This window comes from Mixophyes fleayi, chromosome 10 (assembly GCF_038048845.1).
Source record: "Mixophyes fleayi isolate aMixFle1 chromosome 10, aMixFle1.hap1, whole genome shotgun sequence".
Taxonomy (NCBI): Eukaryota; Metazoa; Chordata; class Amphibia; order Anura; family Limnodynastidae; genus Mixophyes; species Mixophyes fleayi.
Genome location: NC_134411.1, coordinates 75,002,383 through 75,074,471, shown reverse-complemented (window position 1 = coordinate 75,074,471; position 72,089 = coordinate 75,002,383). Strand labels below are relative to the sequence as shown.

At 40.3% G+C, this 72,089-nt stretch overlaps 1 protein-coding gene across 1 annotated transcript; it reads right to left on the bottom strand.

Annotated features, from left to right (window-relative positions):
• Window positions 1-18,335: 18,335 nt before the first annotated feature.
• HSD11B2 (hydroxysteroid 11-beta dehydrogenase 2) lies at window positions 18,336-67,506 on the bottom strand. The gene is made up of 5 exons (XM_075188881.1): window positions 67,095-67,506; window positions 34,572-34,784; window positions 31,650-31,835; window positions 27,210-27,347; window positions 18,336-20,676 (listed from the first exon to the last, which is right to left on the bottom strand). Exons 1-5 carry the CDS (start codon window positions 67,366-67,368, stop codon window positions 20,333-20,335), a joined length of 1,155 nt encoding a protein of 384 aa, XP_075044982.1. The 5' UTR covers window positions 67,369-67,506; the 3' UTR covers window positions 18,336-20,332.
• Window positions 67,507-72,089: the final 4,583 nt, after the last annotated feature.

Sequence of the window (72,089 nt, the reverse complement as noted above, 5' to 3'; positions counted from 1 at the left end):
CTCTGCACACAGCACTCTGTCCCATCAATATATCACACTTAAAAAACAAACAAAAAAAATCACTTCATTCTACCTTTTCAGTACCATAGACAGCCCATCAAGGACCAACCTAGCTTTTGTTTTTTTGAGCAAGGCAATTTAGCATAGCCTGCCCCTCCTGTAATCTGATTGGTCAGCCTCGTCCCCTCCTTTTGTTTGATCGGACATTGCAGCTGAGAAACAAACAGTGGATGATACCCAAGCCTTGACATGTATTGTTTTGAAAACCGCAGCTTAATAAATGAAACGTTTTATATACTTCCCATATGAATAATATTGGGATGGCAATTTTAAACCATTTGCTTTTAAAACATGCTATTTTATGTGTGGGTTGGCCATTGGCTATAATTGTCTTGGTAGGTAGTGTCACTTATCTGTCCACCAGAATTAGCAAGTTCTAGATGGAACAGTTCCAAAATATGATTTCTGGTTATCGACATATTATAGTCAGTGATTAATATTGCATTATATTAAGAAATGCATTATGCTTAATTTTAATATCAAATGTTTTCTTGATGTTGTAATGCATGAGTTTTCATTCCGCTATTGGATGCAATTCATTTTCAGTCCTTTCAGCAAATAAGCTGGGCCATATGTGTAACTGACTGGATAAAAATTATAGTGAATAGTTCAAAACACATTTAAAAGTGAACAGATGGTCTATTGCAATGTAGAGTTACAAGTGTTACTAATTAGATTTGTATTCACCCTGAAATATCTGTGGAAATATTTGATGAAGTTATGAATATGCTGAATTTTGCCTTTTTATTAAGAAGTTATGTGTCATCACGTCCAGTGCTAGCATGTCTGGCGCCCATCTACAGAAAATAAATTTGCGCGCTCCTCTTTTATAAACTATTTGTTCATTCTATAATGCTTTTCTTCTTTTAATACAAATCATATTATTAACTTTCATAAAGAGAGTAATACAAGTAAGTACATTACACAGCCTACATTTATTGTTCTATGAATAATCTAAATGAAGAATATGTATTCTTTGCAATAAAATTTTTCATTTTTAGCAAATTAATAAGAAGTATAGAAGAGAAAAAAAATGCCCCCTTCATCACACTGTGACCACCTTCATCACACCGTGCCCCCTCTTTCGTCACACTTTTGTCTCTTCATTATACTGTGACCTCCTCCATCACCCCACTGTGCCCTCCTCCAGTTTTCCGCCTACTGTGCCCTCCTCCATCACCCCTACACTGTGCCCTCCTCCATCACCCCTACACTGTGCCCTTCTCCATCACCCCCACACTGTGCCCTTCTCCATCACCCCCACACTGTGCCCTCCTCCATCACCCCCACACTGTGCCCTCCTCCATCACCCCCACACTGTGCCCTCCTCCATCCCCCCACACTGTGCCCTTCCCATCACCCCCACACTGTGCCCTCCTCCATCCCCCCCACACTGTGCCCTCCTCCATCACCCCCACACTGTGCCCTCCTCCATCCCCCCACACTGTGCCCTCCTCCTTCACCCCCACACTGTGCCCTCCTCCATCCCCCCACACTGTGCCCTCCTCCATCACCCCACCACTAAGCCCTCCTCCATCACCACCTACGGTTTCACCCATGCAGCATCATCCCTCCCCACACGCACACTGTTTCACCCCTGCAGCATCACCCCCCCACAAACACTCTTTCACCCCTGCACTATCCCCCCCGCGTCCTCATTGTCTCACCCCTGCAGCATCCCCCCACCTACTCACTGTTTCTCTCCTGATGCATCCCCCCCCTCCTGCATTTTCACACTGTCCCTGTTTTCACTTACCTTTATGGTCTTTTCCTCTTCAGATACTGTTGGGGCGTGATTACTTCACTCAAGACACTGTCAGTGAGCAGGGAGCACAGAGGAGGGCACTGGCCTCTGCAGCAAGGGCTTTTTATTATATTTTTTTGTAGCAGGGGTTGGTGGACAGCGGGGAAGGCAGGCAGGGGAAGCGCCTCTCAGGCATGGCACCCACCGCCTTGCTTACCCTGCTTACCATATTCTGCCAGCCCTGTGTGTCATGAACATTATGAGCCTGATTCATTAAGGAAAGTAAGGCAAAAAATTTAGTAAGTTTTCTCCTGGACAAAACCATGTTACAATGCAAGGGGTGCAAAGTTTATTATTTTGCACATGAGATAAATACTGGCTGTTTTTTCATGTAGCACACAAATACTTGATAGCTTTATTTGTATACTGATATTTAACGTTGATCTAGGACATGCCATGCCCCAACTATAAATATGTCCCCACATTTTAAATTTACCTCCCCCTCCAATGCAACATGGTTTTGCCAAGGTGAAAAGTTACTCATTTCTTTTTGCTTTCCTTTCCTTAATGAATCAGGTCCCATATGCTAATACCTTAAGCTGGATAAATTAGTATTCTGTGAAAGGTTTAATAATATTGAAGCTGTACAAATACACAGATCAGAGAGTAGAAAAGTACAGGCTTAGTGATTTCACTATAAGCCTGTACGTTACTCCCTATGCCTTGCATCTGTCTTGAGGAAAAATAAAAGTCTGTGTAAAAGCATATCTTTGTGTTCTCGAGTCACTATGATAATAAGATCCAATGTCCCAATAACTTTCATGGTTCTGTAACTGCATTCTAGACCCATTGTGTCAGATGTCTCTGTTGTCTTTCTAGAACTACTGACAATATCTCTTTTCTCCAAATATTTTTGCACCTTTCCTCTTCTGTGCAAGCTGTCTCTCTCTTGTTACTCATTCTACTTCTGCTTATGGTTGTATCAATCTGTCTCTTATACACTTCTCATTGTCTTCCTGTCTCTCTCTTACTGTTCCTTAATGTTTATAGCTTCTTCTTGAGCAATTCCCTATGATATCACCCTCTTTTTATACCCTCTATGTAGTGTTTTCTTACTATTCTTCCTTGCTTTCTTACTATTCTTCCTTGCTATCTTTCTGTTGCTCACTCTCTCCTTATCACATACTACTCTTCTCTCTCACTATTCATCCATCCCCCTCTTGTTTCTCCTCTCAGTGTTCTCTTCTGTCTACTTCTTCTTCCACTCACTCACATCACTTTGACGGCTTTCCCTCAACTGGCACAGGTACTTCGGCTCAAGCTATCCACGGCTCTAGCTGCTTGTCTCTGATTGTCCCTTGGAACCTCAAAGGCTAATTAAAGAAATATGGCTCAATCAACAGCACAGGAAAGGGTTCTTTACTGTAAAAGGTGATGGTACTGTTGAATTTATTAACTGAATTTAAAAGTGGATTTGATGCCTTTTGTTACAAGATGATACTTTCAGCCAGTGTTTTTTTTTGTAAGAAAAAAGGTGCCAGAACTCACATCACGTAGTCAATCACTGTACACACACCCAAACACGTCAGTTGCGTAACGAAACATAACAGTTGCAGCCTGCAGTAAGCACTCAGCGCGCGACCACATGACCAATCACTAGCTGAGCAGCGCCACAAGCCAAGCAGTGCCATCACAACCAGCGCGGACGGTGTACGCATGCATCGGACTTGATACACAAGCAGCCCGCATTCACCGTTTTAATGATTTTGCCACCCACCTGCTACACTCGACAGGGTGATTCAAGTCCGCATGGACCAAACATCAAATGTTCAAAAGTTACTTTTAAAACTCGGAAAATCCGTCAAAAAAAGGTGCCGAAACTCAGTTCTGGTGAGTTCTATGACAAAAAAAATCACTGCTACAGCTATAATTAGTAGATCCAGAAAAGTTAATCACTTGCTCTTTATATGGTCAAGTATTATTTTCCCCCCCTTAAGGTTATATTGGCACCTGCCTGTGGAGTTCTATTTTTTATACTTATTTAAGGTTGAACTCAATGGACCTATCTTTTTAGTTTATCGTTCCAAATTGCAGAAAACAAATACCGTCTGAAAATAGATAGATGAAATTGCAGAAGCATTGCTTGAATGTAGGTTATGCTTCTTTATATTTGAAAAAATATATATAAAAAGATAAAAATAGACCTAAGCCCCTTTTTAAAACATATGCCAGTTTTCGAGTATAGAAGCCACATTCACCCGGGGAATTTTCATTTCATTTCCTGACGGTTAGCATATGGATTGCGTTGTTCTTTCCTCTATAATGTTCTACGCTGTAAGGATGTGTTAGAGCGATTTATGAGGAGTGAAGGAGATGTGTGTTTTTATAGCAGCTGTATAAATGCAGGTTAGGATCATGCTTTAAGTTGGAAAAAAAAATGTTTAATTTTTCCAAAAAGGCTGTTTTTTAATGTAGCAGTTTAAGGTCATAGTCCAGAAATATAGGATTTATAGGTTGTGGGTTTCCAGACCCTTCTAATGAAGGCTTGAGGGGGTCACATGATCTTCGAGAGATTTCTCAGAAAGAAAGATTAACTTCCCAGGAAAATCCATTTCCCTAAAGAAGTCCACGTAATCTCTAAGAAAATCTGTCTTCTTAAAATAGCTGTATGTGCAGCAATCTGCTGCTTCTCTCCAGACAGAGAGAGTTAAAAAAGATTTGCAGCCCGAATACCAAAATATAACAGGCCATAAGGATTCTGTATAATTTCTAAAAATTCTAATAGTACTTTTAAAAAATTAATTTAACTTCACATCTTGGGCAGATGGACTTAACATAACTACAGGAGTATACAATCTGGTAATGCAAATACGTGAATATATAGCCATAGACAAGTGTGAGATGGGAGAATGATCTGTCAAATAGCGATCAATGGCGTTATATGATGTATATAACAATAATAGAAAGTGCAAATGCTAGTTTTGAAATTCAATTATACACATAGGAAAACAAAAGCTCATGTATAACTGTGCCCACATAAATTAAATAAAGGAGAAGAACAATATTCTGAAAAATAGAATTGTATTAACATATTTGACACCTGGTTACCCCCACCCACAACCTGAGTTAAGGGGAGTAGGTGTCCCACAGTGTGGAGATAAATTGCAGTAGTTAGCAATTGTCTGCAGCTGGGAAGGAATATAATAATATGAATTTATTATGACCGGCTCTAAAACAAATACCATATGAATGAACAGAGATTTATGTAAATATGAGAAATGGGTATTAAATATCAGATGGTAAATCCCCAAGGTACCAATGATATTTTGTACCTAGGTCCATACTTTGGGACTCTTACTCGCATTTTATGTGGTAATACGGTACCGCAACATCGTGGATCAACCCTATGGGGGAGCGAAAGGAAATCCGCAATTTTGTAGTAACGCGGAGTTCCTTTGCGCCCATTCCGGAGCCACTCCGCACACAATTGAATATGCCCCTAAAACGTTGTTGTAATTAATTTTAGTTTATTAATAGGCCATTCACCACTTCAAATAAGCATTTTGGGCTTGATTTATTTTTCAGATGCAAATCCATTTGCATAGCATATCTAGTGTGAAATAGCTCTGCGCATGCTCAAAAAAGGACCTTACACCAATGAACGCAATTGCATGCAATTCATGTCTGATGACACTAGCACTATATAGTCCAGTGAGGGGCAACAGAAAAGCGGTGGAGGAACGCCCAACAGCCTTCAAAGGGGCCACACAGAGGAAGAGAGTAGAGCACTCCCTCCTCTTCCTCCGATTTTGCCACGTGACCTCCCTGCATTGAGCAGTCAGTTGTCCCTGCTCTTAAAAGATCGGGAGCTGCCAGATGGGGGCACAACAGGTGAAGTCTCGCCTGTTACCCATTGCTGATATAGACGCTGCTGATTGACTGCATATTAGCCCCTCCAGCTGATAATACTTTATTCATTAGCTTTGTGACTCTTATGTCGAGTTGGGGCCAAGATTTGTGGGTATTTACACTGTCACTGTCATTCTTCATTACCTTATATTGTGTACTTAAAAATGTTAATTACATATGTGTTTACACTTGTAATCACTATGTAGAATTGAAAGACAAGATGGTCTCTTTAAAAGTATTAGTGTAAAACACACGAAAAATCTGTTTCATTTACCTGCTGTAATTTCAACCTTGAGTTACAGAGAGTTGGCTTCCTAGGACAAATACTAGAAACATATTGTGATGAAATAAATGTACAAAGCAATGTCTTTGGTTCTAAATTTTCTCATAAGAAAATATTGCTCTACTAATATAAAGTTTAAGATGTACTGTGCATGTGTGTAATATATGTGTAATACTGAGGGAGAGACATCTTAAATACATAATTATAGTGTTTGATGGCTCAAAAATAAATATTTATGTTTTGTTATATTTTTATATTATGCTTTTGTATAATTAAAAGATCACTTACAAAATTGAATACTAGTGTTTTTCCCCCACAGTATCAGTAAGGTAATGTGACTTTTGCATTTCCTACTAACACTGTCAGGCGGCATCACTGCCTTGTCTACACATGGGCAGCACGGTGGCTAAGTGGTTAGCACTTCTGCCTTACAGCACTGGGGTCATGAGTTCCATTCCCGACCATGGTCTTATCTGTGTGGAGTTTGTATGTTCTCCCCGTGTTTGCGTGGGTTTCCTCCGGGTGCTCCGGTTTCCTCCCACACTCTAAAAAACATACTGGTAGGTTAATTGGCTGCTATCAAATTGACCCTAGTCCCTCTCTCTCTGTCTGTGTGTGTGTTAGGGAATTTAGACTGTAAGCTCCAATGGGGCAGGGACTAATGTGAGTGAGTTCTCTGTACAGCGCTGCGGAATCAGTGGCACTATATAAATAAATGGTGATGATGAAGATGATGTACATACATTTGTATGCACTGTTGGTTTGAGGTGGACGTATCTTGAGATGTTTTTTGTCACAGAATTTTTACATATACTTTCAGGTTACAAAGTGAGTGAAACTTTAAATTAGTCCTAATATATGCATGTGTAATTGGAGACAAAGGGGTAGGTTTAGTAAAACCTCTATAAAGGAAGTGCAGGGGTGTGAGGATTTACAACACTCCAGATGACAGCTGTCAGAAAACAGTTCACAATGACAGCTACAAACACCTGATTCATTAAGGTTAGAGATGCTCAGGTTCTGTTTTACGAAAACCGAACCCCCCCAAACATCGCCAATCCGAGCACCGAGCCAGCTCAGTACTTTCCCACTTCCTCGAATAGGAATCGAGGCAAAATGTTGTTGCGTTGTCGCATGTTTTGGATTCCATAAGTACCTCTCTCCCCAGCAGATCCAGCCATTGCTCACACAGAAACGGGGGTAGCAGTGTTCTTGTCACTCTCCAGTCTCCAGTGACATTGCTCACACAGAAACGGGGGTAGCAGTGTTCTTGTCACTCTCCAGTCTCCAGTGAAATTGCTCAGTGCCATTGCTCACACAGAAACAGGGGTAGCAGTGTTCTTGTCACTCTCCAGTCTCCAGGGCCATTGCTCACACAGAAACGGGGGTAGCAGTGTTCTTGTCACTCTCCAGTCTAAAGTGCCATTGCTCAGTGCCATTGCTCACACAGAAACGGGGTTAGCAGTGTTCTTGTCACTCTCCAGTCTCCAGTGACATTGCTCAGTGCCATTGCTCACACAGAAACAGAAGTAGCAGTGTTCTTGTCACTCTCCAGTCTAAAGTGCCATTGCTCAGTGCCATTGCTCACACAGAAACAGGGGTAGCAGTGTTCTTGTCACTCTCCAGTCTCCAGGGCCATTGCTCACACAGAAACAGGGGGAGCAGTATTCTTGTCACTTTCCAGCCTGAAGGGCCATTGCTCATACAGAACAGGAGGAGTAGCAGTGTTCTTGTCACATGACAAAAATTGACTGGAAATTACTGGAATTAATATCATTGAGGTTAATAATAATATAGGAACAAAAAAGAGCCAAATTATGTAATTTTAGCTTTTTTTTTTTTTTTTAAAAAAAACAATACAGATGCAAAACCAAAACAAATGAGGGCGGTTTTACCAGAACCAAAACACAAAGTTAATACAAATCCAAAACCAAAACATGGGGGTCAGTGAACATCCCTAATTAAGGGACGTAAACAACGGTTTTATCTGTATAATCTGCACAATTAGTCTGCATATGCCCAGAACTGGACAATAAGCCACAGAACACCGCAAACTTCAATAAATCTTCGGGCGCAAAGGATACTTACTACAACCTCCAATTACAGGGAGGGAACGGAGCAGTGAAGGGGGGGGCGGGCATATGCAGGTGGTGAATGTACAGTAAGGGCAATGCCAATCTCAAGCGCACGCAGCTGCATCCGATTCAAGCTTTGGGCATCTCTTAAGTGCTTGTTTTTCAACTGTATCTCTTGCTCCAGGTACAGTTCTAGTCTAAGTGCCACTAACTAGTGATGACGGCTGAGTATGCATGCTATTACATGTGTTTGCAATCAGGGGCATCTGTAAAGATGTATTTTATATACAGTAGACATTCATACCATCCAAATAAATGTATTTCATGAAGAGAAAAACGTATTTATTTTTTATCTTTTTATCATAAATGCAAATATATTAACAGGTGACATTAATTGAATAGGTTGGTTTTTTTCTGAGTTTATATTCCACATAGGTATTGGACGTATCCTGCAGTGTCTTGTCTAGTAGCACAGTACAGACCTACATCCGTATTCATCACCACACGTATCTTCACATCAGCTCCATTTTGAATTTGGACGTGTGTATACCCGATTTACGTGAGCTTTTTTTAAAATAATGCACATTACGTTCAGTTGTGGCCTCTTCTTCCAATTTCTGTAATCAGCACTCTGCTAAGAACAGTGATCTAGCTGATCACCGCACCTGGACTACTGCACAGCTTTCTTTACTCTGCAATCAGCCTTATAGTGAAAAGATCAAGTCAATCAGAACAATTTATGTCACCTGTTTGTTGCCTTTATGAAGTCCCTCACTTTTACCAAACCATTGCAGAAGCCACGGTTCTTGTTTTGGATTTCTCTGCTTGTGCTTTGAAGATGATTTGTTTTGTTTGATTGTACATCATGATTCTACTTTCTCCAATCCTTCCACCTCGGCTTCGTCCTCCACAATTCTATTGTCTCCAATTCTTTGACTTCAGCTCAAACCTCATGACCAGTCCTCTCAGGACTAAGTGACTTGGCGCCGTAGCTACCCCAGTCAAATGGTTCTTTCCTGGGAACTACAGGTTATAAATGCTTAATATAGTCAGCGCAGACACACAGCAATTGCTTACTACAACAGAACGCTCGCTGGCTTCAGAGTTACTCTATACATTCCATAGTTGGACGTATTAGCTTCCTACTATCCAGTGGCTAGTGGTAGAATGGTGAAGTATGCGAAACCAATGCGTTTCAGCTACAACTTTAGTCTTCCTGAGGGATTAAGTGTCAATGAACTGTCTTAGTTCTATGAAGCTAATAAAGTTAATTAGGCTGTGCCTTACAAACTTATCAAAAAATCATATGTCTTCTAATGCATATGAGTGAATTATAGATTGGAATTTTTATGCATTTCAATGAATTGAATTTCGATCTGAGTCAATTATATAGGTCTATGTATGATACATGGATTTTCTTACATATACATGTACTTCAGTGTAAGCCACCTTTATACTGACTAATTGTGGAGTGCAATGCAGTTCATTTAAATCAATGGTTGATGGAGCGCAGGGCAGTTCATCTCAGGCAAGATAGTTACATACCGGCTGAGTTGTTGTTTGTCCAGAATAGGGAATGTCCTAAATATTTTATATTTCAAAACTTGTTATGTAACATTCTAAAGTTGTGATTAAGATAAACTAGAGAAACCCGCCGGTAGCCTCCTTAAATAAACCTGAATTGTATTAACTTAATTACTTTATTAACAGAATTCAATACCTTTTTTATACACTACATTACATGTCGAAATGTTAACAGTGGAGTATAATAAATAAATAACTATATTATCGATCACTATATTAAAGGAACTAAAGAATTTGTTTATACACTACAATATATGTGTTAGTTCCTCTATGGAAGTTTCATTGCTTTACACGGTCCCCGCAAGACGCGCTGATATATATGTAAATAACTGTCACAGTTACCAGACCACCCAGCAGGTCACATGTTTCAGGACCACCCACAGGTGCACAGGACAAAAAAAAGGCACATGGAGCAGCAGCTGATTCAGGTAGAAGTCCGAGTGTAAGTACCATCTTTCCTCAAGTTACAAGTCATCACCATATTGGGTAAGATACTTAATTTTTGGCTATTTTGTTTAAGTGAGAATTTGTACCCAAAAGTTTCCATATCTTAACTCCTCTGAATTCTAGATATAATGTTAGAAAAATGTGGAGGCAATGTATGTTTCCAATTTAGGGCTTTTGCAGCTCTATCTCTGAGGATATGTTCTGTTATATGTCTGGAGTTGCAGAAGATAATGATGGTTTATTAGGCCAAAGTCTTCTGCCTACTCTGCATTCTAGAGGAATCACTGAAGCTATCTGACAACCAAAACTTGGTGTGAATTTGGATCATGCTGCAGGACAATGATCCTAAGTGCAACTGAACACTTGAAAAATAAATAATCAAGGTCTTGAAATAGTCAAGTCCAAACCTCAATACCATTGAGATACTGGGGTGGGACTTTAAGAGAGATGTGCTTTAACAAATGAATTGAAGCAGTGTTGTCAGGAAGAGTGGGCCAAAATTCCTCAAATGTGATGTCAGACACTGATAAGCTCATAAAAAAATCAAATATTGGGATGTACTTACTTTTTCACGGCTCTCTTATGTTGGCTTATATTTTGTTGAAGATTATAGATAGATGTATCAAACTTCAGGACTTGTAAGGACTTTCTCATTGGTAATTATGCTCTGATATATAAAAACACAGATTTTATGTGGGTATACTTTCTCACATGATTGCATATGCTGGTCTTGTCTAGTGTATATCTTATTGTATTGTTTATGTCTGCACTCTTGTCTGTCACGTTCTTAGCTGACATGCACGTCTTATTTACAAGCATCCATGCTACTTATTTGTTTTTTCTGCAAATATTTTGCTACCAACTATGTGGTGAAATATATAGTTGTAGCCTGTTTATTGCAATTGCACTATATATATATTTATATACACTGTATGTTGCAAGGAACACAGATTGTGTTCCTTGTTAATCCTTTTTACTGTTATATAGTACATGCAAATCTTCTTAGCTTTTGCCAATTAATTTCCAAAGTGTATTGAGTGTTCCCAGTGAGATATTCATATTATGCTGTCAATACCATACAAACACATTTAACCATTTCAATTTACTCCACGGAGATCAGCATTTAATTTGTAGTTATTTTCATTCTGGGTTGATCTAATAAAGTTACGGCGGATGATCATTAACCCAGATGATCAGTGTTGGAACTACAGCAGGTGCAGGGGGTACAAGTGCTATGGAGCCCGCACCCTGTAAATGCTGGAGTACCTGTTTTCCGTGAGGCGCCAGCCCTGTCTCAAAAGAGCAGAGCGGAGTAGTCTTATGAGCTGGTGCATGCGTAGAAGGGGCCTGGGAGCAGATCTGGTTGGCCTGGAGGATAGAGCAAAGTCACAGGACCCCTATCCAAATTTTGCTATGTGGCCCAGCGCTGCCTGTTCTGCCCTTGCAAATGGTGATCTAGGTAAGGTAGAGAAAGGGTTAAGAGTGTGGCAGCTATAATTGAAGCCAAAATTATTTTAAAAAAATCATACACTTGGCTCTCAAAAATTCAAAGGCCGACTATAGTAATTAGAAAACAAAAATGGCACCTACTAGGGAGAAAAGGGAACTAGGACTAAGGAATGGGGAAATCTAATTGGATGCTAGGTTGTATAGAAAGAGGAATAAGTCGCAGAAAAAAAGAGAGGTAGTTCATTGTGTAGAAAACACTTAGGGGTATTTTTACTAAACTGCGGGTTTGAAAGAGTGGCGATGTTGCCTATAGCAACCAATCAGGTTCTCACTATCATTTATTTAGTACATTCTAGAAAATAACAGCTAGAATCTAATTGGTTGCTATAGGGAACATATCCACTTTTTCAAACCCACAGTTTAGTAAATATACCCCTTAGAATACCTTGTTTACTTACAGAGACCATATCTCCGGATGGGGATATAATAGAAGCTTAAAAATATATCAAGGAGCCTATCAAGGTACAGGTGGAACGCTTGCTTTAGTGGAAGGGATATTTACAATAAGAGTTCATGCACCAAACTGAAGGTTAACAAGTATTAATGGTAAGAACTACTACACGGAAAGGGTAGTGAATAGACGGAATAACTTCCCAACAGAGGTGGTAGGGGCGAATATGGTAGGTGAATTTAAACATGCTTGGGAGAGATATATCTTAGCAGGTTTAAGCTGGTTTATCCTAAGCTTATCTGCTTTATAGGCTCTCTTAAATAAAAAAAACCCCTAAGTATCACACAGAGCCTGAGGATTTTAGGAGTAAAAATGGGCAGAGTAGTGAGGAGCATTGTGGTTCTTATCTGCAGTCAGGCTTCTGTGTTTCAGATTGTCAATTCCTCAGAAAACTAGGACTGATCACTAAATGGCAAAGTGAAGAAGATATTAAAAAAATACATTTCATGTCTAATATAAAAGGGGCAATATAGATTTTTTTCTTATAGGATTCAACATTTACTTCCAGATAACCACTTCTCTCATAATGGTACATGTGGCTCAACAGGTGGCCGAGCAACAATATTAGATAATATATATATAAGTAGACTCAATTGAATAACAGATCCACAGATAGATGAATACAAAATTTCAAATGGCTATCCACAAGTGCAAGCCCGTGTCAATTGCATTTACAATTTATAATTAATTGATTCAATTAGTCTCCAGGTTTTGAGCAATCTTGCAGCTATGTTACAATGTGATGTTGTAGGTAAGGATCTTCACTTATTTGGCCCCTGTGTCTGAGGTATGTACTGTTTGCAATTATTTCTGCTACATATAATAAACAAAACTAATCTAAAATCTATCAATCCCCTAATGAGCTCAAACAATTTTAATGTAATGGAGCACTGTATGTTATATAAGCAGTAATATATACACTTTTATAGCAATACCCAAAGCACAGATCCATGATATGTTTATTGAAAAAACAATGGATAGAAAAAATAGCTTTCATTATTATTATTATTATTATTATTATTAATTTTTATTTATAGGGCACCACTAGGCGTCCGTAGCGCCGTACAGGGACAAACAAAGTTACAATACAAGGTGAGACAGCACAGTACAGTAAACAATAAGCACAGTAACTCGGTGAGCTCACAGCACAGCTAGAGGGGAGGGGAGAGGGGAAGGTCCTGCATACGGCTGAGCCCGAGAGGGAGGGCCCAGATGACAGGGAAACCCCCAGAGGGGAGAGGAAGGAGCGAGAGGGGACGGGGGGAGGGGAAGAGGGTCCTCGAGGAGGAGGGCTAGGTAGCTGGAGTGCCGAGTTAAGAGTGGTGAGGACAGGAGGAGAGATGACCCTGCTCAGAGGAGCGTACAATCTAAGGGGTGGGGTAGACAGATAGAGAGACACAGGGGAGAGAGGGAGAGATAAGGATAAGGGAAGGGGAATGAAGGGGAAGAGGTAGAAGAAAAGGTAGGAAATTAAGTGGGAGACTGGAAGGCTTTAAGAAAAAGGTGGGTTGGCCCCTGTGTCTGATGTTGTAAAAAGTATTTAGCGTTTTCCTACAACTTGAGACATTTTTGCATTTGGTATTTTTGGAGTTGTATTTTAATATGTAATTATATAGGCTAAGTTTTATATTCCATTCTCAAGGATCTAGATTACGTATATAATAAACTAACTCAATGTGCTGAGAACTCAAATGCAATATACAGTAATTGTTTTTTTTTGTTTTTGTTTTGTTTTTTTGCTTCATTCAGTGATCCTAAACATAGAGTTTGATACAATCAAATTGATCCAGACAGGTTGGGGTATGTTGGGAGGTATACATAAGGGGGGATCTATAGTTAGTTACATGAGAATCTCACACATGCACAGGAATTGTAGGTGAGCATCTTGTCTGTTAGGGTTTACGAACTTGGCAATGTCATTATCTTAGCCAGGTCCAGGCTGGTTGATTTGTAGGATATTTGGGTAACTAGTGCTGCAATTCTAGCAGAGCTAGGTGTTTGCACCACAAGATATATTTACATATTGAATATGTTATTTATTTATGTATTTTAATAATAAAGTTCTTCTAAATAAGGGATGTTCTTAAATTCACCATAACATTGAACACCTGGTTATGGACCATGGAATGCATGTTTGACTAGATTATCAGATACTATCTTGTGTTTGAATTCTCTAGTTCTCTCCATGTCCTAAGCCAAAGTAACAGACAACAAATGCATGGTACAGTGTAATTATGTTTTGCACATTGACAATAGAAGAAATGACGTTGTTGTTTGTGATTGGAACCTTTTAGCTCCTATGTTCAGACGTACAATGTCCTATGTTATGTCTATTATGGGTTGATTTTGTTTCAAATTAAGGTTTCTATATGTTTTTAAAGTGTTTTATTATGCTTTTAAAGTATTTAATTATATTTTATTTGATTACTATGTGTTGTCAGTTACCCTATACATAGTTATGGCTAAGGCCCCTTCTGAAAGGTGCCTTGAGATTCTCTATGAATCATAATGCGTTGGGTGCTATTTCTGTGCTTTCAGAGTTTCATCCTGTCCGGTGATACCGTCAAGATTCTTCTGCTACAGTCCATTTATCCTGGGTTCCTTCTTAACTGCTGTGAATATTAGCAGTACAAACTTTTCATCTGACCACTGGTAGGAGGCTCTTTTGTAAAGAAAATTATATCTGAAAAATTTCTTGTGCTTCATATGGTTGCTTAATGTGAGTGAATTGGAAACAACTTCTTTTTGATGTTTTAATAGTAAAAAAAAATACATTAGTTTCCTTCTTTTTCCCCTTAGAAATATATAATTTGACAGCAGATAAGAACCACTTGGCCAATCTAGTTTACCCTATTTGATCTTTATTTTTTTTTATAATGATATCTTTATGTCTATCCCAAGCATGGTTAAATTGCTCTACTGTATTAGCCTCTACCACCTCTGATGGGAGGCTATTCCACTTATCCACTACCCTTTCTCGGAAGTAATATTTCCTCAAATTTCCTCTGAATCTACTTCCCTCCATTGTCAGTACATGTCCTTGTGTTCTTCTAATACTTCTCTTCCTTTGAAGAATGTTTCCCTCCTATTCTTTGTTAAAACCCTTAATATATTTGAAAGTTTCTATCATGTCCCCCCTTTCCCTTCTCTGTCCCAAACTATACATATTAAGATCTTTTAGTCTTTCCAGGTAAGTTTTGTGCTGTAGGACATGCCCCATTTTAGTACTTATTTGTAAGTCTATAATGTATTTATATCTTTCTAGAGTTATGACCTCCAGAACTGAACAGTAATCTAGATGAGGCCGTACCAATGACCTATACAGTGGCATTATTACTTCTTTCTTTCTGCTACTGATTCCTCTCCCTATGCAACCATGCATCTGACTTCCCTTTCTCATTGTTTTGTTACATTGCTTACCTGCCTTTAAGTCACCTGAAAATAGTGACTCCTAGATCTCTTTCGTCCTCAGTAGCTTACATTAAAGTGCCGTTAATACTATTTTTGTTTGAAACAATCTCCCCCAGTAAATCAATGCTTTTTGGGATTCTGTAAATTGCTGGATTTGAGACATTCTAGAACTCTTTAAGTGCTTCAACCAATTTTCTTACTACTGATGTAAGGCTCACGGGCCGGTAGATGCCTCTTTCTTGCTTCCACATTTGTGCAGTGGGACTACATTCCCGCTTTTCCAGTCCTCTGGAATTACTCCTGTAACTAGTGACTGGTTCAATAGACAGTCATCCTTTTTGCATATGAGGTAAATTAATTTGAGGAGCAATCATTTGTGAAAGGAACAAGCAAGCGTTGTGATGTATGCTTTATTCATGCTTTCAGAATAAAGAGAGACAATCATCAAAAGCTATGTTACATCATACATGCCAACCTTTTGAAGCTGGCTTCCAGGAGCTGGGGAGAAGAGGTGGGCGTGTTGGGGCGGGACTTGAAAAATGTCATCATTTTGGACCCACCCCCTGCTATGAATTGCTGAGAATCATGGCATTACATAACAGGGGGCGGGGCTTAGTGGCACAATCACATGCTATATCCAAGTGACCTTAATGTGAATACTTTCACAACAGGGAGGGGTGTGTTGGTGGGAGAGACAATCAGTACTTTATAGACCTGTCTGTTTGAAGTCAAATTATTATTATTTTTTTTTATTTATTTTATTTTTTTAGAATCTATTACACAATATTTCTCTTTTCTGTCGGTGTATCTCATACCGGAGTGGTATGCAAAATAAAGACTTTGATAACATATTTAGACTTTACTGTGGTTTATTTATATATTGCACATATTTTTCTTTTTAGCATTGTTTTATTTATGTTTACATGGAGATAGCGCTTAGTATCTATGCTTATTTTATATATTATTTCATTTTTAGTGTAACTTTTTTTTAGGATAATAGAGCTGCATTCTCTTAGGCGCTGAATGATGTATAATCATTTTATTGTTACAATCTCCCAAAGAACTACAGATAAGCCAATGAATGTGGTTTTATGTACAAGCAATGCATTTTAATTTTTTATTAAAGATATATATTTTATAAATACTACACTCTATTATCTTTATGTTTATTATTTAATGTTTTGTTTATTATGTATTATTATTTAATGTTTATGTTTAATGCCGATATGAACAACTGGGGAAGCTAATGATGGAACAGAAGCTAAGATCAGCCCTTTCTTTTATCCTGTGGGCTATTCTTTCCATACCGAGTCCACAGAAGATCACAACTTAGATGCTCTATGGTTCCGACTAGTACATCTAATTATTACTTAGGATAAACGATTACGTAATCACATGCTTACTGGGTTACACAATACTTCTACAATATGTTTTGGCGCCTCTTTTTCTTTTTGCAGTATATTCTGGATTTTGCACAAAGAGGTGCATAAGGAATAAGGAAGGAGGACTTAGCGTATTTTAATTCTTTAATATTATTGTAGATTACATATCATGGCTTGTCTCCATCACTAAGTACCACTAGCCTTTCTATTTGTTCACAAACCCTATAATTGTATATATTAGATCTTTCTTTCAATAATGAATTACTTATGAGTGTTTATGCATATTAGCAGCATTTCCCTGTTAACTTTATGATAGTCGATGGACTTCTATAATGTTACAGTCATGAACATGGAAGAAAACAGTCTCACTACGGAGGTATTGGCAATCGTGATCAGCCAGCGTATATTTATTTCACAAAGGTGTAAATGGAGACAATCCCGCTGATTGCACTGCAATACTACGCTCAGGAGTGAATCTCATTCATAAAGTTACTGATGGAATGAGTGTACAGTAAGTTAGTGAAATATGGCAGCTGCAAGAGGAGTTGTATTGTCAGGATTAGCGCTCCAAGTCGCCAACAGAAATCTCTACACTCTAGACCAAATCTTGTGGACCTCCGTAGGGTGCTCCATGGAAACTGAGCCATTCCAAGTACATGACAGGCCCCCAACACTAAGAGGAAAACCGCTGCCTCTCCTGTATTCAGATGAAGGATCTATGGCTACATAGCATGTGCTTGAGGAATATAACTTCACTTCAAGTCAAACTTAGCTGTTTAGAGGTCATATGTGTGACCCGCTATCAGTCCAAAGGGCTGTTACAAGGAGATTAAGTTTCCTAGAACAACTGGATCTATACATTTATACTATCCAGAACCTTTTACGCTAGGAATCTGAGATTTCTGAAATTAAAGCATCATCAATGTAAATATGACATCCCACTATCACTACTGAAGGGTTTAGGAATGTGATCTTCATGGTTGCTGCTGCACAATATATCAGCTTAACTTTCACTGGGAACCAATGACATCACTATGTACCTTGTTCATGTCATTGGTTCCTAGTGAATTGGCTAAATATTGTTTCAGGCAAAACTGCTGCCTCTATTGTGTGTGGATGATGGACAATATAAAGCATTCATATACAGGGTCTAGGGATCGCTCCATTCTACCTGTATTTTGACTCTATTTCTCAAACATCTGCTTAATTTTTTTCTTACTTACAAGAACTATGCTCCGGATTCCCCTTACATCTAGAGAAGGGATTAGGATTTGAATTTAGTTCGCCGAATCCCAAGGATCTAGCCAAACCTAAATCAAGGCAAAGTTTTAAGAACACATAGGGACACCTGTACCAAGTCCTTATTTGATCCAACTTTACCATTATTCTAGTTTGGTCATAGGGAATGTTTTCTGGCCTAAATTGTACAATAAATACAACCCTGTAAACTTCTTAAAACATAATAAAAGAACGAGACAGATGTTTTCACATGATTTAATGTAGTTTTATGAAAAAATAGAAACCTTTATTTTATAGAAACTAGACAGGCAATTTATAGGAAGGAGCATTTCAATGCCTTAGAAAAATAAAATTTCAATTTCTTAAAGCACAATTATTGCTACATAACAGTATTATCATATATTACACCAGTATGATTTATAAGATCTTCCAATATTGGTCACTTTTTATAGTTGTTCGCTGCAGCAGTCCTAACATTTAAACGAAACGAAAACTAAAGTATTTACAGGCTTGTTTTGTGTAGCAATGTAGGGGTTAATGTATAATACTGAACCAATATTCCAAACCAGCTACCATTCTGGTTGGAAAATTGTACTATCTAATACAATCAAAATAGATTTCAATTTGGCCTTTCAGTCTATGACCACTTGTAGCTCTCCAGCTGTTTTGGAACAACCTGCTCTGCCAGCCTGGAATGCTGGGTCGTATTGTTTAATAGCCAAGAGCCACACGTTTTCTACCTCTGTATTAACAGGATTTTGTTTGTGTCATGTCAGAAGTTGAGACCTTGCGCATGAGAACCCTGCACAGTGGTGTTAACTTTATATTACACTACAACAAAAGCCCAATTAAATGCCAAAGTATTCAAAAGTAATGGAATATATATATTCAATAACGTTAAGAGAATCCCAATATTCCTATACAAATTTCTGGCCTGGCAATACAATAACAAAATCCTATTCTGCATGTATTTATAAAATATATAGACAGATGGTCCTATTTAAACCAGAACTGCTGCATAAACACCAAAAGACATTACATTTAAAAAAAAAAAAATAGAAACAAAAAATCTGATCTGAAAAAAAAAGTGCACACTCATCTAAAATAACTGGTGCTCAAAAATGTACAAGCACATGGCTATGTTTTAAATCAAACAAAACTTTACACAAAATAACATTTTACATAAACTTGGCTAGATGTAGAGTGATCTGTGTATGGCTATTTCTATTTAAAAACCATCTCTAGCATTCCAAAGGAGCAGGGTACTGAAAGATCACTGGAACAGCGGCCGTTTCCTCTTGTGTCATGAGGTCATTCAGTACTAACTGCCAATTGGTTCTTGCCATGGAGATAGCAAACTCTACAATCTGCTTGCATCGATATCAAGCAGAGTCATTTCATTAATTAATTGCTTAATTCTGAGTACTGAATATACAGCCATAGACTAAAATGATGACAATAATTCAAATATCCCCAGGAGTGAGCAGCGAGATATGAGAAGTCCGCAAAGATGAGCAATTTGTCACAGAAATACAATCAGATCTTTTACTCATTCCTGGTATCCTTCAATTATAATCTCTAAAATCAGATGGAGACCTACATTACGTTCGCTCTTAAAAGTCAACCTCACTGGTCACTTGTATTCGTGTCAAATATATCTGGAAAACGACACGATGAATATGTTGGTCCATAATTTAAATTGAAAAAATGTGTTGTATATATCATCATATGTAGCAGCACTCCTCATAGTGACTGTATGAGGAGGAACTCACTGTGTATGTGTGGCACATCACAGCCATTGTTAGAGTTCTTTGGACTCAGGGATAACATACCTGTATATATTATAGATGAGCAAACCCCCGTTTTTCAAGTACCCATTTTACAAGGTTTCTCACTACAGGTAAACAGAAATGTATTTATACTGTAGCCTCTAAGTAGAAGGTGCATTGGAGATGATTAATTCTACTACAGTACCTGGACCATCTCTATAAGACCACCTTTAGTTGACACTAAAAAATATCTAAAAAAAAAAAAAAATCTAACAGGAGATGATGCATTCATGTATTCTAAAAACAATTTTCAGGAGGCACGAAAAAACACTAACTTGATGCAATTAAATTGTCTATTTTCATCTTGTTTCATAGCCATTGTTTTTATTAGCTTGAAACACAGCCATGTTGGTTCCCGGAGAAATTGGTTTAATATTGGAGTCAGGTAGCTGATTGGGCTTATTCTTACTCACTGTTGCTTTTGAAGAGCTCTTGGCCTGTTGTTGTTCTTTAGGAATAAACCTTTGTAGAAGTAATCACTTATACAATGAGGTAAATATATACCAATAAAGTACAAGAGATGTACATTTCTTCCAGCATAATATTTAACCTTCGGGTTCTCCGACAAAACGGCATCGGTGATGCTGTCTATCACAGGACTGAGGTCAGTGCTTGCTGTCTTTCCATATTTTAGAAATTGGTTTTGGGTTTCACAGATATATTCTTCACCATACTCTTGAAGCAATTCAGTTGGTAGACTTGCAAGCAACTTCTTGTGCTGATTCTCCCAGTGGGTTTTGTTATCATGAGCACCTAGAAACAATTACACAAGCAAGTGATAATGTGAGCAACAACTGTATGCTAGATTATATTTTTAAAGGTGCTCATATACACAGCAGTTCCACTGGCCAATTAGACCAAACTGGTTGCATCTTGAAGACTATATGAGACCAAAATGGCCTTGGATCACGGATTGGATCCCCGATCTGCCCATATATTGGAACCGTTATTGTATATGGCAAAATTCTGTAATAAAAAGTCAAGTTATTGCATTGCAAAGAGACCATAATTAATCTAGGTACATAGCTATAATCTTCCAGAGTTGTCTCATATCTTAATTTCTGATTTCGCAAATCTGTAATCTAGGCTCAAAAGAGCTTCAAAGAGTCACTTAAACCCACACTCAATATCATCATCATCATAATTTATTTATATAGCGCCACTGATTCCGCAGCGCTGTACAGAGAACTCATTCACATCAGTCCCTGCCCCATTGGAGCTTATAATCTAAATTCCCTAACATGCACACACAGACAGACAGACACTATGGTCGATTTTGATAACAGCCAATTAACCTACCAGTATGTTTTTGGAGTGTGGGAGGAAACCGGAGCATCCGGAGGAAACCCACGCAAACACGGGGAGAACATACAAACTCCACACAGATAAGGTCATGGTCGGGAATTGAACTCATGACCCCAGTGCTGTGAGGCAGAAGTGCTAACCACTTAGCCACCGTGCATATAGGGCCTGATTAATTAAGGAGCGTAACTGTTGATACGTATATGCGTACAATTACTCTGCACATTACCCAGAATCTGGACCATATGCCGCAAAGCGGAGCAACGTTCAATTCATCTTCAAGCACAAAAGACCTTTACTACAGCCTATGATTTCATGGCCGGTACGAGGAGGGCAATGGACGTATGTAATGTACAGTAAGGGCATGCCAAGCTCAAGCGCATGCAGCAGCGTCTGATTCAAGCTTGGGGCATCTCAAAGATACGTGGTTTTCTGTCGTAGCACTTGCATCAGCTACAGGTCTAGTCTAATTGCAGATTACTATTAATGACTGCTCAGTATGTATGCTTTAACATAGGTTTGCAATCAGAAGCAACTGTAAAAATTTATTTTATGTACAGTAGATATTACATCCGAATAAATGTATTTCATGGGGGGGAAAAAACGTTATTTTTTAATGTTTTGTCAATAATCAGTGACATTAATTTATATTACGCCAGCAAATTCTATAGCGTGTTACAATTTGGGACAAACACTGAATTGACCAATACTGGGTAAAACAGAGAAAGAGGTGAGAAGACTCTGCTCACAAGCTTACAATCTATGGGTCAGTGGGGTCGGATACATGAGGTTAAATCTACATATTGCATTTCGGTCCAGCAATATTGCAAAGGTAAAAAGTGATTGGATCATATAGCATACTAATCACACAGCATTGTTGGTTGGGGGTCAAAGGGTTGTTGTCTTGTGTGAATTGTGTAAAGGGTGGTAATAGGGTAACCTAGTGAGGTTAAGAGGGTGGTTGAGGAATATTATAAGCTTGCCTTAAGAGGTGGATTTTTAGAGAATGCTTGAAGGTTTGTAGACCAGAGGAAAGTCTTATTGTGCGAGGGAGAGAATTCCATAGAGTGGGTGCAACTCGAAAAAAGTCCTGTAAAACGGGAATGTGAGGATGTAATGAGAGTAGATGAGAGACGCAGATCTTGTGCAGAATGGATGGATTAGTCGAGTTAGGCGATACTTTGAGACAAGTGAGGAGATGTATGTAGGTGCAGTTCTGTTGATGGTCTTTTATGTTAGTAGTATTTTATATTTGATTCGGTAAAAAACAAAGACAACCAATGCATAGACTGACAAGAGTGGCTCAGCAGAGGATGTATGATTTGCAAGAAAATTCAGTCTAGCCGCTGCATGCAAAATAGATCATACTGGTGAAAGTCTGTTTAGGGGAAGACCAGTAAAGAGGAAATTGCAATAGTCAATGCGGGAGATGATGAGTGCATGAATTAGAGATTTTGCAGTGTCTTGTGTAAGATATGTGCGTATTCTGGAAATGTTTTTTAGATGTATGTAACATGATTTAGATATAGAGTCAATGGGCCGGAGTCATTTAGGAGAGCAAAGCATAAAAAAGGAGTAACTTTGCACCTGGGAAAAGCCATGTTGCTTTGGAGGGGGAGGTAAATTCAAAATGTGGGGAGAGATTTATATTTGGGATAGGACATGTTTTAGATCAACTTTAAATTTCAGTGTAAAAACAAAGCTATCAAGTATTTATGTGCTAGACCAAAAAAAACAGCCAGTATTTAACTTATGTGTAAAATAATAAACTTGCACCCCTTGCATTGTAACATGGTTTGTCTCGGAGAACATTTACTATTTTTTTTGCCTTCCTTTCCTTAATGACTCAGGCCCGATGTGAGGAACAAAGGATAGTTTAGAGACAAGGAACACACCCAAGCAGTAAGCTTGCGGGGTAGGCTCTAAGGTCATGTTGTTAACAAAAATTGAAATGTCAGGTAACTTCAGTTGGCGGGTGAGAATATTATTAACTTTGTTTTTGAAAGATTGAATATGAGTTGGAGAGAGGACATCCAAAATGAAATAGCAGAAAGACGTGGGACAACACAGCTGGCGAGAGATCAGGAGAGGATAGATAAATTTGGGTATCATCCACAGAGAGATGATACTGAAATCCAAAGGAGCTTATTAGTTTTCCAAGATAAATGATATAGAGAGATAACAGTAGAGGACCTAGTACTGAGCCTTGTGATACTCCAACTGATAAGAGAAGTGGAGCAGAGGTGGATCCAGAGAAATGAACACTGAAAGAGCGGTTAGAAAGGTAGGATGATAATCAAGATAGGACAGTGTCTTGAAGACCTAGGGTTTGTAGCGTTTGTACGAGAAGGGAGTGGTCAACAGCGTTGAATGTAGCAGAAAGATCCAGGAGAATTAGCAGAGAGTAACGCCCTTTGGTTTTAGCAGTGAGAAGGTTATTGACAACCTTAGTCAACGCAGACTCTGTGGAGTGTTGAGATCGAAAGCCTGACTGAAGAGAATCCAATTGGTTGTTTGCATAAAGGAAGCATGTGAGGCAAGTGTAGGCAAGTCTCTCTAGAAGTTTAGAGGAGCATGGGAGCTGGAGTAATGGACGGTAATTTGAGAGAGAGTTTGGGTCAGAATTTTGTATTTTCTTAATAGGAGTATTCACTGCATGCTTGTATAATGATGGGAATATACCAGTAGAGCGAAAGAGATTACGGATTTTAGTTAAAGGTGGAATGAGCACAGGAGACAGGGATCTACCGATTTGTGAGGGTATAGGATCAAGAGGAAGGAAGAGTAGGAAGATAGAAAGAGAGTAGATACTTTAACTTTCTATGCAAGATCAAATGGAGAGAGGATGCTGGGATGGAGGCTTGTCGAGATAGATTATACAATTTCTAGTCTGATCTTATTAATCTTGGGCCTGATTCATTAAGGATCTTAACTTGAGAAACTTCTTATTTCAGTCTCCTGGACAAAACCATGTTACAATGCAAGGGGTGAAAATTAGTACTCTGTTTTGCACATAAGTTAAATACTGACTGTTTTATCATGTAGCACACAAATATCAACTTTAAATTTCAGTGTACAAATAAGCTATCAAGTATTTGTGTGCTACATGAAAAAACAATCAGTATTTAACTTATGTGCAAAACAGAATACTAATTTGCTCCCCTTGCATTGTAACATGGTTTTGTCCAGGAGACTGAAATAAGAAGTTTCTTAATTTAAAGTTCCTTAATGAATCAGGCCCCTGGTCTTTCAAGCAGCCTCTAAATAAAGGGTTAGATAACTCTTGCTGCAGGACCTGCTTATAATGTCACCGTCTTCAGCCCCAATTGTTTATTTATAGTATAGATGATGGATTATGCATAAATTGGGTGCACTTATTGGGTGGACCTACTGGATTAAACTGCTATGTCACGCTGGTCTTTTAGAAGTCCATATTCATAAAGCAGAGACCATGTTGTTCTGAAATAAACCGAACTTGTGTTTGACCAATTTAAAATGTACCTGTTTTCAGAAAGAAGAGGAGATTACCGCTATTAGATGAGCCAGCACAATACTGTGGAAAGCAGAATGAATCTAAAATGGAACATCAGATGCTTTTACTAATAATTTCCTGTCCTTAAAAGTTTTTTTGTTCATCGGTCCTCGTCTACAGCTGGAGCTTGAGAGCAGTTAAATGGCAATTTGGTGAATGATATAAAGACAAAAAAAAACCAAAAAAAACTTTGGAATAATAACCAGGTCTAAAAAAATAAAAGCCAGATAGAAATGCGACCTTCACCTTGAACTACTGTGTCTAGGCTACATTAATCATTTGCAGTCTACCAAAACAATTAAGTTGTCTGGACAAAATTTTATCTGTTTATTTCGGATGTATTGCAGATACACCTAATAACTGCAACTCTAATAACTGCAAATCTATAGCAAAAACAAGAAAAAAAAAAGTTTTAAAAAGTACAAGTCTGTTACAGGAACTATGGCAATTTTGAACACAAATTCTGTACATGGGATGAAGGGCTCATCGCAATACTGCATAGCCCTCTATTCGTGTGCACATCACAACAATGTGAATGGGGAGCTTTGGGTTCCTTACCAATCAAACAACTAGTGCTGTGATTGGTTGCTGTCGGGCTGCTTTTCCTCCAATGAACACAAAATAGCATGGGAGTGTTTTATATGCTGGACATGAATTTACTATAATTTGACAAAGGGTTATATTATATGCTATATGATGTATTATATTAGTAATGGTTTGTAGAAGTCTACAGTTAATCAAGGGGGTTCTTGTTGAGTTCAATAAAAGTAAAAGTAATCAAAGTGCATAGTTCCCTATGTGTATTAATCATATAATGTGTGTATTATTGGTAGGATTTGTAAGCTCCAGCCTATCCTCCATTCCTTGAGATGAAGCACAATGATCGCTGGAACACACAGTCAACCGCATGAACTTCCTGTGCGAATGGTGGCTAAGTGGTTAGCACTTCTGCCTTACAGCACTGGGGTCATGAGTTCAAATACCGACCATGGTCTTATCTGTGTGGAGTTTGTATGTTCTCCCCGTGTTTGCGTGGGTTTCCTCCGGGTGGTCCGGTTCCCTCCCACACTCCAAAACATACTAGTAGGTTAATTGGCTGCTATCAAATTGTGTCTGTCTATCTGCCTGTCTGTGTGTATATGTTAGGGTATTTAGACTGTAAGCTCCAATGGGGCAGGGACTGATGTGAATGAGTTCTCTGTACAGCGCTGCGGAATTAGTGGCGCTATATAAATAAATGGTAAGAATAATAATTAGCTGTAAAGGAGTAATCTGCACATAGTGTGTAATCATCCAATGTCTTTATCCATAGTGGACATTGTCAAGGATGTGTGTCAGGCTGCTATTTAAGGCTTCTAACATCAATTGACTCTATTGATTGTTTCCAATAACAATGTTTACTTTAAAAGGATTATAAAATAGTGTATAAAACTATTACTGCATTAAAAAATAATACAGTGATCAGGCATTTGTGGATATTTATTATAAAGAGTGAAGTCCCCTTATAATTATAGATACTTCCATTTCCTAATAAGTAGCTATGTGTTTCATTAGTAAGCATCCGTAAGCGACATATTTTAGTGCGCACGTGATTCTCTCTACACAATCATTTCTTCTGTGGTCAGACATAAGAGTATATGACCATAATATAATCTAATTTTAAAGATGGGATCTTTGATGTAGTATTTTAAATAAATAAATATATTCAATATTCATAGATCTTGTTTGTTAAAACAATATGTAGGTAATAATAACCGATGCGATAAGGAAAAAGTTGCTGAAAAAATATAAACAAATACACTAATTCATTATTCATCTTCTATTTAAATAGGGTCAAAGTCGATATGGAGGCCTATCAATGAAAGTGTGCAATTTTTAAATAATTATAGCCTTTAGTTATCTTTATATTTTGCATATTTTGCAAGATTCGGGTCTTTAACTTTCTCTTTGTGCATCAGACATTGATTCAATTGAACCCATGCAAGCGTGGAGCCCCCCCCCTCCTGCTCCCCCCATCTAGCTCACTTGTAAATCAATAACAGGGAACAGTGTTTGACTCCTTCAAGTTTACACTGAAGTCTTACACTGTTCCTGAAACATCAAAATACAATCACAGCGTTTTACTTAGAATAATTCACTTGATTAAAACAGGTTTAAACTTAAAGTTCTATTATTGAACTCACCAAGTTACTTAAACCCCTCTGAATTCTGACCCTCCCACCTCTTGTCCTTTCCCTTCCCAACCTCCCCTTTGAATTTCCTGTATGTTACCAAACCACATCTGTTTGTATTACTGTTTCTGTTCATTTTTAAAGTCTGTTCTTTAAAAACTAATAATAAGTAATAAAAAAAAAAAGTGCACACAAAAGCTATGCTTGAGATTACATAGCATAACCTCATTATAGTATCTATAAAATTCTAGGCAGTTGAAGGAGAATAAGAAATGACAAACCTGTTTTGTAGGACGCTGGCTGGATTACACTGACTTTCACTCCCCAAGGCGACAGTTCATGACGGAAGATGTCCATTACTCGGCTCAGAGCAGCCTTGGAGGAGCCATAAGCCGCCAAAAATGGGAATGAATGCTCACCTATTACAGGGAAACAACGTTTCAGTTTACCAAAAATTTGGCAAATATGTCCGTGGCAATTCAATAATAAAAATAAATGAAAAATATTCAGCATTGGTTATTTATTGTATATAATGCACACAATTAATTTAATTCATACACCACAGAATTCATTTAGTCTTCGAGCGCAAAGGACACTTACTGACAGCCTACGATTTCAGGGGTGGAATGGGGAGGGAAATGGACGGATGCACGTAGTCAATGTACAATAATGGGGTGTCACGCTCGAGGGCACGCAACAGAGTCCGATTCAAGGGCATCTCAAAGGTAACGGTTTTCCAGCCATAACTCTTGCACCAGTAATAAGTCTAGTCTAAGTACAACTACTAGTGATGAGGGTCGTGTAAGGATGCTAGAACATGTGTTTGCAATCAGGAGCAACTGTAAAAATATATTCTTATGTACAGTAGACAGATAAAGAATATTCATTTTGCAGTATCTGTCCTTGCGTCTGTAAATGTGTTTCCAAGTTTACCATGCTGAGCGGCGTGTGTTAGTGTGTGTGTGTGGAAAAATTTTCTCAGAAAGGGCTCATCCAATTGACCTGAAATTTGGTATACTGATATTATTTGATAAAAAAATTATAATAGTGAAGTCAGTTAACTTCCATCATCCCCCCTTCCGCCCGTGGGAGGGGTAGTAAAGGCTAAATTTACTAGTTGAGGGCTCAAACTCTTGACCGTGTGGGTATTTATTTACCAGAGCCTGTGTTTGGTCATGGACAATTGTATGTCGCATTTTCACGAGTACGGAGAAGCAGTGATGTGAAAGTGCAGGTTATGAATACTGCCCTTCAAGGAAGACTGATTGAGCACAGCGATAAGGTGTTTAGCAGAAACGTTGTGTATCGAGAGGTTTTAGAACAGTAAGACGATGGAGATTAAGGATGTGGCGATGAAGATGAAGGATGAGGTGATGGAGAAGAATGATGAGGTGGTGACATGTGGACAATACCACGCTAAAAAAGGGCGCTTACGTCGGGAAGTAACGCTCTTCCCCTGAGGAGGCCTGGCCTAGCCCCAAATGCATGACAAGAACCTTTTTAACACCTTAAGTAGCTTGATTTGACTAGAATGCATGAGTATCATCCTGCTGTCAGTTCCATTTAAACTAGATATTACTCACAGTAATTGTTCCCAAGCTCATGTATTGTGTGTGTAATATCTATATATAAATATATATCACATAACATCACTGGGGGGGGGAAGATACAGGGTCCATTGGTCTGAAAAAATTGCAGACAGCAGCAAAGTAGAAACATACATATCTTTAAGATATTTAGGTATTTGTGTTTAATATAAACCTTTATATATTGCAAAATTCCTGAAACTATTGTTTTAGGTTACATAGGCTTTGATAACTTTGGCGTTTATAGCAATGTTTAATTAAATTACAGGTCAGTTTCCCTTCATTTAAAGTAATATTTTAATTGTTTTGTCCTTTGAAGTGTTTTAATAAATGAATCCGTTTAAGCACTTATAGTTATGGGTCTTGATGGATTGTGTCTCTTTAAAGAAATGAATGCATCCTTCTCCTTGTTGTTGTGCTACGGTTAAACAAAATGTTTTAATTTGTAATAGGCCAGATTCACCCTCTTTCAACAAATCACAAACCCACCTACGAAGTCTGAAAACAACAGGGTTCTTATTAATTGTTCTCACCTTACTGGAAATAATAAATATTGTGACATAGTGCAGTGTTAATGGACAGACACCGCCTCAGCTGATAGTACAAGCTTAACTGTTTGTTAAAGGTACAATCACTAATTAAAGGTGCTGACAGTTGTAATAATAGAATCTCATGGCCTAAAGGGTGCGATGACTGATAAAGACATACATTGCTACCTTTCTAAATATTAGCCCTTTGTGGTGTAACAACGTGGCTGGATCATAATAAACAGCTTTATGATATAAGTGGGGAGAACATGCAAACTACATAGAGGGCTTGATGCATCAAGGCACGTTTCTGCCAATTCTGTGCATATTGTCCGCAGAACCACCCAGAACAAGACCATACGTCACAGAACGCAGTAACAACCAATTACTCTTCGGTCGCAAAGGACGCTTACAATAGCCCATGATTTCGGGGAGGGACCGGGGCAGGGAAGCGGTGTTTGGCAGTAGTTAACGTACAGTAATGGCGCCAAACTCGAGCGCACGCAGCCACATACGATTTAAGCTTTCGGCAAATCCCAGCTACGTGTTTTTCAGCCGTATCTCTTGCTCCAGCTACAGGACTAGTCTAAGTCCCAAATACTGGTGATGACAGTCTCGTATGCATGCTATAACACGGGTGTGCAATCAGGAACAACGGTAAATATGTATTTCATGTACAGTAGAAACTAAGAACATTCTTAAATGTATTTAATGGGAAAATAATATATATTTTAAAGTTTTATCATTAATATCTATATTATTACAAGTGACATTAATAGAATATTTTTTTTTCCTTCTGTGCGCTCTTATGAGATTTGTTATCCCACATAGGTATTGGACGTACCCTGCAGTGTCTTGTGTAGTAGAACATAGCAGCTGATGGGGCGCCCTGTCTCCTCCCCTCCACTCACTGACTGTCGGGCGTGACATCATCATCACGGCCCGACAGTGTCAGAGAGGGACGGGACCCGGCAGAGAGGAGCAGCTTTATGGAGCCAAGTTAAGGTAAGTATTGGAAAGACGTGGGGGGGGGGGGGATTTTGAAAGTGTGCCTAGGGCGCCAGGGACCCTAGCACCGGCCCTGCCCGGAGAGTATAGTCATTGAACCTAAATGCTGCCACCACCAAATGGCAAGCAGAGAGACTCCTCCATTATCACCGTGGTAAGGGGCAGTTATACTCAAATGAGCTTTATGATAACCACAAGCAAAATGAATGTGGATTTCCAATGTTTACTTTAATTCAGTAGAAGAACAATGCAACTGGAAGCCAACCAGATACATTTGCTCAACAACATAGCTCTATAGTAACATCTATATGAATTTATAATTTTTACAATTTGTCTAATGTATTTACTATACACAGAGAGATCATTTGCTTTCTCTGTGCTACCTTTGCGAGTTTAAAGTGCTTGTGTTAGTGCCAAATGGTAAATCGATGTCTGTGTATCTATAACGTTACAGCTGTACAGAACTACAGAATATACCTGGAAATTTAGAAATAAATTCTAATAAAAAAAAAAAAAAGTCTCCCATGTGATTGAAGCAGTGAGGAAAAATTCAGAGCATGTAACAAGAACCTGTCATATTATATATATATATATATATATATAATATTCTGAAACTAGTTTTTTGCCTGTTAAAAGTTGTATTTACAAAATGTAGTATGAGCCAGCAAGTCTCTATGTTTTAAATACCTGGGGGTATATTTACTAAACTGCGGGTTTGAAAAGTGGAGATGTTGCCTATAACAACCAATCAGATTTTAGTTATCATCTATTTAGTACATTCTACAAAATGACAGCTAGAATCTGATTGGTTGCTATAGGCAACATCTCCACTTTTCAAACTCGCAGTTTGGTGAATATACCCCCTGAAGTCTACCTTTAATAAGGATTATAGTAATATCTATTATAATTATTTTGTGTAATGTGGACCACTACTAGTTCTCAATATTATCTTCTCTTGCGTTGTAAACATAGTAAAACCAAACCCTTAATGGCAGAATCACCAGGAAATGGATTTTAGTAAGTATTTAAAAAACAGACATCCAATATGACCCATTTCACCCAGTACAGAATTTCCTGCTTATCGCCACTTATTTGCCAATTCCAGTTACGGATAGAGTATACTTTGGTGAATGTTCTGCACAAATCAAGACGTGGTACTCCGTGGGCAAAAGTGTGAAAATTATCCATTTAGTTGATATTAGTTGATTAGCCATGCCAGGTAAGTGTTAAAATAAAGGAAAGTTTTACTTATACTTTTGCTAAACTAACGTATAGTCTAGACCTACTTGGACATTTTCTCTGTCCGCCACCTACACCCTCTAACGATCTAGTTAGGGCTCTAACCTCACTGCTTCCCATCTATATAAAATGTATGCATGGATATCAGTCTGTCCTAAGTGAACCAATAGTTAAATGTTTAGTACATGTAAATAATAAATTAATATGCCCCCCCCCCCATAAAGGATATATTTCAAGACTATAATATCTTTTAAAGGTACCTGCACTTAGGAAACGTGAGAAGACCATGATGTACAGGGTGAAATGGATCAAGCCAAATAACTGTTGATACATCATGAACAGTTATGTAGCACATAGTTACCAGCAGGGCTTCCGACGCTCACGAGTCGTCCTCTAGCGTAGCGCAGCAAAGGTAGCAGAGCTTTGGTGAGCTCCAGTGTCCCAAAGAAATTCACCTCCATGCAGCCTCTGTAGGTGGACATGAGCGACAGCTCAGCATCTCCAAAGTGAGCACAGTACCCGGCGTTATTCACCAGCGCCCACAGCCCTAAGCAGGGAGAGAAGAAAAACAAAACCTTAAAATGCCAGAAACCGCAAAGGTTAAAAGGATTAAGGAAGTAGTAAGCTGCAGTGTTTTCCTTTTCACCTGCTGGCAACAACTAGGTTTTTTCTAAAAGCCTTTGACTGCGTGCCATACTAAGTCATTGAACGGAAAACTGTATTACATTATATTGCAGTAAATTATTAATGCAACACTGTCCAAGTAAAGAACTGTTGAAAAACAAGTTAGCAGCTCTATCCTCAGTCCACCTTCTTTAAATGTGTTTACTACCAACTTAAACATGGAACAAGGCAGTGGGATAGCAATATTTATGTCATAATTAAGTTGTAATTTACAACAAGATTTCTCTTGTCCACTGTGCACAGCTATGAAACAGGAAAGTGATCTACTGGGCCCGATTCCTTAAGGAGAGCAAAATCAAAAATAAAAGGACAAAATTTGATCCTAGACAAATCCATGTTACAATGCAAGGGGTGCAAATTAGTTTATTATTTTGCGCATAAGTTAAATACTGGCTGTTTTTTCATCTAGCACACAAATACTTGATAGCTTTATTTTTACAATGAATTTTAAAGTTGATCTAGGGCATGCCTTACCCCAACTGTAAACCTGCCCCCACATTTTAAATTTACCTCCCCCCTCCAATGCACCATGGTTTTGCCAAGGGGCAAAGTTACTCTTTTTTTTTTTGCTTTACTTTCTCTAATGAATTAGGGCCCCTATGTTGGTATACTGTAAACATAGTTAAATGGATGCCATATTTAAAAGGAAATTCAATGTATAAACAAAATAATGACTACAACAAAATGCTCCACAACATAGACCCAGCGGTCACATTTATATTGTACTAAAAGGAGTTGTTCATCTTGAACAACCTATGTGATCCTCCCCTCATCCCAACCAGCAGACCCTAAGGCCCCATAACGGAAACCATGAGATTTGAGACACATTTACCCCCCCCCCCCCACCACCAGGGGCAAACGCAGGATTTGTAGAGGGGGGAGGGGGTTCCACACCACACCACCAGTGGGAGTGAGCAGCATGCATGGGGGCGTGGCTAGAATCTTAGACAGTGCTTGGCTGCTCTCCAACTCTTCTTATCACCATAATATACATGGGCAATGCTGTGTGCACTTCTGTTAGGTGCACGCAGCTCTCTCTTTTCAAGCAGAGCCGTGTGAAGCGGGGGCAGGGTCCAGTCACCTCAATTATACAGTGCCCCAGGCCTTGGAGGGGGGGTTTACAGGCACTGGGACCCCCCCCCCCCCTCGGTTTGCCTATGCACACACAGACACACCCCTACCCAGCTATTCAAGTGAAGGCGATAATGCCCAGCGCTGATGCATTTCAAAGGTATCATGCAAATGCCATTTGCCACTTCTGTCTACAGAATTTTTTACCCACTTGCAAATATTTATAGAGACTTTAAGCAGCACAACTCTAGTTGTACAGGTTAAAATAAAAAGCAATGATTACCTAATGTTGTAAAGATTGGTTCAAAAGCCTTGGGCAAGACAATGTACTATGTGATAATAATGCATTAATTTATATCAGCTGTCATCTTTATTAATTATTAATGACGGAGCGTCCTCAGGGGGATTGCATTCTTTCATTTGGAGAACATGGGAAACACCTAGATGTTAATCTATGGCATTAAGCTTTGTATTTACACATAAAACACACTCTGACAACACATAGAGGTAAGCCGTTTTTAATAGAGACAGAAGATAGAGGAGTCTCGTTAAATAAGTACTCAACATTTTAAGGAAGGACAATTTTGTACCTTGATACTCAGCAATGAGTACACTAATCGGCTACAGAAGGCAGAGACCTTGGAGAGGTTAGGTTGATATTTGCAGCAGAGTGTGTGTCATTTTCAGATCACAATGAATGTAAAAGCAGAACATGTCATTTCCTACAGAAAAGTTATGTCCACTTTTCACCAAGAAAACTGCAGACATAAAATAGATGACTGGATTTACTGTGTTCATCCTTTTCATTTTTACAACAATAGAAGTTTAGGTTTATCCTTTTTTTCATGGACTAACCTTAAGATCTACATAATAACATTTAATTGGAGCACAGCCACAACTTAGAAGACTTTGAATTAGGGACATTGTGCATTGCAGTAAAATATTTCATATGTTTGCAGGAAGCCCTTCCAGCTTAATATTTCCTGGTCCACTGATGACCCTTTCGTCTTACTCATTCCATTGAGGGTCACCGGCCAGATGACCTGTAATCATCATCATTTATATTGCACCATTAATTCCGCAGCGCTGTACAGAGAACACACTCACATCAGTCCCTGCCCCAACAGAGCTTACAGTCTAAATTCCCTAACACACACAGGTCAATTTGATAGCTGACAATTAACCTACTAGTATGTTTTTGGATTGTGGGAGGAAACCCACGCAAACACGGGGAGAACATACAAACTCCACACAGATAAGGCCATGGTCGGGAATCAAACTCATGACAAAGTGCTGTGAGGCAGGAGTGCTAACAACTAAGCCACCGTGCTGCCCAATCCAACTTTGATCAGATTTTGATCATCCACAAAGATCAGTCAGGTCAATTTAGTCCAAAATTAAAAAAATTGTTTAAATTGGTCTGTGTGTGTGGCCAGCATTCTCATCACATATCTTTTCCCAGTCATGGTACCTTCTGATTTAGTTCTCTGTATACCTTGTGTCTGTATCTGAGGATTTATTCACGTACCACTTTCAACTGTCTGCTCCCTTGTTATTCGCAGAGCATTCTGGATGTCCTCTAGTTTGGTCAAGTCCATTTGAATAATGGTCAACCGGTCTGAGCATCTCTTCTGGAGCTCCTTGGCCCCTGGGCTTTCAAGATCCAGCACAGTTGCAATCACTTTGAATCCCATGGCATCCATTTTATGGGCAGCAGACTTTCCGAATCCTGAATCGCATCCTGAAAAGAGAGTGAACATATGCAGCATAAACAATGTGTCTGCCTTGTAATACAGAATACAGTGTGGGTAGTTAATTTACCAGGGGTCAAATGGAGACAAATATTTAATACAAGTTAACCCGTGCATGATACTCATGCATTCTAGTCAAATCAAGCTACTTAAGGTGTTAAAAAGGATCTTGTCATGCATTTGGGCCATAGCCCAGGCCTCAACCACCAACCACTCCCCACTGTCACCCCCGGCAACCACCAACCACTCCCCACTGTCACCCCCGGCAACCACCAACCACTCCCAACTGTCACTTCTCCTTCAAGAAATATATATATATATTTTTAAAAATCTTTTTTAAACACTTTTAACAATTAACAAATTAAATTAACAAATTAAAAACATCTTAGTATACCAAATTTCAGCCCTTTCTGAATTTTTTTTCCACACACACTAAGAATTTAGTAGGTCAGTGTATAGCTCCGACCAGCAGGTGGCGCTGCAGCTTGGTTTTATTTTTTCCACACACACACACACACACACACACACACACAGGCAGACAGACTAACACATGCCACTAGACATTTATATATTAGATATATCTAAACAAATCAGAAATAGATGTTCTACCTGCGCACAAAAAAATTAAATATTTCCCATGTGACATATCTTCTATTAACCAATAATATACCCATTTGTAATGGTCAGTCCTTTCTAAACCACAGATGAAATCCGTCTCCTCTCTGTACCCTTTAAATATGCTCCACAAAGTTTAATTTTCATTCTGAAATGGTGTTCTGCTGCCAATTTCATATCAATGAAAACAAAACAATCATGGAAATATTATATATAGCCTAACAAAACAACTATCTCTACTGTGTGTAATCCATGTGTCCACTTTGGAAAGCAAACACACACACACATATTTAACATTAATAACATAACATAATATACAAGGGGGTAAAAGCCTAGGTCAATTTAACAAACTTGAACCCTATGGCTAAAGCCACCTGAAGATGGCATTAGACGTTCTGATCTATTGGGAGAGCATCACCGAAGAGGGATCTTTGGATCCCTCTCTCCCCTTCATTAACTAACGAAAATGGGTCTGTGCATGTGGGGCCTAAGATCACAACCCGGAGTTGCTAGTGAAGCAAACTCATCACTGGGGCAGCCTCCTATCGGAGGCACTGTCCCGGCATGATTTTTAATAGTTGCATAATACATACTTGCCAACTCTACCGGGATGTCCGGGAGACTCCCGAAATTCGGATTGGTCTCATGGACTCCCGGGAGAGCTGGCAAATCTCCCGCATGCCGCTACTGCCACCACTAAATGATGCAATTTGCGGTGAATTGCATCATTTTGGCCCCGCCCCGCGACAAAACGCCCCGCGACATTTCCGTTGCGGGGAGCGGGGCCAAAATGACGCGTTTGGCCGCGCCCCGCTCCCTCCCTCCCTCCAGTCACGCCCCTCTCCCGGAAAGAACTTAGCGAAAGTAGGTAAGTATGTCATAATATCATCCCCTATCATTGCGATAAGGGAAGATAATTAACAGGGGGGAGGTCATATGCGTCATTCATAAATATGCCCCTTAGCCTCCATAAAATACATGAAGGACCAAGCACAGTGTTAGAGTTGTAGCTTGAAAAAAAACATACAAAACAAAAACGGAATTAAAAATCTAGGTCAAATTATTTAATAAAAAAAAAAAAAAAAATACAATAAAAAAAACAAAACATAAGAGTGCGACACCAAAATGTTTACATTAGTGTTCATACATGGGCGTTGGAATGTGTCTAATGAGGAAAAGTGTTTTCTACAACAGGTAACATGAAAACTTCTTAAAAAAACCTAATGAAGTAGTATTACTAATAGGACAGACAGTTCAGCAGTGAAAAAGCACTGGAATAACTCTGTAGGATTACGGAGACACAGTTGGCAATTTAAACGAACAGGTTTTAATGAGAATTCCAACATGACGTTTGCTTTGATCACTCTGCCAAAGCTTTAGAAAAGATTTGAGTTCAGTGACCGTACAAATCTCCGTTTCTGCGCTATTTATTTACTATTATGACATTATTGTCACTATTTTTAGAGCACTTATGGGATCATTAACCATTGTACAATAAATGAACGCATTGTCCTCAGACTGTAATAACAGCTTTGCCTGGACAAGTAGATTCAACCCATTTCTTTATTACACAGACCAATCCAGAGCAAACCAGCCAATAAGAATTTCCCGATCACAACTAATTTTTACAACTATGAAAAGTTACAAAACACACCATAAAAGTAATTGTAGTCATTTTCTGCCATTAAAACATAAACCAATTTGTTCTGATAATATGTCTGCTCTGCACAGCTGGAAACAGTCATGGTGTAACCTCAACAGACAGGGAATTATGATAAGCCTCAAAGTCTTGAGATTGCCCCTTTCTTCTTCTTTATATTCATCAAGGTTAAAGCAGGAGAAATCAGGAATTTGTTATTCACCTCTAGGCTTAAAAAATGGACGCCATCAAAAGATGGAGTCAGCTTATCTTTTTAATGGGTACAGTTCCACCAGAGAAGATCCGCTGTGTGGGCAGCACAGTGGCTTAGTGGTTAGCACTTCTGCCTTACAGCACTGGGGTCGTGAGTTCAATTCCCGACCATGGCCTTATCTGTGAGGAGTTTGTATGTTCTCCCCGTGTTTGCGTGGGTTTCCTCCGGGTGCTCCGGTTTCCTCCCACACTCCAAAAACATACTAGTAGGTTAATTGGCTGCTAACAAAATTGACCCTAGTCTGTGTGCATGTTAGGGAATTTAGACTGTAAGCCGCAATGGGGCCGGTACTGATGTGAGTGATTTCTCTGTACAGTGCTGCGTAATTAGAGGAGCTATATAAATAAATGGTGATGATCCCTCACCAAATCCCATCACTATGGGCAATAGCTACAGAACGTCACTTTCTCGTTTTGCCGGCAGTGCTAGGCTAACAGCAAAAGGTGTGGTGCTAACATTTAGGAGGGGGGATATCACCAGGACTCGCCAATGGTCTGTGCTAAGACAGAGATTGGCTTGTGTATAAGATTGCCACCTTTTCTGGAAAAAAAATATATTGGCTTCTCATCTCTGTTATGTTTTTGTTGTTAATAAATAACATTACCACAGGATTTATTTGAACTATTCAGATAGCAACCTTATTTTGGCAGTAATTTATATGGTAAAGTTGAATGAAGACACTTATGTTAAACTTGGCTACTTCTCAGTAGCTTGCTATTTGATATTTGGGTCCCATAGCATTATTTTGTAATGGCCAACTCAGGTGGGCCATTACAAATATGCAAGGTCATAAGACCCTAATTTGCATTCTCCCCTCCTGTTGGTTCTGACCTCACAGGAAAGGGGTCTGGGGGGGGGGGGGGGAGGGGTCCTGTAGCTGGGTGTACTGAAAATGTAACTCCTGGTTCTCTCTGGGAGTAATTTGATTGAAGAGGTCCCATTTGTTCTGCTTCTCCCAGCAACAGAAACTTGATTCTAAGTGAGGTATCAATTCTGCGTTTTATCCTTTTTATTTTAGAAGAAACAATTGCACTATATTTGTCTGTCTTTTATTGTCTTTTTATCTTAAGCATTGTGGATGTATTTTCCATATTAAATTACACTTAATAAGTTCTAGTCTCTGTGTTCTTACGAATTCACGCGACAGTTTGGTCCAGACGCTACCTAATTGAAACTGTGCAAACCTTGTGGTTTATGTGAACTCTGATTAAAGTAAATTGTGCTAGATTAATGCTAGGGAGAACCGAAGGCTTCCTAAATAAGAGTGTCAGCTCTTGTCCGAAAAACCTTGGTGGTGGTAATTAGTATCACAAAGCTAGTGTGTGGCATAGATAGGGAAGGATTTAATCATTTTAGACAGACCAGGTGGTTGTTGTTTGGTTAACCCTGTGTCACATAAGCGTCACGCAGACTCAGGTGAGTGCTGTTCGTGACAGTCATCAACATCATCTATTTATCATCTATTATGGTCTTGCTCATCCCCATGTATTTTTCCATGCATAAAATATAATTTATGTAGTTGGCAATGTCTTACATAATAGACCCAGACAGTAAACACCAAATAAACCATTTCTTTATGCACATGCTACCTGACTTCTTTAATTTCTCAGAAATGTTATTCCAACTACACCCTGGGGGGAAAATATTTGTGACAGAATATATAAACACTGTTTTCTTAGTTGAGCAATTGTACTTGGTTGGATCTTGATCTTGCCAGTTCATTGTGTGGTCTGTTGCTAAAGAGAAGATCATGGAATATTTTCAAAATTTAAACCCCTCATAGTTTAAACCAGGTACAAAATAATAGTAACTTTGTACTAAAATGACAAAAAAAGACCCCAAACTTCATCAGCATTGTTAAACACACTTGGCCATTTTTCTATTTTTTTTTTTATTTTTATTTTTTAACTCCAGAAGATCCCCGAAGGCTGGAAGGCAGAAGGGGGCAGGTTGCGTGCAATCGTGTCACTTTGGCCCTGTCCCCCATTTTGTTGTGTGGGTGGGGACAAATCGCGTCATTGAGCCTCATATCCTGCCCACTTCATTAGGAAGTGGGCGGGATGCAGGAGAATTGCCTGTTCTCCTGGGAATTCTGGAGTTTCCCAGACATTCCGGGAGAGTTGACAAGTATGTTATTTAAACTATTGCATTATTTTATTTTTCAAATTCTGAATATGAAGGACCAGCAAGGAAAGATTAGAGCTAGAACAGAAGCGGATTCTTCGCTGATAACTTATTTCTCTATATATTTATATTGAGAGTGAAAACTGCCATAGCTAAGAAGTGGCGTGAACAAGACACCAGAGTAAAACTTTAGGTGGAACAAACTAACGCCATTGCCACTGGGGAGGCTTTGCTGGATCCCTCGCTGAGTCCCATCACATTAGCTGCACATGTGCAACAGCTAAGGATGCAATGGTCCACTGTCAGTGAAAAGCCACTGTGAAAGCACAGTGGCCTAGTGGTTAGCACTTCTGCCTCACAGCACTGGGGTCATGAGTTCGATTCCCAACCATGGCCTTATCTGTGAGGAGTTTGTATGTTCTCCCTGTGTTTGCGTGGGTTTCCTCCGGGTGCTCCGGTGTCCTCCCACATTTAAAAACAAAACCATACTGTTAGGTTAATTGGCTGCTATCAAAATTTACCCTAGTCTCTCCCTCGCTGTCTGTCTGTCTGTGTGTGTGTGAGTCTATAATAGGGAATGTAGACTGTAAGCTCCAATGGGACAGGGACTGATGTGAGTGGGTTCTCTGTACAGCGCTGCGGAATTAGTGGCGCTATATAAATAGATGATGATGATGATGATGTGATGATGATTAGGATTGGAGTTTTCGCCGGCGCTTGCATGTCATGTTAAGTAACGACAGTTCTAGATCTTGTATCTCTGTAATATGCAATGATACAAACTGATAGTTACCACCACGCCTCCCACTTGCCATCAATGATAAATAGATCCTTAAATGTTAAGCATACCAGATTAAGGACAATATTTATTACCCACTGCATTTTATACACAATGTATTTCAATCCTCATTGCAAAGATAAGGACTGAAAGATTGTGCATATTTATTAAAAAACTTCAACAGGTACAGCAGTCACGAAGACCTGACTTCCATGTCCTCTATGGTCACCATCACAAAGCGGCCACCTGAGCTGGCGCACATTACCGTATGCGTAATTGCCTTTAAACAACAGGCTCCTGGTACCGCAGCACAGATACATTCTATGAACACACAAGTGCTTAAGTGCCGGGGGTTCTGTGGCTATATTACACAGCACCGGTAAGCTGTGCTCAAAAGTCAAAGTAGAGTAACACCATTAAGAACAATGGCAAAAATAAATTTTCAACAATATTTGTGCATTGCAACTGTTGCTCCACTTTTTTAAGAGATGCCTGTTTAAAGTGACGATTGGGTATTATATACAGATGTTCAAAGTACTATCAATGATAGTGTGTGTGTAGGTGGGGTTAGGGGTATTTAATTCTGCAGCAAGCCCCATAGCGTCACAGAAACTCACCATTTCAGCAAATAATTAAAAAGTGAAAAAAAGTAACTTGTCCACAGACTGTCTAGGTGTAAGCAGTGTTCCCGAGGCAACCTGTATCACATATTTTTAGAAAGATGCTCTGGTTTTGTTAACAAAGAAAAGGTTTTTCCTAAAAATCGTAAAGGTGTGTGTGTGTGTTTTATTTCATGCACAAATCTATAAGGAAGTGCGTCTTTTGTGATATGAACCCAAGGTAAAACGAGAGATAAATGTTCTTTCATACCAGTAAATAGCACAAAGGTCGATGGCCTTCAACAGACCTGAAATACTGATTTCCTTACTACACAAGAAGCCAATAAAACCTGACTTTTATTACCCCAATTATATGGGCCAAAGAGGAATGAACCGCTTATGCCTCTGTGTTTCTTACCCTCTACTTTACAGCCACCTGAAACATCTGATCATCTGGATTTTACCAGCTGATGAGCAATGAATAGATCATGACACTAAACACGTATAGTCAAATGACTTTCTTCACAGATTCTTAAATCACACACCTCTTCCTTCCTATATATATATTCAGTATAATGTGCTTAGCCTCATTGGAGCTAGATTGAAATTTCTAAGTTAGTTGTTGACAGTTCAGAGTAAGGCTGGGTGCACACTACAGGGTTTTCGGCCAATCAGCAGGCCAGTCACACGATAAACGACCGCTTGACCAGATATCGCATTAGTGTGTACACTCCAACGATGAACAATTAGCATTCCAAAGCACACTGTATCGTTAGATTGGATTTTTAAACCAAAAGTCTTGTTCAATGATGGAACAGTGTCGTTCCAACTCTGCAGTGTGTATGCACTCATGACTGGCAGTGTCCATAGATCTCTATGGAGTGTGCAGAGTCACAATCTTTTTAGTCGATGGTTATGACAGAGGAAGATCACAGATCTTGTAATACGGGTTAAGTGTGTACATATGAATCAGCATGCTGTTAACGATATCGCATCAGGAGGAATTTTCCATAGTGTGCATCCAGCCTAAGAGATGCAAAAATCTTGAAGCCTACTATGTACTAAATCATATCATCATCTATTTATAGAGCGCCACTAATTCCGCAGCACTGTACAGAGAACTCACTCACATCAGTCCCTGCCCCATTGGAACTTACAATCTAAATCCCCTAACATACACACACACAGACCGAGAGAGACTAAGGGCAATTTAATAGCAGCCAATTAACCTACCAGTATGTTTTTGGAGTGTGGGAGGAAATCAGAGCATCCGGAGGAAACCCACGCATACATAGGGAGAACATACAAACTCCACACAGATAAGGCCATGGTCGGGCATCAAACTCATGACCCAGTGCTGTGAGGCAGAAGTGCTAACCACTAAGCCACCGTGCACAAGATTTTGCTTAACATTTATAGAGATTGTAAACCAAACTACAGGTTTTGCCATTGTGATCTGCACACATCTTATTTATGTCATTTTGTTACTTTTGATGTTGTTTTAAAGATATCGTGAACGGTGTTCGATTTTAATAAAAGTGCATATTTCTGTAGTCCCTAAATTAACAAATATTACAGCATGTTGAAGCAATAGAATACTGTAGCGGACTGCGGTATTGTGCACACAAAGTAATTCAGTCTTTCCTACGGTCCACGTTTGGCAGGTAAACAGAGGGGAGATACAAGCTAACGCACAAATAATTGCTCTATGTAAACACACATGGGCAGAGGCAGGATGAGCTGGGGGGCAGGGGGGCATCATAGTGGGTTACCTTAGGCGGGGTCACTGGGTTACCTGCATTTTTCCCCCCTTTAAAATGTTCCTAATAGGCTGCTGAGTCAAGTCTTGCCCCCTAGTCTAAAATTTGCCAGCCTTCCCCAGGACATAGGTGCAGTGCACATGGCAGCCTTCATGTAATGTCAAAATGAGCATCACCAGGGCAATCTTAAGGTCTAATATAGAGATGCGTGTTTCAACAATGCAGCTTTCAGAAGATGTGATCAACCTGTATATATCTGCTGCTTATCATGGAACCAGGAGCAGGAACCATGGTTTAGTGAAAAGGCCACAAAGGCCTAGGCCAAAGATGGGAGACTTGCAGGGGTGGGAGGCTATTTCCTTTACCCATCAATTTACCACTTTTTTAAAAAATAAATCAATGTGCATGTACTCTGATGTAATGTGTAGAAGGGATGGATAGCAAAAGTGTCCTAATTGAGCAAAGAAGTTACATCTGGGGCTGATCAGGGGACCACCTCAGCCACGCTAAACAGGAGCACAGGCAAAAAAAAGAGGAGACACAGATCTTTGAGCCCCCAACATAAATCTGCTAATGTATCTGTAACACAAGCAAGCCAATACATACATCAGTCATGGAGAAATATCCTTAGATTATGGCCTAGGTTCCCAAACTGTGCGCCGCGGCTCCCAGGGGTGCCGCGGCGCTGTCACAGGGGTGCCGTGGACAGGAAGAAGAGGAAGGAAAAAGAAAAAAAACTACTTACCAATCCGGCAGCGTTCGGGACCCAGCATCCTCCTCCTTCCTCGTTTCTCACTTAATGCCAGGCGTGACGTCACGCCCGGCATTCAGTGAGAAACGAGGAAGGAGGAGGATGCTGGGTCCCGAGCGCCGCCGGATTGGTAAGTAGTTTTTTTTCTTCCTGTCCACGGCGGGGGCACAGCAAGGGGCAGAGGCTGAGGGGACAGAGGCTGAGGGGGCAGAGCGTGGGGGCACAGTGTGTGTGCATGCAGGGGGGCACGGTGTGTGTGGATGCAGGGGGCACGGAGTGTGTGGATGCAGGGGGCACGGAGTGTGGATGCAGGGGGGCACGGTGTGTGTGGATGCAGGGGGGCACGGTGTGTGTGGATGCAGGGGGGCACGGTGTGTGTGGATGCAGGGGGGCACGGTGTGTGTGCATGCAGGGGGGCACGGTGTGTGTGCATGCAGGGGGGCACGGTGTGTGTGCATGCAGGGGGGCACGGTGTGTGTGTGGATGCAGGGGGGCACGGTGTGTGTGTGGATGCAGGGGGGCACGGTGTGTGTGTGGATGCAGGGGGGCACGGTGTGTGTGTGGATGCAGGGGGGCACGGTGTGTGTGTGGATGCAGGGGGGCACGGTGTGTGTGTGGATGCAGGGGGGCACGGTGTGTGTGTGGATGCAGGGGGGCACGGTGTGTGTGTGGATGCAGGGGGGCACGGTGTGTGTGTGGATGCAGGGGGGCACTGAGTTTGTGGATGCAGGGGGGCACTGAGTTTGTGGATGCAGGGGGCACTGAGTGTGTGGATGCAGGGGGCACTGAGTGTGTTAGCTGTAAATTATTCTTTGACAGAAATATAATTAAAAAAATATACATAAATAAATTATTTTCCCTTGGATTTATGTGTATTATTTTTGTATACAACTAAATAAGTATTTCTGTTCTGACCTAAATACTTATTACGTCTTTTTGACTAATTATAAAACGGGACTGCTCGGTAATTATTTTGGAGGGGTGCCTTCAAAGTTTTTGGAGACTCTAAGCGAACTGCAAAAGTTTGGGAACCACTGGATTATGGGCATTGAGGGGACTCAATAAAAGGGCAATTCTAGAATCTCATGTTACCCAAACAGTTTGTTGGAGAGTCCCTTAGACACTGAGATCCAAGTGGAAGTATAAACAAATGTAAGTGAATGAAATTTGATAGTTTCGACCACTGCTTAGTCATGTGACCGCCATGGGTTCTAGTGGCTAGTGTTTCATTATACTACATGTATTATTATTATTACTACCATTTATTTATATAGCTCCACTAATTCCGTAGCGCTGTGCAGAGAACTCACTCACATCAGTCCCTGCCTTATTGGGGCTTACAGTCTAAATTCCCTAACACACACACACACAGACTAGGGTGAATTTGTTAGCAGCCAATTAGCCTACTAGCTTGTTTTTGGAGTGTGGGAGGAAACCGGAGCACCCGGAGGAAACCCACGCAAATACGGGGAGAACATACAAACTCCTCACAGATAAGGCCAACCACTTAGCCACCGTGCTGCCCATATGTACATCTTTTGATATGCTTAAATACATAAACCTTTACTGTATAACATTAAAAACAAAGTTACAAATGGCTTTGTACTCAGAAATAGATTAATTAGGAAAGTATAAAGGAGGGAGGTTTGATAAGGGAATAAAAACAAGCAAAAAAAAAACCAGATACAGTTTGCTTTGATCCCTGAGCCGATACTTCAGTTTGATTGTTATGGTTCTGTTTAATAAACTTTATAGAATGACTAAAGATTAACTGCGACCCAGTGCTAAGCATGCGACGTTGAAATGGTTCATTAGACACCATCAAATACATATTGTGATTACTTTCATTATAATAGTTATATATCATTTTGTAGTTCTCCAAAGGGTTTAAAAACACGTAGGTCACGATTTGGTGTATAGTTCATAATTGCATTACTGTGATTCTTTGAATTGTGAAATAAACCACCTCAGACTAGGGCTTATGTAAGAATGTTACAAATAGCAATCAGACATTTAATTTTATTAATTTATCCAAAGCTCAAGGACAGAAAAATGTAGGTCGTTAATGCTCGATAAAATGGCTACAAATCGGTTTAGGGTGATGCACCTGTCATTTCCTTTCAAAGGAATAGGAAATCATAGTTAAACTGCATCTGAGGCTCATTAGCAACAGCCTTCATCTGCTACATCCACAAACTGCATTAACCAACACACTGCCCTGGACAATGTAAACTGCAGATTTTATTTTTCACTGGTCCCTATTGTTTATTTTCCATGGTTTCCTACCACTCCCCTAAAACCCTATCAAATCCCACAATGTTTAACAATTTGTCTTTCTTACTCTCTCTCTATGGAATTATCCTTAGAATCACACCTTCTAACCTTCTAACGTTTAACACTTCTTCATCCATATTGTTCCCTCTTTATACCACTCCCTTTTAAAATGGCACTATAACCTACTGAGTTACGAAAAAACAAAAAAAACAAAACTCTACACCCCTACAAAAAAGCCAAAGCAAAACAAAACCCTCTATACGCTGCCTTACAAATAGGTTTGCACTCAATCTCATTTCTTCTCAGGCTTTTGACATCTCTTGAATACATTTAAATCTCTTATCAACTATTCCCCCAGACCACCATCACTGCCCAAGATGTTAACCTACTTCAAAGGCAAGCCTGAGAAGATCTTTAATTAAAGGTTATTGTATTCTATTCTCTGAGAAACAGAGTGTTTACTCATATCCTGAAAAAAAAAAAATCTGACCCAAATTGTCTTTCAAATTTCTTTCCCATTTTCCAAATTTCCACATCCCTCCACGATTTGAGAGACTGTCCTATATTCTTCTCACAGGCTTCCTGTCCTCACAAAAACTATTGGAACCTCTTCAGCCAGGCTTTTCTTTCCTAATATTTCATAGAGGCTGCACTGACTAGGGTGGATCAATGATGTGATCAATACTAAATTTAAAGGGCATTGCTGACTTTTACTTCTCTATGTCCTCTCTGCTGAATTTGACATTGGTAAAGACTCTGTTCTCATGCAAATGCTACATCTGCCAGGTCTTGTTTGTTTCCAGTTCCTACTAGGGGGCCACTTTAAAAATGTTCCTTAACTTTATTCCCTTTCCCAAAAGTTATTGTACCGTGCCTCTATGCTATTATTTATACAGCACCAGCATAGGCTGTAGCGTTTTACAATTTCAAATATACCTAGTAGTAAAAACAAGAAAGGGTATTAAACAAATAAAGTAAAAGGGCCCTGCTTACAATCTATGGCAAATTGGCGTTTGGCACCAGAGCCACAGTTGTCATATTGGTCCAGCTGGATTGCAATGGGTAATGGGCTTAGTGGGACTGTAAGATCCAATCAGTACCTTTGAGTATGGAAAGAGAATAGATGTGAGTTTTGTGTGAGCGGTGTAGAGGGGTGATAGCTGGTCTTTATCTCAGCCTATATGACCTACTGTGTTATCAATGATTCATATGTTACCTATGTTTATTAACAATTCAACTTTTATCTTTTGTGCTACTGAAATCTGCTGAGACCTATGATACTTTGTTCATGTGTACTTAGTTACACTAACAGTGCGTCAGCAATGCCTATCCTAGTAATGAGAAAGTGGTGTTCTTAGGTTTATCTTTTTATGATGAATTAAACTAGGATCAGAGATCCTTTTTGTTATCCTTCATTTCTTGCACTGCCACTTGTCCCTAGGTTTATTAGGGAAGAGAGCTATGATAGAACGATGTAGCCAATCAGAACTTTGGAATGCTTACATCAGTTTAGATTATTTCAAATAAGTGAGAGGCAGTGACCTGTTCACTTGTGTGATGAGGTTTGTGAGCACAGGGCTGCATGTAACAGGGTAATGTTGTGAGAAAGGCAGCGGAGGCAAGTGGGAAGCCGCAGAGCAAGATGGCAGAAATAGCAAGATCTCCGAACAGCACAGAGTAAGGTTGTGAAGCTCCTTTACAACTAATGCAGTAAAAGATTGTGGTGTCACCTCTATATCATCATCATCATTATTTATTTATATAGCGCCACTAATTCCACAGCGCTTTACAGAGAACTCATTCACATCAGTCCCTGCCCCACTGGAGCTTACAGTCTAAATTCCCTAATATAGACAAGCACTAACACACAGACAGAGAGGGAGACAGACAGAGACTAAGGTCAATTTTGATAGCAGCCAACTAACCTACCAGTATGTTTTTGGAGTGTGGGAGGAAACCAGAGCACCCGCAGGGAACCCACGTAGACACAGGGAGAACATACAAACTCCACACAGATAAGGCCATGGTCGGGAATCGAACTCATGACCCCAGTGCTGTGAGGCAGAAGTGCTAACCACTAGATAACGTGAAGTTAACACATCAAACTTATTTCATGGAGAGAGGTGAAGCTGTACTGCAGCCACTTTGTATTTAAACAGTATGTATTCAATGCACATATATGCGCTAAACACACAGCAATAATACAAATATACCTAGAAGGTATACTGATATATGTGTGTGGGCACAGATATATATATACACACACACTTCTTTAGAAGGTTATTCTACAGTCCATGGTGTCCATTAACAATTCATGGGAGAAAAATGAGGACACTACATTGTCTGTATATATTACTGGGTTGGATATATGAGGTTTGTTTCATGTAGAACTGTGTTTGTCACCAAAATATTTTTTCCTGATGTAAAAATAAACCATTTATAAATTGCATCATAAATCGATGTGCAGATATCAATTTATTACACTGGTACCATAAATCGTGCACCAGGACTGACAGTAGGCTCACATTTCTATGCTGCGATCTTGTTAATACCTATATGCTCGGATCGGCTACATATTGACCTATCCCATTCAACTTAAAAACATCTATGGGAGCTTAAGAGATGTTGAAACATTCTATGCTGCTGTAATGTTAATGCTCTGAACTGTTTTTGCTCCACCCACTTCTCCGGCACATCTGCTTGATCCCTACATTTAAAGAATACATACAATAGACGCTCTAACCCTTGTTAAATAAGTATACCGAAAATTGCCTGACTGGGGTGTGGCCATGATGTCAATGGGAATGGGCCTTTGAGATGACATTTATGAAACCTGTAACTGGGATTTTATTCATGTGTACCAAAAAGCACTGTTTATGGAGAGTTACATGTACTCTAAGCTGTTATGAATTTCCCTATTTCTTTCTTATAAATGCCCCCCCCTCCCCCTCCATGATTCATTGGGGGTTATTTACTAATGCAGTGCAAATGTAATGTAACAAATAGAAACCAAAATGACCCAACTTGCTCTAACTGACCAATACTGATTAGTAGTAGTTACTGAATGTTCCCAATGCTCCAATCAAACATTATTGCTCAGTAAAGACAATCATTCTACCTTATGATTTGATAATTGACCACCAGGGGCACTGTTCTATACTAATGTTGTAGTTCTTCCTGCCAGGCTTTATATGCACTGGGTTAACAGTTTCTACACATCCTATATGGAATATATAAATAGAGATATGAGGACATATCTCATAGGCAAACCAGGGGGGTTTCCTAGTGCCTGGAAACCCCCCTCCAAGCCTGTATAATTGAGGTGGCTGGACCCTGCCCCCACTTTACACGGCTTGCTTGAAAAGGGAGAGCTGCGTGCACCTAACAGTAGTGCACGCAGCATTGCCCGTGTATATTATGGGGATAGGAAGAGTTTGAGAGCAGCAAACACTGTCTAAAATTATAGCTACGCCCCCATGCATGCTGGTCACGCCCACTGGCGGCGTGGTGCGGAAACCCCCCCTCTACAAATCCTGCGTTTGCCCCTGTATCTCACCGGGATGAGATATTTCACATTAGAATGTAAGCTCTCAGGACCCTTACAACAGTCCTGTCGTCCGTTCCCATCTCATCCAGTACTGCATCCATCTATTTGATTCTTGAGGGTTACTTATTATGCTGTATAGGTGTCCAATATTTAGTTATTTCAGTATGCAAGTGATACATAATTTCACACTGGAATAGGCTGCAGAATATTGTGTAGCCCTATACAACAAACAAACAATAATAAAAATCAATAAAACAATCTGATCAGCGGGAATCTTAAATCAGCAGCAGCTGACTCATCATTAATCGTACCACCTGCGGGAGGTGATGGTTGGCAGAACACTCTGTACCAAAGGTGAAACTACAGTGTTTAAAACAATTAAATAGTACAGAGAGTTCTTTTGGGAAGACAATTATAAAATGAGTTATCCCTCCCCCGCCTGGGATGAGAGTAGCTGCGTGAACTCCACCCCAAATAGGTAACTTGATAGTAGAGTTAGATTTGACCTATATATTATGCTTATTATTTATTGTTGAAATGTTTTAGTTACAAATTATGTTTGGTCTCCTCCCTTTCCTTCAAGCATTTCTGCCTAATCCCCATTGTAGACATATGCAAAGTAATGTACAAAAGACGTTGTAGCAAAACACCTTAAGATAACTAATGCGGCCTAATTGCTACGTTTCAATCCAGATTAAGCAATACTGAGAAATCCTGATCACTCATTTCTTTATTACAGTGATTTGTTTGGCAATGAGTGCAAGAATTAACGAGAGTCAAGATACTCTATATTCTATTTTTTATTCCAATTAAAAAAATTGATTACCCCAAAAAGAGACTTAAGACCACTTAAGTCAAAAATACTTTTAATTTGAACCGCCACTGCAATACCAGAGTCCACTGCAATTGTCACTGTTCTGCCGAAGCAACAGTTATTCCATCTTCGGCTGTTCAGCAATGTGAGCTGGTGTTGGCACATCCATGATAATACCATCCCTCTCTGGGCTCCTAGGTCTCCTCTGATATATTAGAATTCATATTATATATAATATTATATTAGATATCTTAGGGCAGCACGGTGGTTAAGTGGTTAGCACTTCTGCCTTACAGCACTGGGGTCAATTCCCGACCATGGTCTTATCTGTGAGGAGTTTGTACGTTCTCCCCTTGGGTTTCCTCCAGGTGCTCCGGTTTCCTCCCACACTCCAAAAACATACTGGTAGGTTAATTGGCTGCTAACAAATTGACCCTAGTCTGTGTGTGTCTGTGTTAGGGAATTTAGACTGTAAGCTCCAATGGGGGCAGGGACTGATGTGAGTGAGTTCTCTGTACAGGGCTGCGGAACCAGTAGCGCTATATAAATAAATGGTGATGATGATCTTAATTAATATTATAATAGTAGCTTGTTGTGCCCAGGGTCCATCCGGTAGTCTTTAACAATTCTGCAAGAACAGAAACCACTCTGCTCACCTTCTTGTTAAGGCTACATGGTGAAGCACTATGGGTGGATGTTCAACCCCCCGTTAGCAAGTAACATTTCCGCCTCCCTGCAAACAATGCACCCTTCTAGTTTATGAAGGCATCCCCCAAAGTAGAGCGTAGGAGTGCACTTTGCTATGCACACGGGGGACCATTCTGGTGCATTATGTTATTCGCCCAAGTACTGGTAGCCATTAGTGGCTTGCATATTACATTTTTACACTACCAAAGCTCATACACCTGTGGCAGCGAGCTTTAACAGTTACTACCACAATGCTACAGTTAGGAGAATAGAAAACTGATAAATAACCCTAAAGAAATAAGGTGAAACAATTTAGTTGTTATTTCAACAAGAATTATGGAATTCCAATACGAATGTGTAAACTTCCCATCATCAATTTTGCGTCTTATGTCATTAAGGGGCCTATTTATTAAGCAGTTTTTCCATGTAAAATCCCCAAAAACTTATCCACTGCAAATATAAGTTTAGTTGAAACCTATGAACATTGCATTGAAGCAAATATCATAGATATCTGCTGCTTTGCAGTTATGTTCATTTTCCAACGCAATCCCCATAAAAGTGTATGGCGACTGCACCCTAACGCAAGATACCAAGTTCCAAAACTGCCACATTTTTGGAACCTCTTTATGTTAATGTACGCCAGCTCACGATGTCGTACATTTCCGCATGTGAAACTTTATCTCTGTGCAGCCTTGCTCCGAAGAGCAGAGCTGGACCGTGCATGTGTGGAGAGATCATGTGATCTGCAGCATTGTTTTGTGCATGTGCTTGAGCACTTCAGTCGGCGCATGCGCAGTGGAGTGAGAAGTAGAACGCAAAGGATCGCAATCTTCTTCGAAAGTGAAGAGGGAGAAAAGATTTTACATCACAGGAAGAGCAGTTTTTTTGTGACTGCTGTTCCTGCTGAAGTTTTTTTTTTACTAAGTACACACAAACTTGCAATCCTTATCTTTGCGATAAGTATTGAAAGGGATCATGTTAAAAACGTGGACATTAGTAAATAGGGGTCTAAGAAACTGGACTTGGGTTTTGGCTGCTTAGAAAAAATTTGTGTTGAGGTTAAGTGTTTTGTCACATCAGCGGTATTCACTAGGTATTAAAAACAGGAAGGGGAAAAAAAAAGGCATTTAATTTTTTAGAACATTTCTCCTGCTGAAAGGGAAAATGTCTCCGGGAAGTTGTACATAGTAACTAAGGGGTTGTGCAGCAGCTGTTTGATTGCAAGTGTGACAGGTGAAAGAGAAATAACAGATTTACTTTTACACTTTTTGCCAGAGTTGTCCTTCTACTGTCTTATACACTACTAGCTGCTTTTGAACAGCTGTCCGAGCAGGAAATCTGCTTTGTGAGACACCCTCTACCATAACCTCATTCATGTCAACAGAGCAGCATCTCATCATCATCATCATCATCATTATCATTTATTTATATAGCGCCAGCAAATTCCGTAGCGCTTTACAATTGGGAACAAACATTGATAAGACAATACTGGGTAATATATACAGACATAGAGGTAAGAGAACCCTGCTCGCAATCTTACAATCTATAGGACAATGGGAGATAGAAACACAAGGGCATGTGCTACATCATATTGCACAATGGACCAGCTAGAACGCAAAGGTGAAAGTACTGAGTGGGCTGTGTGTTTCAATGTTGGTCAGAGGGTTGTTGTCTTGCGTTAGCAGTGTAGAGGATGGTAATAGGGTAACCTAGGGAATTAAGATGGCGGTTGAGGAATATCATAACCTTGTCTGAAGAGGTGGGTTTTCAGTGAACGCTTGAAGGTTTGAAGACTACAGGAAAGTCTTATTGTGCGTGGGAGGGAATTCCACAAAGTGGGCGCAGCTCAGAAAAAATCCTACCAAAACCAAATCCTTGCTTTTTCCTGGATGAGACAGCACTGCTAAAGAAATCTCATGTGACACCAGCCTAAAGCATTGGTGCAGATCAGAATTTGGGCTTTAATTTAGGGATAAATGGTATGATTAAGGTAATGGCAAGGGATATTCAAATTTATTTTAGCCAAGCAACTCGTGACTGTTTGGAAATGTGTTCCTCAAATACCAAGTGAATGCAATAATCCATTACTAGAAGTCTGACGGTAGGTCCAGGGGTGTATCTAGGAATAAAGGGGCCCCACTCCCTTTTCACCTCCCCACTGTAAGTGCTGAATTTAGGGGAGTTCTCCCAGATTACGCTGACTTCCCTAGGGAAGGGAGCGGGGTTTGATGACACGATTTGCTGAGCAGCAAGAGGAATCGTGTTACCAAGTTCCTGCCCATGTCATTTACATGGACCTCCTCCCTGCGATCCCCAGAAAGCAGCTCCCAAGAATAGGCAAGTATGATGCAAACACAACACTGTTTTGTCTCCTCCCGATGGCTACTATGCTGTACCTTATATTCTAGGTCTACTACATGCAGTATTTAACACATTGTTTTACCCATTACTAATTTAATAATAAGTTCCACAGTCAGCAGGTCAGGGGTACATCTTTCCCATTTGTCCACTGCAATGTATATGTTCCAGAAGATGCCCAGCTCCCAGCCAGGGCTGTCACAAGCCGCCCCTCTGGTAGGAAACCACACTCACCTTCCTGGTTCATCCCCACTCCCTCTGCTTACATTAATAGGAGGGAGGTGGGGGCTGCATCCTCCCCTCCTGGGACTGAAAGCGTGGTGCTTGTTGTGACATCATAGCCTTGTGCCCAGTGTATCCCTGACATGATAGAGCAGCTGCAGCTTCACATGCAAGAAGCTGCTGGCTTCTTCGGCTTCATGTCAACATCCAACCTTCCATGCGGGGGCGTCACAGAGGCATTAAAAAGCCTGGATGAGTGACATTACCTGTTTTAAGCATCCCCTCACCTTTGGTGCTCAAGGCAACCGCCTAGGTTAGCCGAAAAGTAGCACCAGCCCTGCTCCCAGCCCATACAGGCAGGGGCATGGTCTCGAGCACGGACAGGCAGTACAATGACTGATGTCATCTCCCCATAGCCTATCCAAATGCCGGCCCACTCACCAATCCTGCCAAGCCCCTAATATATACAGGCTCATAACACTCACATAGGCTAGTATAGCAATAGTTACACCACTATTCACATTGGGTGTTTTCTTGATCAGGGTAGACAGACTCCCACGCCACCTCCCCCTCTGGCAGCTGTACCCCCTGATAACTCCTGTCAGGATTTACTGTCCATCCTATGTTCACTCTGGGCTGTGTGCGTTTTAGGACTTATAATTTCTCACATGCTGTACTATGCTTCTCCCCTCCACCCCCAGCCTTTTAAATGCTCTAAAGAGCATGGACCCCATAGCAGTCTCATGGGCTGCTTTGGGGATTATCGTGCCACAGTACACACAGGGCTCTGACAAGATGGGTGGGCTCCCCCAGCTTTGGGAACCATAACAGCTGCAATATCTGCTACCACAATAGTTAAGCCATTATTTTCTAAAGAATCACATTGTGTTTACTGTACACACAGTTCACTGTGTTTAAATTTTTATGATCTTAGAAGGTCAGATTATGTATGTCTACATAGAAATAAGCATAAAAATCTAATTATGTATAATTATATTACAAGCTATATTTTAATGTAACTTCTGATATCCGTTAAGATTATCATTACTAATATCATAATGTCTTACGCTGCAAGCCATAAAGAAGTGCATTGTGGGTGCTGTTGGCGTTGAGGGTTATAAGCAGCTGTAATATAAAACGAAATTCTTGGAATCTGTATGTAACAGCGATTATATTCTCACAGCTAGTTCCTAGACAGAATACCCCTTGGAGGAGAGCCAGAAACGATCAACAAACACAGCAGGTTGGACGCCTGCCATCTTACCATTCCCAGCTGAATCAGTCTTTACACGCTGTACTTTCAGACGTTTGTAAAACCTTCTTACAGCACATTATCTAAAATTATCCCAAAAGATCCTTTTAACCGGCAGCAGGAAATCTCTGAATTTACATAGCAGACAATAGAGTAGTCTGTCCTCCGTATGAGGTACCGTGAATTTGAACAGTAATCAAGAGAGTAGTTAATAATCAGACAAAGGTATGAACCAGTAATGATCAATAAAGTCATTTCTATACCAGCACAGCTCAGCTTACATAGGAAATGATAAAATAAAGTTATAAAGTTAGTAATCAAGGGGGATTGGGGCAGACTTCGCACACAGGAAAAGAACCACTTGCAGCAACTAAACACGTGTTAAAGTCTTCCAATGTGATGGTCAACAATCACATAGCACCAACCGCTTTACAAGGAATGAACTCAATCTTACCCTCAATGATCAGACTATCATCATCATTTATTTATATAGCACCACTAATTCTGCAGCGCTGTACAGAGAACTCATTCACATCAGTCCCTGCCCCATTGGGGCTTACAAGTCTAAATTCACTAAAACATACACACACACGCACACACGCTTATACCTTTTGGCATTTAGAAGGAAACATAGGACACTTTAGGTAAAGCCTCTAATGTACACAAGCATGCTCCCAATTTGGTGTAGTGTTAATAACATGGTAGACCCTTTTTTCACCAGAGGAATTTTTTGGCTGTCCTGCAGAATATAGAACATTGGTGGGTATGAACTATGGATCATAGTTACTAAAAAATAACAAAACGAAACACATAATTGAGCATAAAATATTGGTTATAAATGTTTGACCACTAGAAAATGAGTACTTCGGAACCATTGTTAAAAACTATACAAATGTACACAAACAACAATAATCAGTAAGGAAGGTACAGTAGAGTTTAAGGAAGCAATCCCACATAGAAGGTGACTGCACTCTCTGCAGCCGAACCACTGGATCATGTGATCCAGCTGCATCCAGTTTGCCATCCATGTGGGTGGTCAATTTGGGAATGGACCGCTTAGCCGGCAGCTTTAAACCAGCCAAACTACTTCTACTTCCTTGTAAGTATTCCTGCCATTTCCGTTTACAGGAAAAATCCATGGAAAACATTGAACTTCAGACACTGGTAACTTAAAACACTATTGAAAAAAATAGTTTTGCAATATTTTTGTCTACCTCTCAAAATCTAATTTAAGATTGTCAAAACCTGCTTAGTTTGTTATAGGATGCTTATCAGAACAAGGAGGCAATATACTGATGGTAGACCTTTGTTTAAAGTCTTCTCCTAACCAGATTGCTTGTTGGATGCAAATAATCTTCTGCAAAAGAAGTAAATCACTTCTCTGCCCGAAAGCATCAAGGACCAACCAGTGGAGAGAACATACATACGTCGTCGGTCCCAGCTCTGCATAGGCTCAAAGATCAATAATCTAATACCTGAAAAAAACGCACTATTTCCAATGTCCTTTGTTACAACTACACAGAATAGTGTTAGTTTCCAGCTCGCTCTGCTTGGAATAGATTTCCAGCTTCCCGGCCTGCTCTATGTCAGAGCAGCCGTGTCAGGAGGATTAGTCTGCCAGGAAAGATGATAAATCTTTCATCAGGGAAAAATTAATTGGTCAGACGTTAGAGCAGTGATACGCCAGGTAACCTAAACTCATTTGAAAAACATATATTACATGTCTTGGTAAGCTGCATGCTTTTTATATTATCAAATGCAGGCATGTAGCATACATGGAAACGCTTTGCTACAATAATAGTGTCCCAGTATGTACATCAACAGGGCCACACTCATTTTTATAAATATGTACTTGTGCAATGACAGACCAAGACAGTAGAGGGCCTTAGGGCAGGAATCTTATGCTCCCTGTCCCCTGCAAAAAAAGAAATTCAGTGGTAGCAGGAAGAAAAAGAAAAAAAACAGCAGAAGGATAAGAGAGAATTTAGGGAGTGAAAAGAATACTTGTGATAGTTCTAGTATTATGGTTAAAAAAAAAAAAAATAATGATGTCCACAATTTTACTTATAGCACTTTATATCATTATATAGTACAAGTGAGGATGAATCAACGGTGTTCATTACTACCCAACTAGTACTAGAGCATTCTAGGTAACTTACAATACAGAGAGTCTTCTGATCTCCCCTCCCGGAGATCCTGGATAGGAGATCCGAGGGGCGTGTGCAGGGGGAGTGGGGAAGCAATTCACTTCCTTATGGCCCTTGACTGGTCATGATGTTGCGATTCACTGCAAATAGCGCAACCAAGTTCCTGTCCCCTTCACTCGTTAGGTGTGTGGGAAGCAGGAAGGTGCCCTGCTCTCCTGAGAATAGAGGAGGACTCAGAGAATTTCTGGGAGCAAGTGTGAGAGAGCACTCTAGGTAAGCAATATATAATGCAGGAATCATTTAAATGATCATTATACAATACAGAGAGCATTCTAGACCATAGAGCATGTCAGTGACCACTATACAACGTAGATTACAAGTATTTGCCAGCTGTACAATGTAGAGCTCCAAAGTCTCCAGTGGTTTTAAAATGTAGTCCCCAAAATCTCTGGTGGAAATACAATGTAAACTTCCAAATATCTGAAGGCTATACGATGGGGACCCTAGAGCTCCAGTGGGGACAAGTAGTAACCTCTTTGGCGTACTCTTTTCTTTCTTTGAAAAGACAGAAAGTGATCATAACTACTAGACCCCGCCCAGCGTTGTGATTGGTGAATGGCTCTGTACACCCACCAATGTGTTGGAGGATGGGAGGGGTGGCCCATCTGAAGGGTGGTCCACATGGGTCCTGTTTTAAGTCATAGATCTGGCAACTCTGTGACTGAGGACTTCATAAATGGATTTCTACCTTACTTTCTACCGTACTTTCAAACACAAAAACAACCCAGGTAAAACACATAGAACTGAGTCAGTATAAGTCAACATTCAAAATCACCACAAACACATAACCTAGTCACCATAATCACTACTCAATCCTACTCTACCCTCAACCCGGGCAAAGCACACCAGTGTAATAAAAAACAAAAACATGAAACTGCACCTCAAAGTCATTAGTGAAACCTCATTCCCAATGAGAGTGTTTAAAAACCATGATGTTCTGTAATATATCAAACAGGCGACTAAGTGTGTAATTTATAAAACTGAACTTAGTCAAAGGTTAGTGTTCAATAATTCATTTGTGATTTGTTTAGTCAGTCTATTTTGAAGCCCTATATTGAGATATATTTATGAATGGCAATAATCAGTCCTCAACGTATGGCTTACATGCAATCTCACCTAGTAGCCTTTTTGTTCCTTACCCATAATATGCCGAAAGTGGTACCCTCTTCTCTACTTGACATTGGTGTTTAGATCCCAGGGGCAACATGAGGTTAATGGGAAGTATTTCTGGCATTATGCCCAGTGAAACAGTCTGCGTGATTGTGTGTGGGGCAGGAGGTTAAGCAGGTTGTAAATTGAGCACTTTCAATTGAGGATAATGCTCTGAAACCAAATAAGTTGCTAAAGAATAAAAATACATTCTTCTTAGATAGGAATTACTGGAAATCAGGAGATGATGCTGAAAGCAAATGAGAACATCCACCCAATGTTTTCATTCACAACAAGGCCATATACCAGGGGTTGGCACCTTTTTCTATCAGTGTGCCAGCTATGACCTACTCTAGTTATGCCCCAAATTTAAATTATGCCACAGTTGTGCCCCCAGTTAAAGGCCAATCTCACTACTTACCTTTGGAGTCAGCACCCCCATCTGGGACTGGGAGCTGCTTTACTCAAGTATCTTCCACTGCTTTAAGAGTGGTCCACATACCAAACGTGGCAGAGAGTTGCCGGCCCCTGTCATATACTGTATTGTTGCCCACTGCTAAAGCCAGTCAACTTGCCTTTAGTAATATTGTAATCCTGCAAAATGGAAAGCTTGGTAATGACGACAAGTCAATTGGGTCTGTTGTGGGAAAATGTAGCAAGAGAGTTTTTTAATACCACTACATACCTCCCAACTGTTCCAATTTCAGTGGGACAGTCGTGAAATTTAGGTCTCTGGTACATGTCTGTCCCATGGGTGGGAATGTTGGTGGGAAGGGAGGTAGCAAATCGGCAGTCCCCATCGTGACATTGCCACGCCCACATCCCACTGCCAGGGACAAGTTGGGAGGTATGCCACTAGTATTCTCCAGATAAGACCCCGTTAGCTCAGCAATATTGGAATAGCCCTACTGGTCTCTGTAGGAGCACCTAATATGTTCGGTGACTACAGTTGTAGGAAATTGGCAGGTTCTATAATCTGACTAAAGGTGAGCATGTAACCAGGGTCCCAAATTCACTGCATAATATAGAAAATTTATTGAAGTAATTCATCCTATTTTAGCCCATTTTTTATTTTTTATAAAATATGTAAATTATCAGTGAATAAAAAATATATGAGCGCAAATTACTGGCCAATCCCATGGCGCCATTACCATGGTTCCAAATACCCCTCTTCGCACAGTTCAATACCATGATTAGAGATTGCGCAGTGGAGCCATGACGTCCAATGTAGTTATTAGTAGGAATAGTTGCAGATTTTATGTCTGCATCATGGAAGTGGAGAAAGGTAACTTGTAAGGGGAAACCAATGAAAGGAAAGTTCTTCCCATACAAGCAACCAGCCGAAGAACCTTACCATACCATATTTGTCTTTCCTAACAGCACCAAACAACCTGAAGTGTAGAAAGGTTCGGAACAGGGAAGCGATAACTTTGGCCTCATCTGGATAGATTTTCAGAGTGTTAGTTTTGCGGCCAGACCTCTCATTCTTCTTATATTTCCAGTGGGGAACATAAAAGTTATTGGCTCACTAAACTGCACAGACCTGCATCTACTGAGCTTTCTGTTTTTATAACTTGATTTCTTTATGGGGTTTTTTTTGGGTTTTTTTAAATCGCAAAAGTGAAAAGTCTGTATGCTCTAGAGAGAGATAACAGTTATATAACAGTTACAGAGCTGATGTTGGAAAATTGCCTCCGACTATTAAAAACCAGACTGCTAAATATTTCATGTGGTGTGGTATATAAATAAAGTTCATACAGGGCATATAAAGGAATGATAGAATTATTCATGTTTAAATTGTCACATTTTTCTCATTGGTATTTGAATGAATTGTTGAAGTCATCTCCATTATTCATTTGTGAGGTGCCACAGTGCTCTGCAGGACTGGACAATCGGAAGACAGACAAAGTGTACATAAAACAGGGACATACAAGGTAGAAAAAAAAATAAATGTAGATATGAAAATAAAGGTCGAGAGGGCTCAGCTAGGGAGAGAACTTACAATATACTGGGAAGAGGGCAGAGCACAAACAGAGGAGTAGTTGTGACTCGGAGTGGAGATTGGAACTGTAGAAAGAGCACCAGTGTGACTAATGCAGGTAGGAGTAAGCTATGCTCTTGTAATGTTTTGAAATCTGGGGGAAGAGTCTGATTGTGCTTTTGTATGGGATTCTACAGGTTTGTAGCAGCACAAGAGAAGTCTGGCAGGCAGGAGTGAAAGGTGGTTATTAGAGAGGAGGTAAGGTACACGTCAGAGACAGATCTAAGAGGGTGTGAGGGAGTGTCGAGAAAACGTTCTTCATAGCTTCCTTAGCGTAACAAAACTGATGTTGTAATGTAAAGAAAACGTCTGCTTTAGTTTCATCATCACTTACTTATATTGCGCCACCAATTCTGAAGCGCTTAGTAGAGAATATTTGTCACTCCCATCAGTCCCTGCCCCATTGGAGCTTACAGACTAAATTCCCTAACATACACACACACACACAGACTAGTGTTAATTTTATCAGCAGTCAATTAACCTACTAGTATGTTTTTGGAGTGTTGGAGGAAACCGAAGCACCTGGAGGAAACCCACGCAAACACGAGGAGAACATACAAACTCCACACAGAAAAGGCCATGTTCAGAAATCTAACTAATGACCCCAGTGCTGTGAGGTAGAAGTGCTAAGCACTGAGCCACCGTGCTGCTCCACTTGCACATTAAGACCCCTAATTCGCCTTTCCTAGTCCAAGGGGCCATAAGTGCAAGCATTTAGATTGCAGTTTGCAGGTAGTTTTTGGTGCATTACAATCTCCATTATAACATTCCTATTGAATTATAATTTATTAGAATGTAATTTCTTTGCATTTAAAATACTCCTTTTTAGATACATTTCACTTATGAAGCCCAAATAACAACAACAACAACAACAACAACAACAGAAGAGAACATTCAATCTAGTATGCATGATTACAAAAATTGTAGTGCGCAGTAGGTTTAATTGTGTAATATAGAGACAGGCAGTGGTGGTCCAACTGCCACTGAAGGTGGTGCGAGTGCTATGGGACCTGGTAATGGCAGGTGGGCCCCCTTGGAAGCCCCCACTCCGTGCTAGAAGCCCCCACACTGCTCTCAATCAGGAGTCCAGCACATTTGTGGTGAAGCCCCATTCGGGAGGTTAGAGAGACATTGCCGACCCCTTACTCAAATTATAATATGGGGCCCAGCGATATACTGCTGCACCTCCGGGAACATGACCAGGGAAAAGCATTTCTACAGATTATTAATGATTAAGCTATGGACAGTTGGTAACTAGGAGGTCCAAATAACACTAGAACCAGTTCTGTTAGAACACATCAGATCGCAATAAATCTGCCCCCTTTCACTAGAGAATCCAGATGGTAAACTTTGAGTTCTTTTGCCAAGCATTCAAAATTGTATATACCACGTTGACACTTTACTGATATTCCAAATCAATAAAACACGGTCTGATTATTGCCATTGTTGAATCAACTCTACTGGTAATAGCTATTGGCAGCTTGAGTTTCTGAAAATAGTCTCCCTAATACAGTGTATGACGATCCAGTGGCTCCACCTCCAAGCAGTGTGGCTGAAGAGGAACTCTAAGGAAATCTATGCCTATAATTATGCATCTGCGTGAGAGTAATTCATTGGGACATTATTCTAAACTAGCCAATTAACATGTTTTACTGCTAACATGGCTGTTATGAATTCATCCAAGGCAGTGACATGGTATATGGGACAGAGTTTCATAAACATGGGGATAATGAAAGGTAAATGGGATGTACTTCAAGTTCCATTGTTAGAAAAACAAAAGTCTCAAATTCGGTATTACTGTAACAATGTATGTAGCTTGTTAAATCAGACAACAGCATAAGGCTGAGGATGAAAAATAGCTCTCAAGCTTTTCCGGTGCTGAAGCAGTGTGAGATATACTACATGTCATAACACATGATCTTAACTGATCTTCAGACGCAAGTCCTTTGCATGCCGTAGGTTGCGTGAAATAGCTCTGCCTCTGCTTAGAGACGGACTTTACGCCATTGAACGCAATTCATATCTGAACACAAATGACACTTAAGATTGCCTACAACTTGAAGGGCGTAAGGGGGGAGGGAATTGGTGGATGGACGTAAGCAATGTACAGTAAGGGCGTACCATGGGCATGTCAACGCAGATGGTCAGGTACACGGATTGGGTATGTTCGGTTCTTGGGTAACCGAGCCTGAGCATCTCTAATGATTATAGTACTATATATTATAGTATTAGGAGTTGGTCATTTTGTTTATAATTTTTTTGCATGCATTCTGATGGGACTCGATATGGCATATATGTATGTGCGTATCATGCAGTTTGTTCTGTCTGTTAACATACGACAAGTACTGTTTAGACAAAGGGTTCTTAAACACAGATTCAAATGGAAACGTATTATGAGATCCACTTTGGTTTGAAAACGAGCGCATAAACACTCAAGTTCCGTTGCTCATTTTAAAAACTCTATTTGTGTTCGAAGATGAATCAGGTCCTGTATCGCCTCCTTCTGTAGTCCGGCCCTTATACACATCTTGCTGCACAATGTAGCACAAACTCCAGCACTGCTTGTAGAGTCCATTCTGAACACTAAATCCTATCACTTACGGAGGACAAACCAGGACTTGTATTTATTGCCGCATTTGGTTAAGTATTACATTAAACAACAGTCCCCATAATCTATTATGGAGATTGAGGTCTGGGTCAAATGTACAAGTTCCGAAAAGCCTAGTTTTTCGGAGCTTGATCCTGATGGCTGAAGATTGCGATAGCTGTTCTGATCTATGTGGAGAGCAATGCAGGAGAGGAAGCTACGGATTACTCTCTGGATGTCTTCGTCCTCTCCCCTCCGCTAAGTAATGAAAACCCGGAGTTTGTGTTAGTAAAGGGGGAGTGTGTTCATAAATAGGCCTCTTTAAATAAAACAATACTCCTGGTGTACAAAATACTTTACCAAACACAGTCAGTGGTCGAAGTGGGGCTGTATATAGTGGTATATCCCGTCACTTCTCCTACTGCCTTCATTTTAAATCTATCAGATTGCATTCACTTACATTCCAATTCCATTTTTCATATCAACACTTCAAAGTTTCCACTTCTACTGCACACTGTAACAAATAGATACTATACACCACAAACTGAATATTGTAACCAATACTCAATTGTATTTGAGAGCAGGGACACAAGAGACATTACAAACTTTCCACCAGCCCATCGAGAGTATAAAACTCTTGGGTCAAGTCACTTTCTGCAGTTCAAACATCTATAGTCACAAATTATATGTCAAGTGCTTTAACAGGTGCAGTTTCAAGAAGTCTGGTATTACAAGTGAAGCCAGATGGATTTAGTTATTGAATATATGAGTCCCTAATGGAATGAATGAACTTATATGTTTTATTCTCCCAACTGGCTAAAACTAATGGTGCTGACAGAGTTTTAGATTTTTTTTTTTTATGGCTATTTCAAGTATTATGAACTTGTCACCAGTATTGCCCCTGCCCCTATATACACAATACTGTCCGATGCTAATATACACTATGCTGCTCCCATGTCACTGTAATACTCAATTACAGTCCCCACTGCAGCAATAAAACTCTGTATGTCAGCAGTATGCACTTCATGTTTCCATACTGACAGAATACATTGCATAAGCACCTCCAATGTCAGAAGTATACACAGAATAATGCCTATGTCAGCTGTCAGTGATGGTGCAAGTTTCTATTCTTGCACCAAAGGTGACGTTGACAAAAGCACACCCTCCGCCAAGCCTCACTTACTCTATTGACCATTCATTTTCATACATTAAACAAAACAAAGGTCATTGAATCAGACCAGGGCCCTGTACACAGTCCATTCTCAGCTGGCTTGTGTACAATATATAATCCAGTCTTTGGTGGCTAGCATATGATATATATAGCACACTGCCCGGTGGCTAGTGTATAATACATAGCAGATGCCCTGGGAGCCAGTGTACAATACAGAGCCCATTTTGAGACTGGATGATCCTTACAGAGACACACAGCAAGCTATAGATAGAGGAGACAGTGGCCAGTAGCACCCACCAACCCAACCCCACCCGCTCTCATACCCATCATTGCACCCTATCTGCTAGTCTAGTGTTGCCACCTATTCTGTCAGTCCGCCTGCCAGCTACTTTCTTCATATACAAACAGTACTGTAAATGGATGTTGGTTACCTCTTCTACAGTGAGCACATAAGTCAAGTGTTGTTTAGTGAGCACCAACTGACTGTGGTTTACAGGAGCAGCTGCAATCACATGTATGCCAATAGTTTATAGTACTGATTTATGTGAAACAATCCCGATTTCTGCAGTTGCTGGGCAGAAGAGTAGAAATGAGTTTCAATAAATTGGGTCACGGTTGGCAGAGGGACAGTGTGGCATTTTTTTGCCCTGATCTAATCAACAAGAAAAGTTAAGATGTATACTGTCAGAGCAAAACCATTGACATTGCTCAGTGTGAAGTTAGTATATGGAAGGCTAGGGTTTTGCAGCCCCCCCAAGAAGATCAACTCTGTAGGGATTGTGGTAATGAACCCTTCTGTCCTCTAAAACCAGCCCTGTCATTATCCGCAGGGAATACAATGCTATTCCATATCAGACAAGACTGATCAGACCACATCTCCGAGTGATTACAAACTATAGCAATTACACAATACTCTGTAACTGTGCATCATAATGTATTATAATGATATGATGCACGAGATGGAACATTTTAATTGCATTTTCTGCAAATTATGTTTGCATACATTGGTTATCAGAACATTTCGTTTATACATTTCACCAGCTTCCACCATAGACTTCCAAACGCTGCCCTCTTGCTCTGTAAACCCAGGCGGAAATCTAGGCGATCCTGCACCAATCCAGGTGTATAGTGACAAGGAGGATCCTGAACTCTGCCTTGACTGTTTTTCCTTTTACAAAGGAAGGCCACGGGTTCAACAAACATTCTTACATGTCTATACGGACAGCCGCATAAAGACTTTTCTTAAACACACAAACACATATACACACTGGCCAGAAGTGGTTCTGTTAACATTTTTTTAAAGAGTTTTAGGCGCATACTTAACAATTATCTTTTTTTTTGACACAGTCCTTTTCAGTTCTTATCTCAATGATAAGGAATGAAAGATCGTGACCATTTATTTAAATAGTTCTGCCGGGACAGCAGTCACGATATATGTCTGTCCCGATGAACACCTAGGGCTAGATTTACTAAGCGGCGGGTTTGAAGAAGTGGAGATGTTGCCTATGGCAACCAATCAGATTCTAGCTTTCATTTATTTAGTGCATTCTACAAAATGACAGCTAGAATCTGATTGGTTGCCATAGGCAACATCTCCACTTTTTCAAACCCGCAGTTTAGTAAATATACCCCCTAATCTCTGGTATGGTCACTACTGCAAAGTGGCCACCATTGCGATAGTCAACGGAGGGGAGAGCAGGTAAGATGTGTGAGCCCCATAAGTGTCAATGGCAATCATCATCTTCAGATGGCGTTAGCCATTGGGCACAAGTTTTGAAAATCTTTGATTGTCAGAATCCAATATGATGCAATCCCCTAGTTGTAAGTAGAGGAGATACTTAAATTTGCGGTGTTTCCCCCCCTCCCCCAATAAGGCAGTTTTCTGGGGGTTAGGGGCCTGTTAAATAGGCCTTATGGACGTATTCAATTAGCCGCGGAGTGACTCCAGAACAGTAGCAAAGGCGCTCAGCGGCGATGTAACACCGCAGATTTCTCTTCGCCCCCCCCAATGGGTGTAAGGAGAATCCACAATGTTGAGGTATGTAGAAAACATGCGGGTTATTAATTTTTTTTGTATTATATGGTGACAGTGTACTAGATACTATTTAAATCTCTCCCTTCCTTTCCTCTCCGTGAGCGCTGGATTCAACCCTTAGGGGACGTTTTATGTAGAAAACATGCGCAGCGCGATGTTCAGAGGAACAACGTGGTCAATTGATTATGCCCCATAGACATAAGTTTTACGATGATATGTCATTAAAACCTACCTGAGATTATTACTGACGTTTGTGACCTCATTTCTGTCTAATGCATTATATTTTTTATATAGTTCTGTGTAACTTCTAATACCCTTATATTCTATAGCAGCGGTGTCCAAACTCAGTCCTCAAAGGCAACCAACAGGTCATGTTTTCTGGATTTTTCTGTCTGCAGAAACAGGTGGGATCATTACTGACCCAGCCAAATAGATGAACTCACCTGTGCATGATTAAAGAAATCCTGAAAACATGAACTGTTGGCAGCCTTTGAGGACTGAGTTTGGACACCTCTGTTCTGTAGCAAGTTTACATTGTAGGCTGTATTACTTTAACATCCAATCCATTTCATATAAGAACTCCTGAACATACAGTAAAAAGACATTGCAAGTTCATTCAGAGTTTTGACTTAATAAAAGTCATTGCACACAATTCTGAAATGCAGACTCTTCAAAAGAACATTGGTAAAAGCACAAAAAATATTCACCAATAAATGATCTAATACATGAGTACAGAAGTTTACAAACAAAGATTTTAAATCCAATTACTGATACCTAAAAACTCAGCAATATTACTGCACTTAACATAAGTTACACACGATCACCACAGTACAGACTGATCAGCCCCCACTTATATTGGGCTGTCTAGCTATCAATGGCACATCTAGCACAGGTAACAGCAACCAGTGCCAGACTCTCAGAGAACGGCTTCAATTTGAGCTTTTGCCTGTACGTCACACCCCCCTGCAGCAAATATCTAATTGGCTAATAGCTATATACAAAGCCATGTGCAGTATGCGTTTACTCTAAACCATTCAATGTGTCAACAGTGTGCTCACTGAGACTGTAGAGAAATGATATGTATTTAGTGTCCTAAATACATATACTATACAAGTCATATATGACTGCTTACACTAATCTATGCCTACATATGTATAAACTGCCTAGAAATAATGATGTAGGCAAGAGATCCTTTAAAGGCATATTTTATATTACAATTCCTTACAGATAGTTCTTATTTTGTACATCACCACAGAATATGTTGCCACTATACGGGCTAATAAAAAGACTCATTTTAAAAGACTCCTTTTGTGACCTAAAATAATGCTTATTTTGCACAAGTCCTGTAATATCAGCTTAAGATGAAACATTCTGTTCTATAACAGAAGCAAAAACACCTGTGTACAGGTTACTTACCTGTAATAAATACAGCCTTCCCTGCCACTGGTAACATTCTCCTGGGAGAAGCAATGCTCAGGACATACCAGCATGCAGAGCTGAGAAGAACTATCCCTAGAATGACTGGGAGGTACAGGTGACAGAACCATTCAAAGAGCACCAGCAAGAAGAAATAGACCAGCAGAGCAGGGCTGAGAATCATGTCAGACTGGGAAAACTTAAAATATACCAGGAGGGAGAAAAAGAGCCAGACAGAGCCATAAGCCCATAGGGAAGATGTGGACAGATCCATAGCAGACAGACTGATGGGCAGTGTGCAGAGGAGAGGGCCAGAGAGTATAGGGTCGAGGAGTAATGTAGAATGGAATAGTTTAGGGACAGAACTTCTGCACAGGACTAAGAAGTACTATACACTCTCACATACTCACCACTTCCAGTCTATTTATAAAAGAGCAGCCAGTACAGAAGGGAGGGAGTGGCCAGCTCTAATCTGTACTCCAATGATTTCATGTTAACAGGAGTTCACTGGGCTTTTTCCCTTCTCCACTCACTCAGTAAACACAAACTTCTCGTACTGTATGTTTGGGGGTGGGGGGATTGTGTTTCCTTGTATCCAGGCGCTCTCTGTTACTGCATGCCAGCAAATTGCTAAATAGAAGTACAAATCTGCAGCTTGTACTGTGTGGGTCTGGAGCTAGTTTACCTGTGAGCAAAGTGGTCACTTCTTGCAGAAGGATATTGTGAAGCTCCCGCTATCCCGGCTAGTGCCGTTCCTGTGCGTCGGCGTGTGCGCTTCTGCAGAGCTTCTGGATGAGGAGGACACCCGCTGCTAGCAGTGCGCTGCGCACGTATCTCCAGAGGCAATGAGCGCTTTGTACGGCGTGAGCTGGAAGGGAAGAGGAGGCTGGCACACACCGACCAGCTTCTTGTGCTTTGTTCAGGTGACAGGGAAACGCTGCTGGCCGAGGCTTCAGCCAGAGATTCCCAAGAGCCTGAGCCAGTTTGCATTTTAATTCTAGCTTTGACTGCTGCTTTCTAAGAAGATACAAAAAGCTCTGTACTACACGGGCTGGTGAACTTTCCTTTTTCGAACAGTCTGTTACTTTTGTACTCCATCTGTAGTGCATTCTGTTATATATATATATATATATATATATATGTGTGTATATGTATTTCTGTATATCGTAGCTGTATATTATAGTTATCCGTTCTGCCTGCCTCAATCTATGTCAGAATGGAGTGCTGAGTGCCGGAATGGGTCTGCAAGTATGTTACCCATCCATTCCGGGTGCCGGAATGGGCAGACGCGGGCTGGGAGAGGCGTGGCCGGGGGGCACACAGGCTGCCGCATCTCATGAAAAGGGATGCGGCCGCATCCCCTGTCAAGTGATGCGGCCGCCTGTACGCTGACGCGGCCGCATCTGATGTCATCAGATGCGGCCGCGGGGGAAAGAATTGTATTTTGCAGCCGGGGGGCGGCCGGTCGGCCTACCCCCCGGCCCTAATAGCGGCCTGATCGAGCGGCCCGGGGGGGCTGATGCCCCCCGGGCCAGCCCGCCACTGGGAATGGATATGCGAGTACCTTACCCATAGATTCCGGGTGCCAGATTGGGTCTGCGAGTACCTTACCCATAGATTGCGGGTGCTGGAATGGGTCTGCAAGTACCCTAGCTATCCATTCCGGATGCCGGAATGGGTCTGTGAGTACCTTAAGCATCCTTTCTGGGTGCTGGAATGGGTCTGAGAGTACCTTACCCATCCATTCCGAGTACCGGAATGGTCGTATGAGTATGTTCCCATCCATTCTGGGTGCCGGAATGGGTCTGCAATTAACATAGCTATCCATTTCGGGTGCCGGAATGGGTCTGCGAGTACCTTACCCATCCATTCCGGGTGTCGGAATGGGTCTTCAAGTACTATAGCTATCTATTCTGGGTCCCAGAATTGTTGTGAAAGCTGGATACCAGACACAATAAGGGTTAAGCTCGCAGGGGACCCTACCTTCATCGAGCAGTAGGTATTGTTTCCGCTCCATTTCCAGTATAATCTATGTGTGTACAATACTGTATAGAGAAACTGCTTCCCTTATCTCCTCTACCTGAGCACCGAGAAATGTTGCCCTTTTTCCAATATGCCATATACCAGTGTCCCTGAAGGGCCTGATCACAAACTTCAGAAAACAAAAGCCCAGTCTAGCGTGATTAACCCCCAGTGGTACCAAATCATAGTGAGTATGAGTGCCTGGTAGAACTTTTTATCCTCCAAGCAGCATTGGTATTTAATTTACATAGGAAACATATAAATACCAAATAGTACATATATTCACATTAACTACACAAAGTGTATAAAAAGTCTTTATTGCAAAAATAATTTCCATTGTTTGCATGCTATGGAATTAAACAACAATAATATTATACATAAATATTCAGTGCAATTTTTAAATTTATATGTAGTAGTTGTTCTATTAATTGTTAACACATAACAATCCACTTGCATGCATGGCCAATAAAAACGTAGGGCCAGATTTAGGAGATGCTTTAGGGTTAGCTGAAAATGTTGCTTGCTTGCAAAGTAGGGAACCGAACACAGGGCCATCTTAACAACATTATGGGCCCCTGGGCAAAGCAGTGCACCAGGGCCCCTAGATATAGATATATAGATGTATACAGATACAGATATAGATATATACAGATATAGATAGATGTACTTGCTCAATGACCCTTGTAGGTTTTTTGCAGGGTTTTTTTTTTGCAGGATTATTTATTCTCATTAAGAGCCCTGCCTATGGGGCCCCCTTGCCCGTGGGGCCCCCGGGCAGCTGCCCATTGTGCCCAATGGAAAATATGGCCCTGGCCGAACATATGAATTTGGAACTAGACTCCTCTTTTATTGATCAACTTTATTATCAAAGGTTTTCTATTGTTGCAATAGGAAATCTTCAATATCATAGGGTCTTGATAAATAGACCCCTATATCTGCCACGTATAATTGAAAATAAAAATGGACTCAAAACATAGAATCAAAAAATGTCCTGCAACTTTAAATCAAACCCCTAGCGTAATTATTCTACAGCAGACAAGTTAGATCAGTGGTTCCCAAACCTTTGCAATTTGTGGCACCCTTAGAGTCTCCATATTTTTTTCAAGGCACCCCTGCAAAATAATTACCGAGCAGTCCCGTTTTATAAGTAGTTGGGTCATAAAAACGTAATAAGTATTTATGTCAGGACAGAAATACTTATTTAGTTGTATGCAAAAATAATACACATAAATCCAAGGGAAAATAATATTTTTATATATTTTTATAAATTATATTTCTGTCAAAGAATAATTTTCAGCTAACTCACACTGTGCCCCCTTCATCCACACACTGTGCCCTCCTTCATCTCCGCACACTCTGTGCCCTCCTTCATCTCCGCACACTCTGGGCCCTCCTTCATCTCCGCACACTCTGGGCCCTCCTTCATCTCCGCACACTCTGGGCCCTCCTTCATCTCCGCACACTCTGGGCCCTCCTTCATTTCCACACACTCTGGGCCCTCCTTCATTTTCACACACTCTGTGCCCTCCTTCATTTCCACACACTCTGTGCCCTCCTTCATTTCCACACACTCTGTGCCCTCCTTCATTTCCACACACTCTGTGCCCTCCTTCATTTCCACACACTCTGTGCCCTCCTTCATTTCCACACACTCTGTGCCCTCCTTCATTTCCACACACTCTGTGCCCTCCTTCATTTCCACACACACTGTGCCCTCCTTCATTTCCACACACTCTGTGCCCTCCTTCATTTCCACACACACTGTGCCCTCCTTCATCTACACACACACTGTGCCCTCCTTCATCTCCACACACACTGTGCCCTCCTTCATCTCCACACACTCTGTGCCCTCCTTCATCTCCACACACTCTGTGCCCTCCTTCATCTCCACACACTCTGTGCCCTCCTTCATCTCCACACACTCTGTGCCCTCCTTCATCTCCACACACCCTGTGCCCTCTATCTCCACATACTCGAACCCCCTCTGCATCCCGGGGGCCAGGAAGAGAAAAAACAAATAAAAAAAAACTTACCAATCCTGGCCACGGCACCCCTGGGAATCCGGCGCACACTTTGGGACCCACCGAGTTAGATTGTCAATGGAACTGGTGTACGTAAAAGTAATTATTGTACTTTGTGCCGTTAACTGCTACACAAAAAATAAAAGCTACATTAGCCTGCTTTCAGTCTACATTGTTTCAATTTTCCAGTAGATTTCTTTTAATATTACAATTTTTAACTATAAATGAGGTAGTTTTAAATATGAACAAATAAAAAATTGAACAATTCTAAAAAAAATTTATTGTAAAATTATTTTAGAAACTTGCACAACTTAAACTTCACACTGCTGTTCTCTGTGAAAATGTACTTTCATATTGATTTCAATATTTCTGCCAGCAGTTTTCTATATTAGCAAACAATTGTGGTCCTCGACAATTACTTATTTGTTTTTATATTGAAACTAATCAGTAGAAACTGACAGTTTTCCAACATACAGCAGTTTATTTATGTGTATGATGTTTATAAAAAGGGGATTAGTTCCTTTCATTTTACGTAAGCAGCCAATGCTATTACTACTCCTTATTTTCAGTCAGTCAACGGTTTTATTTTCCGTTTTAAAATTGTGAAAATTGTGTACAAGAATGCAATAATGCTTTTTTTTCCAACACAATGGGGCATATTCATCTGTTGGCGTTATAGCCAAAAATCTTGTGGCGTGCGCACTATTACCGTTATTACGACAATAGTGCGCGTAAATACCATTATTACAGTAGTTTTCTCGCTGTATTTCAGCTCGGGGAGCTGCGAGCCAAAATCCAGCTTACTATTACCGTAATAACGGTAATAGTTTAAACGCTGTGGGAATTCTAAACAATTGAATATGCCCCTTTCAGTGCAAAGTCTGCCACAGTTTCTCCATAGTTTATATTAACTTGTTTTGCACAAGACCTGCATGATATATATATATATATA

What these genes read in the sequence shown, in the direction of transcription:
- HSD11B2 (XM_075188881.1), bottom strand. Translation starts at nt 67,368, where the DNA reads ATGGATCTGTCCACATCTTCCCTATGGGCTTATGGCTCTGTCTGGCTC. An exon ending in GGAGCAGACAGTTGAAAGTG is followed by an intron (nt 31,836 to 34,571) that starts GTACGTGAATAA and finishes CTCCCTGCTTAG; the next exon opens with GGCTGTGGGCGCTGGTGAAT. An exon ending in GCCAGCGTCCTACAAAACAG is followed by an intron (nt 20,677 to 27,209) that starts GTTTGTCATTTC and finishes AATTGTTTCTAG; the next exon opens with GTGCTCATGATAACAAAACC.